Below are 72,089 nucleotides of genomic sequence, written 5' to 3' on the forward strand. Positions count from 1 at the left end.
GAAAGAATCATTTCAGATAATGCCACGAATCTGAACAATAAGATGATGAAAGAATTGTGCGAGCAGTTCCAAATAAAGTATCATAACTCCTCGCCCTATCGCCCAAAGATGAACGGGGCTGTTGAAGCAGCCAATAAAAATATTAAGAGGATCATTGGGAAAATGACTGAAACATATAAAGATTGGCACGAGAAGCTTCCATTTGCTTTGTTTGCATATCGCACATCTGTGCGAACATCTACGGGAGCAACTCCTTTCTCTCTGGCTTACGGAATGGAAGCTGTGCTACCTATTGAGGTTGAGATCCCCTCCCTGCGAGTCTTAATGGAATTAAAGTTAGAAGAAGCAGAATGGGTTCGAGATCGATATGATCAGTTGAACCTCATCGAAGAAAAATGTCTAAGAGCAATTTGTCACGGGCAGATGTACCAGAAGAGAATGATCGCGGCCCATTACAAGAAAGTATGGCCAAGAGAATTCCACGAAGGAGAACTCGTACTGAGGAAGATTCTCCCAATACAAAAGGACCTGCGAGGAAAATGGGCACCAAATTGGGAAGGACCATACGTCGTAAAGAAGGCATTTTCAGGAGGAGCTTTGATCCTTACCAAGATGGATGGAAAGAAGTTACCGAATCCAGTGAACTCAGATGCTGTGAAGAAATATTATGCTTGAGATGAAAACCCGAAAAGGGCATCCAAAAAAAAAGAGGGATCAAGGCGAAAACCCGCAAAGGGCGTCTTGATTAGCACAAAAGATTAGGATGAAAACCCGAGAGGGCGTCCTAATGAGGTAAACCTGGCTTAAAGAGCGTGGCGTTTTAACAGCGGGTCAAACAGTGAGACTACAGTATTTGAAGCATTTCTGAAAGCTCGAAATCTTCTACGCAAAGAGCTAGACTCGAAAAGATTCTTGATTGAGGAACGTGGAAGAGTTCATGTGTCGAATATCTAAAGTATTTGTATCCGTTGAATACGATCCTTTCTTTCTTTTTGACATTTTTACTCTCATTGGTTAACTTGCTTTGTTTGCCACATTTGAAATAGATGAATATGAAATATCATTTTTTCCCTACCTGACCTTTTTCATGCATCTCATTATGTGTTTATTTACATGATAAATGGAGAAATGACATACTCTAAACAATAGAAATGTTAAGCATTACCTGGATGAAAATTTGATAAGCACAAGAGTCTCAAAGTAAGAACAAAGTTCAATCGGGGGCAGAAGAGTGATATCTGAGGAACGTCGATTACTCGTGAAGCTTGAAGGCAGGTATAAGGCCTGAAGAGAAAGTCGAGAATCAAAGCAATGAACACAGATCCTCAACAATCGTGGCTAAATGGACATACGACAAACATGCTTAAGGAGCACTGCATAATCATGTAGGCATAAAAGCATTTAAAACAAACATGTGCATATCATGATAACATCATACATAGCATATACAGGTACTCCAGCAGAGCAAGAAATATTGAATGAGAGTCGCACTGAATCAAAGGAAAAGACACCCGAGTTCTACCAAAGGACAGGTTTTGGGTATTTTGATGTTTTTAATTCATGCTTTTCAAGGAAAATCAACTCATATTGCGAGAGATGAGTTGAGCCTCAAGACACGTTGAGGTACTTTTAATTTTTGTTTTTCAAAATCAACTCATATTGCTAGAGGTGAGTTAAGCCTCAGGACACGCTGAGGTAATTTCAATTTCTGTTTGTCAAAAATCAACTCATATTGCGAGAGGTAAGTTGAGCCTCGGGACAAGCTGAGGTAATTTCAATTTCTGTTTGTCAAAAATTAACTCATATTGCGAGAGGTGAGTTGAGCCTCGGCTCACATGCTGAGGTCTTTTCAATTTCTGTTCTTCAATTTCTATTCGTAAAAAAATCAACTCATATTGTGAGAGGTGAGTTGAGCCTCAGGACACGCTGAGGTATTTTTAAATTTCTATTTTTCAAAAAAATCAACTCATATTGCGAAAGGTGAGTTGAGCCTCGGGACACGCTGAGGTAATTTCAATTTCTGTTTGTCAAAAATTAAATCATATTGCGAGAGGTGAGTTGAGTCTCGGCTTACATGCTGAGGTCTTTTTAATTTCTGCTTTTCAATTTCTGTTTTTTTCAATTTATATTTTTCAAAAATCAACTCATATTGCGAGATGTGAGTTGAGCCTTGGGTTCACATGTCGAGGTATTTTCAAAATCTACTTTTGCGAGAAGTGAGTTGAGCCTTTGCTCACGTGCTGAGCTATTTTCAATTTCTGCTTTTCAAAAGAATCAACTCATATTGTGAGAGGTGAGTTGAGCCTTTGCTCACGTGCTGAGCTATTTTTAATTTCTGCTTTTCAAAAAAATCAACTCATATTGCGAGAGGTGAGTTGAGCCTCGGGTCACACGCTGAGGCGTTTTCAATTTCTGCTTTTCAAAAATCAACTCATATTGCGAGATGTGAGTTGAGCCTTGGGTTTACATGTCAAGGTATTTTCAAAATCTACTTTTGCGAGAGGTGAGTTGAGCCTTGGCTCACGTGCTGAGCTATTTTCAATTTCTGTTTTTAATGTCTAGTTTTACAGAGTCAATTCATATTGCGAGAAATGAGTTGAGCTCAGGATCACATGCCGAGTAAAGAATCAATATTAGAGCTGATTGAAGACACCATATTTTGTCTCCCTGAAGTTGCAGTGGAGTTGATCGAGGATATCAGATCTTGCCTTTCTAAAGTGGCAGAAGAGAAGACCCAAAACCTTATCTCACTGAAGCGATAGAAGAGCATATTGAATTACATTGGAATAGATTGAAGCTATAAGGCATATCTCCGAATTTGCAGTGGATTGAACCAAAGCTACAAGATGCGATGGACTGGAAAGAGACTACATGGATGAGAAGAGCACCAAAGAAGTCCATACTTAGCAAGACCGGGCAAAATTGGCCTTTCTTTATATCTTTGCTCTATTCTCGTTACACGATAATAAGTAAAGAGGGGCAGCTGTTGTAGGCCAATTTTAGCCCATTTACATCAAAACCCAATTTAGCCTTACCTAACCCACCAAAATTAAACCCAAAACCCAAAATCTTAACTACCCAAAGCCCAATTTACATCAAAACCCCAATGGCCCAAACCCTAAGCCCAAATCAAAATAAAAAAACCTAGCCCACAACTTAAACTTTTCTCAACTAGCCACACCTTTTCCACCACCAACTCCACTAGCCACACATTTTCCACCACCAACTCCACTAGCCACTCCTTTTCCACCACCAACTCCACTAGCCACACCTTCTCCACCACCAAATCCACTAGCCACACTTGCTCCATTACCTACTCCACTAACCACACTTGCTCCACCACCACTTGTACCTACAAATGAAGACATAAACAATAAAAAATATTTTGTAAATGGCTATATAAGCCTTCTCATATTTTGTAAAAGGGGGGGATTTTTTTTGGAGAGTTTTTGGGAGAGAAAGTTATTGTAAAGGATTTTTGGAGAGGTTTCTTTTTAAAGTAATTAAGGAGAAGAGTTATTGTGAAGGCTAGTTTTTGGAGAAGCTAGTTTTTTTGAAGATTAATCAAAGATCAAAGCAAAAGAGGTTTCTTTGTCTATTCTCATTTTAAGTTCTTTGTTTACTTATTGTTTTCCTTTCAATCTTATTTTGTTTCTTTTATACGAAAGTAAAAAAAATAAAAGGAGGAAGCTTACCCATTTTTACCGAAAAAGTTTTTTTTGAGGTCCGGCTACCGTGTACGGTGGCGCCGGCGGCGGTCCGGTGACCGGACGATGGCCGACCTTGTGGCCGAAAATCATCTACCCTCTCCCTCTCTCTCCTTTTTTGTTATTATTATATTTCTTAATATTATATTATATATATATTCTTTTAATATATTAGGTATATTTTAAATTCTATATTACGTATATATATATTTTATACTATTTTATGTATATATCTTTAATATTATATTATTTATATATATATTTTTTACATGTTATCTTATGTATATATCTTAACTATATTATGTATGTATTTTTAACACTATATTATGTACATATTTTTAATATTATCACGTATTTTTTTTATATATGTACATATTGATGTAGTATTATTAATAGTATTGATTTTTAAACATCATTATTATTTCTAATATATATATTATGTACATTTTTTTATTTCTATTTTATTTTTTATTTGTCAATATTAATTATTATTATTCTAATATTTTGATATTTTATATATTTTATTATTCACATCATTATTCGCATTTTTTTGACAATAATATTCTTGGATTTTTTTTACTATCATTTTAAAAACTTTTTACATTTTAATTTTAAGAATAAGGCAATGTACCGATTTTAACATTAAGTCATTGATTTCATCGCTATGTTGGGTGAAATTAATCGGCTCGTGTTAAAAACGTGACGTCCTTCTAAAAAACAAAAAAACTTGCAACTTCTCATTTCCTTCAATCGGATCACACTTAAATGTCAAATTGAATTCGTATTTTTGAAAATCAAGACAACATGTGTTTAATAAGATACCAATTTTGGGCGTCGCGAGGGTGCCAATACCTTCCTCGTGCGTAACCGACTCCCGAACCCTAAATTTTCTCTGAATTTTAACGTAGACCTAAACTCAGCCTTTTATTTGTTTTAATAAAAGATCTAATAGGTGTCCGATCACACCTAGGAAAAAGGATCGGTGGCGACTCCCTATTTATTTCAAAAATCAAACGTCAAATTTCAAAAAAAATTTCAATAAATCGCCACAATTAGCGACCAAGCTAAGCTAAAATTTTTACGTCGCTACAATTGGTACTCTACCATCTCAAATTGGAATTTGATCTTTCCTTAAACCTAATGAACAAGACATTTCATGACTCATTACCCGTTCAGTTGGCTAACTGGGGGGAAACAATTTTTACAGAAACATCCCATCATGGTTTGAATCCTTTCATAAACCCTAATACTTGTCGTTGAGCCATAACAATTTTACAGGTCAAATCCCATCAGATATGTTTGAACGTTTACCTAAATTGCAAGAGCTTGACTTGGGTATAAACAATTTGGAAGGGATTCTACCAAAAGAAATAGGAAAGATGACAATGCTTAGGAGTCTATATCTCGACGGCAACCGAATCAAAGGTAAAAAGGAAAACAGTTGGATGCAAAGATGACAATTCATAATTTTAATGGTTGTGATTAATTTTTTAAAATCTAAAATATTTTTATATTTTATTTAAAGAAGCAAATATGATTATCGGCTCAAACATTAATTTTTTAAAATCTAAAATAGTTTCATAATTTTAAGAAACATCTATGTTTAATTGTTACATGTTTTAATTACTAAAATTGTAAAAAAAAAAAATTCTCTTTTAGCCATTTAAAAACTGTATAAACTTTTTATCTCTTTTTTTTTTCAGCTATATCCTATTGAATTTGAGTGTGTTTTTCTTTTTAAACAAAAAACTTGAGTTAAAGTATGGTTTTTGGTGACAAAATTTTAAGAGAAAATAAGAATATTTAAAGATAGAATGTCTAAACTTCAAAAAATTTAATCTTTATGAGTCTTAAAATCGACATAAAAAAATATAATGGCTGTGCGCATGCCTCACCATTTTGTAGAAAGACTTGCTGTAGTTATACCATATTATATAATTTAAGATAGCTTTGATTAATTGTATATAATTATCTACTTATCATTTTAATTTTCTTTTTCTTTTGAAATAATGTTTAGGCATTCAAAATTGAAAAACAAAGATTTTCGTTAGAAATGTGAATTTGAAAAGCTGGTTTTACTTTAAAAAAAAACTATTTATATTTACCATTACTTTTAATTTGAAAAACAGATTTAACATAAAAAGCTTTTTTTTTTTTTGAAATTCAATAGTAAATTCACTCTTGTTTTGAATTTTTTATGCTTGACAGAAAGAAATTACTAGGCCTAAATTATACTATACATATTATTTGAGCTTTAAGTTAGTGTGTTAGATTTAGAATGAAGTGTGGATAATAAAATTTAGACTATTAGATTTTAATCTTAAAATAAAAGTATTTGTTCATGCAGGTGTAATCCCACACCAAATTGGAGATCTTCTCAATTTGGAAGAATTAAGCATTTCTAGTGGTTTGCTAAAAGAATTTCTTGTTCCATCCGAATCTCTTTCAAGTATTATATATCATTTCTTCACTCATCATTTTTCTTGATTGTTATTTTTCTTAAATTTATTTTTTATTCAATTTATAAATTGTGGAATTATCAATGCATTAAGTATTTGACATTTAGACATTTAACTTAATGTTTAATTAAGATGATCTAAATTCAAAATTATATGCTTTAAAAATTACTCAAATTTGAAAATAGTTGGGTCTATAATAATAAATGGGTAATTGTTCTATCTATTATTAGTAGAGTAAAAGAACTCTACAAACATGTTTAAGATAATATCAAGTGTATTTTTTAATTTTTTAATTATTATTTTATTATACCTTAAAAACAAATACATCAAGCCAAATCTATTTGTGAGATTTTTTTACTCCACTCACAAGATAAAAGATAATTATCCATAATAAAAATACATTATAATTTAATTTCACCTTTAATTAATTTTCTTTTGGTTCGCCCCTACCAAAATTTATGATTTGAAATATGTTGGGCCTCAATATTTCAATTTCTTCTATTTACCTAGCAATAATCAGTTAAATACTATATCACATTTCTTCCATATATATTGAAATTGTGTTTTTTTATTTATTTCTTAAATAAAATTGTTCAATTTCTACAATTTTTTTTTTGGAAAATACAAATTTATCAAGTATTGTATACTTGTGAATTTCATTAGTGGTGAATTTACTTTTGAATCATGCTGGTTGCCTTTTAATAATAATATTTTTAGCATTACATTAGTGGTAATTTTTTTTAATCATGCTATCACATTAGTGGCATTCTTCTTCTTTGGCTTTAAAAGTCAAATTGAAAATCTTGACCTAAAAAACTATATATTTACCATTACTTTTAACTTTGAAAAACAGATTTAATTTAAAAAGCATTTTTGAAACTCGATAATAAACTTATCGTTGTTTTGAATCTTTTATACTTGACATCACAAAATTAATTCGCCTAAATTACAATATAAACATTATTTCAATTTTAATTTAGTGCATGTTAGATTTAAAATAAAATATGGATAATAAAATTTTGACTATCGGATCTTACTCTTTTAATCTTAAAACAAATGTAATAAATTTTTTTATATTTGTTTCATAAATTAATTTGATTGTGCAGGTATGTATGCACCCGTAAGCAGAGATCTTATCCTTTTGGAAAAAGTAAACATTTCTTGGGGTCCACTAGAAGGATATCTTCCTCCATCTATCGGTAATTTAACACGTTTGAGAATTCTCGATTTATCCCGTAATTCTCTAACAGGTATTATATATAATTTCTTCACTCACATTTTTTTATTGTTATTTTTCTTTCTTAAATTTATTTTTTGTTCAATTTATATATGTGTAATTATCAATGCATTAAATATTTGACACTTGGGTATTTAACTTAATATTTAATTGAGATAATCTAAATTTAAAATTATATGCGCTTTTAAAATTATTCAAATTTGAAAATAGTTGGATCTATAATAATAAATGGGTAATTATTCTGTCTACTACTAATGGATTAAAAAAACTCCACAAACACATTTAAGATGATATAAGTATCTTTTCTAATTATTTAATTATACCTCAAAAACAAATAACATCAACCCAAATCTACTTGTAAATTTTAGTACTGTATAAAATAATTATCCATAATAAAACTACATTATAATCTTCCCAAAAAATTATAATTTAACTTGACCTTCAATTATTTTTTTCCTTCGCCCCTATTTTGGTAGGGCATTTATGATTAGATAAGTACTATACCACTTTTCTTCGATATATATTGAAATTCTTTATTTATCTATTAAATGAAAATTTTCAATTTCTACCAATTTTTTTGAGAAAATACAAATTTATTAAGTGCCGTATATATGTGCATTTAGAAAGTGGTAAACTTGCTTTTGAATCATGGTATCTGTTGCCTTTTTATAATAATATTTCAGGGATTAAAATATAAAGGAAGGAAGATACTCAGTTATTTCAATTTTTAAGGTTGTTTCCCCAAAAAAAAATTTATTTACTAATATATTTGATTTCTGTTCCAATAAACTTTTATTTCAAATGAAATGTGGAATTATGTTAAAGATTTTATATAAGTATAAATTAAAGATCAATATATAGCTTATTTTGATACCAATTTAAAGGTTAACTTGATTAAATTCAAACCAAATGTTTGTTTAGTAAAAATTAAAATTTTTTCCAGTCATAAAACATACGAATTGATTATATGTATAAATTTATTGATAATAAAAATATTCACTCATATTATTAGAGTTTTTTAATCTATTTTTTTAAATTGTGATAATGTCATTTATTTAATTATTTCAATCACTTTTTTTTATGTTGTATATGAGGTATTAATATAATTAAATTATAATACACTCATATTGGGTGAAAATAAAAATAAAGCTAATACATTAAAATATTCTTGAATTATAGCACATTATTTAAACAAAGTTGTTATGTTTTTTTTTAGTTAAATAAGCTGTTAATCTTAATCTCTAATGTGAACATAAATGCATAGAATTAAAACTTGATTAACCTAATTATGAATGTCAACATATAGGCATAGAATTAAAACTCGTTTAATTTAATTATAAGATGTAGTGTGAAAGTTGCTCACTTTATTCCTTAATCATATAATCGAGGTTTGATTTCACTCATGAAAATGAAGTACATATAGTCAGTTGTTTATTTCTTTAAAGAACACTCGTGATGAGAAAATTAATAACTATTAATCACTATAATAGATACTTTGATTTCGAAAAAAATTCAGTTTATTGGAGTCTCTCTATTTTTTCTTCCTCAATTGTCTCTACCTTTTCCTCTCTCTTTCTCGGCTTCCTCCTTCCTTTCCACAAATGATGCTGCATACACAGCAAAGGCAAATTACAAGCAGGTGAGAACTTTCGGTAGTCGAAAAGAGCGAAATTTCTAAGTCTTAACCTTAGCCTTTCCTCCAAAATAAATAATCCCAACTTCTAATATTTAGATTCCGCATAAATCTCATTTTGTAAATTGAGATTTAATATATTTTTACCTTCTATTCTCGATTCTCATTTTGTAAACTTCTCATATTCTCGATTCCACTTGTTTAACCAATTTAAAATATGACAAAAATATCTAATTTTTTTTTGTTAAAAATAAATAATAAATAATATTTTTAGTCTTTTCAGTTTTTTATGGATTTTTCCAGTTATAAATTTTCTTTTTTCCATTCAAAGCTGTTTTACCATATGTTATATGTCATTAGTTGCATATTTTATTTGTGGTTTAATCGGTTCAACTGATCGATTCAATCTAATTCTGACAACACTAATCATATAGATATAAATATATATAATATTGTGTTTACAGTTATATAGCATTTTAAAATTTTTCCTCATTGTGATAATTAGGAGTAGAACCCAACCCAATGGAATAGATAAATGGCAAAGGGATGATGTGATCAAGTTGAATGTTGAATTTGTTCACTAGGTCGATATATAACTGGCCACTTGAATGCCTCTCAACTTGCGTATATTTACCTTTCAAGTAATTGATTTTCCAGGACGTATTCCATTTACCTTGGGTAATCTAAGAGATCTACAAGTGCTGGACATAGCGGATAATGATTTGAGCAGCACACTTTCATCCTCGAAAAGCAGCTTTCTATCATCATTAGAAAATTGCAGATTCTTGAGTTACTTGTCATTTGCGAGAAATCCGTTGATCAGTGGTTATCTTCCGGCTTCTATAGGAAACCAGTCGTCTTCTCTTCGACATTTCGATGCTTCGAGCTGCAACATTAGTGGTAGAATTCCAGGGGATATTGGGAAGTGGAATCTTGTTGAATATGTGGATTTTTCGGGAAATCAATTTTCAGGTACAATCCCGGATAGAGTTTGCGTTCGAAAAAATAATTTGAGATATCTTAGCCTTCACGAAAATCAATTGGAAGGGATACTGCCGTTATCTTTGATTAATTGCAGCGAACTACAAGTTCTGAATGTTGCAAACAACAACTTAAGTGATACCTTTCCCCATTGGTTAGGCTTGCTTCCAAAGCTGCTAGTTCTTGTTTTGAGATCTAATAAATTTCATGGTTCCATTCAAGACTCCTTAACCAATTTTTCCTTCTCCAAATTGCAAATGGTTGATCTCTCTCATAATGACTTCACCGGCTTATTGCCAACCGAGTTCTTCCAAAATCTCAAGTCTCTAAAAGAAGAAGCTAATTATGGATATGCTGATTATCAGTACTCTGTTAACTTAACAACAAAAGGTGTGGAGCGTGAGTTTAAAATAAAAGAACTTAGGCCAATATTCAGTTGCATAGATTTATCGGACAATGGATTCCATGGAGAAATTCCTAAGGTAGTTGGAGAGCTTAGATCGCTTCATGCACTCAATCTCTCTCATAATAGCCTGACTGGTCCTATCCCACCATCATTTGGGAATTTGGCAGCACTTGAATCATTAGATCTCTCATTTAACAAGCTAAGTGGCAGAATCCCTTCCCAATTGACAAATTTGACATTTCTTGAAGTGTTAAGGTTTTCGAACAACAATTTTGTGGGACCCATTCCCCATGGCAAGCAATTTGATACATTTGACAGCTACTCTTATCAAGAGAACTTGGGTTTGTGTGGATTCCCATTGTCAAAGGAATGTAGCAATGATGAAAGATCAGAACCAGAACAAGATGAGGAAGATAATGGAAATGGAATAGCTTTTATTTGGAAAGTGGCAATGATGGGGTATGGATGTGGAATGGTATTAGGAATTAGCATGGCATATATTGTATTCACGACAGGAAGACCATGGTGGCTTGTAAGAATGATTGAGAGGGACTTGCGAAACAAAGTTTCGAGCTAGTTTGGGAAGAAAAGAAAGTAGTCCAGCAAATCCATCTTTATATGTGAGTTATTGTATTTCATAGAAATAAACATGCTACTTTTACCTTGCTAAATGAATAATTAGGTAAATCTCAAATTGATTATTTTTATTTTCATCCATCAGGAATGAGTCCGAGAAAAGATGAAGTTCTTCAGCTTGTGTAAGAGCAAGGTGTCATGTATGTTCTGCATCCATAGCTGCTTCTCTCCATGGACTGTATGTTCAGGTCATGGGTGTTCTTACTGATAGTTTGCTTTGGTTTTTCAGCTTTTTTTTTCTGCATAGTTTTTCAGCTTTTCTTTATTTTAGATCGGTGTTTGTCTGCTAAATTTTACCAAGGATCTTAATGTTCTTTTCTTCAGGAAAATCAATTCTCTATCATTTTTCCCGTACTAATATATATCAACTGCAATGTGTTTAGTGCACCATTTTAAATTTATGGATTTGTTTAAATATTTTTTATGTATAATATTTATAAATACAAATATAACTGAGTTACATACATATAAGTATATTTAAATGTAAATATAAAACTTAAAATTATTAATCTAGTTTTCTGTTCTTTCAACGCCCAAGTCTATCTCTTGTTTTTCTCCCCAGTGATTCCCATTTCAAACTTTTCCTATGATGTATTGTTCCCAGAGAAAACTAAGAGATCCACCAGCGCAGGTTCACTGAGGTGATGATTTAAGTAGCACACTTTCATCCTAGGAAATCATCTTACTATATATCATCATTAGCAAATTACAGAGACATGAGAGTCTTGGCATTTGGAATAATCCATTGATCAGAGGTTACCTCCCGACTTCTATAGGAAATCTCTTGGTTTCTCTTCAATCTTTCGATGCTTCGAGTTACAACATTTTATACATACACGGATGGGGTGAAATTTATTAAATTCTAATCGCCAAATTTGTCAATTTTCAAGTTTGAGAAATCAGCTGACTTACAAAGAGTTTTTGGATGGGGATCCTGACATTTCAGGGTTGAGATGTCTTAATGGGTTTGAAGATCTATCTCTTAGCTTTAAAAAGCATTTTGAATCACTCAATTTTGAGTTTGGGAGCTCAAGTTATGACCGTTTTAGTAAAGACTGCGCGAGCATAATTTTTGAACGAGATTATAACGGTAATTGCGAGTTTCAGGCTTTTAATTCGAGTTTAAATCATATTGGATTTGAGTTTTAGGCTTAATTTTTATTATATATGAGTCCAATATTGTATTTATTAGCTCTTATTATTTTATTATATTTTTATATGATAATTATTAATTATTTGAAGTTATTTAGGCTTTTTATGTTAAGAAGAAAGTTTAGTTTAAAACTACTACTTGTTTAGATTAAATTAGAGTTCTAGTATACTTAAGAGTTTTACTTAGATTTATTTAGCTAGCCTATATATAGGCCTTTTGTAACATCCCAAACCTGACGCTCACCTAACTCAATCCAACATAGCGGAGTACGACACTTACGACCATACAAAGCCTCGTAACGTGCCATCTGGATGCTAGACTGGAAATTGTTGTTGTAGGTGAACTCAGCTAGTGGCAAATAATCTTCCCAACTACCTCGGAAATCCATCACACAACTCCGAAACATATCCTCTAGTATTTGAATCACCCTTTCAGATTGACCATCGATCTGAGGATGGAACATAGTACTGAAGTCCAAACTCGAAGCCAGAGCCTCGTGCAATTTCTTCTAGAATTGATAAATAAAGCGAGGATCTCTATCAGAAATTAGCGAGACAGGAACCCCATGCAGTCTTACAATCTCAGAGATAGAGAGTTTCGCTAACCTCTGCAGAGAATAGTTCGTCCGAACTGGAATAAAATGCGTGGACTTGGTCAATTGATCCAGAATGACCTAAACAGAATCCTTCTTAGTGGGTGTCATCGCTACTCGTTCCCATTTCCATAAGGGAATCTTAACGGGTTGGAGCAAACCCAAAGGCAACTGGTGCTCAGCCTTAACTTGCTAGCATGTCAGACATCGAGTAACAAAATCTGTAATCTCACGCTTCAAACCTGGCCACCAGTATAACTTACGAAGATCACGATACATCTTATTACCACCGAGATGCATAGCATAAGGGCTACTATACGCCTCCCTCAGAATCGATTACCTCAAATCAGAATCATTCGGCACACAAATCCGACCTCGAAAACACAGAACTCCATATTTATTCAGCTCAAAATCCACCACTCTCAATCTAACGGAACTGCAAACCGAGAGACTCATCCCCTAACTGCTTATCCTGAACTGGATCAATTCAAGTCGGCTTAACTTGCAACTCGGCTAACAGTTTCCCATCATCAAACAGACTAAGGCGAGCGAACATTGCTCTCAAATCAGTCATCGCTCTATGACTTAAAGCATTGGCCACCATATTGGCCTTACCAAGATGATACTCTATCGTGCAGTCATAATTTTTGAGCAATTCAATCCATCGGCGCTGTCTAAGATTCAACTCCTTCTGAGTAAGGAGGTACTTGAGGCTCTTGTGATCAGTGTAGATGATACACCTCTTACCATATAGATAGTGCCTCCAAATTTTCAATGCAAAATCCACAACAGCTAACTCGAGATCAAGCGTCGGATAGTTCCCTTCATGTGTCTTAAGCTGACGAGACACATAAGGCACAACTTTTCCATCTTATATCAATACATATCCCAAACTGACGTGCGATGCATCATTATAGACTACAAATTCTTTACCAAATTCAGGATGTTTCAGAACAGGAGCCTGAGTCAGAATAGACTTGAGCTTCTCAAAACTTAATTGTTGCGCATCAGTCAAAACAAAATGAACACCCTTGCTTAGAAGCTTAGTTAGAGGAGCTGCAATAAGAGAGAACCCCTCAACAAATTACCGATAATAACCCGCAAGACCTAAAAAACTACGGATCTCAGATACGTTCTTAGGCTATTTTCGATCAAGCACAGCCTCAATCTTTTTCAGATCAACTTGGATCCCTTCAGCAGAAACCATGTGCCCCAGAAAAGTTACCTTACGCAACCAGAACTCACACTTACTCAACTTAATGTAAAGTTGTTTTTCTCGAATTATCTAAAGCACTACTCTAGGATGCTCATCATGCTCATCTTTGGTCTTAGAGTAAACTAGAATATCATCGATAAAGACCACAACAAACTGATCCAAATATGGCTGAAAGACTCGATTTATCAAATCTACGAATATCGCTCGAGAATTTGTAAGACCAAAAGGCATAACTAGGAACTCATAATGTCCATAACGAGTCCTAAATGCAGTCTTATGAACATTAGCTCCCTTAAATCTAAGCTGATGATACCCAGATCAGAGATCACTTTTCAAAAACACAGAAGCCCTTCGGAACTGATAAAACAAATCATCGATCCTCAAAAGTGGATACTTATTCTTCACAGTCAGTTTATTCAACTGTTGATAATCGATGCACATCCTCATGGTTCCATCATTCTTTTTAACAAACAAAACCGATGCCCTCCATAGAGACACACTAGGACGGATGAAACCACGATCCAGAAGCTCTTAAAGTTGAGCTTTAAGCTCCGTAAGCTCCTTCGGTGCCATATGAAATGGAGCGATAGACACTAGAGTTGTACTTGGTAGAAGCTCAATCCTGAACTCAACTTCTCGATTCAGAGGTAAACCCGATAATTCCTCAGGAAAGACATCTGAAAAATCCCTCACTATTTTGAGATCCCTGACAGAAGAGTCCCCAAAAACTGAAACATTGACGTAAGCCAAATACACCTCAAACCCTTTTCCAACCAACTTCTATGCCACAAGAGCAGAGATCACATTAGACAAATAATCTTGAAACTTACCAATCACAACCACCTCCTCATCATCCACAGTTCTCAAAACAACCCTCTTAGTCGCGCAATCCAAGCTGACTCGGTGCTCAACGAACTAGTCCATACCATGAATCAAGTTGAACTCCCCAAACGGAAGCTCCATTAAATTTTCCATAAAAACAGCCCCTTGCACCTCTAATGGAACATCCCTATATAACCTGAACAAACTGCCCCAACGGTCTTAGTACAATGATCTCACTAGAAGCGCTCTCAACAGACATCCCTAGGTTTCTAGAAACAGAACTAGCTACATAGGAATGTGTAGAACCTATGTCTATTAAAGCAATATAAGGTGCAACGACGTAAAATTTGCTTTCGGTCGCTAATTGTGGTGATTTATTGAAAATTTGAAAATGGAATCTCGGTTTTATAAAAAAGGGGAGTCGCCACCGATCCTTTTTCATAGGTGTGATCGGACACCTAATAAATCCTCTTTTTCAAAGAAAAATTTATTTTTGGATAACAAAAAGGCCGAGTTTATGTCTACGTCAAAATTCAAAGAAAAATTTGGGTTCGGGAGTCGGTTACGCACGAGGAAGGTATTAGCACCCTCGTAACGCCCAAAATTGGTATCTTATTAAACAAGTGTTGTCTTAATTTTCAAAATTGCAAGTTCAAAGTAACATTTAATCATGATCCAATCAAAACACGAGAAATTTCAAGCTTCGTTTTCTTTTGAGAAGGACGTTCCGTTTTTAACACGAGCCGATGATATTCACCCAACATAGCGATAAAATCAACGACTTAATGTTAAATCGGCACGTTGCCTTATTTATTGAAATTAGTTAAAAGCATGAATAAAATTCTTTAAAGTAACGAATAGCAAAATGATATAAAAAGGGGCGGGAAACAAAAGTAAAAGAGTTACAAATACATCGAAGTAAATAATAAATATAACAATAACATTAAAACGAGAACAATGTATACGATATTAAACAGGATAACAATAGTATTAAACACAAAAATAGAGATGACCGTATATACAAACATATGATAACGAGCGAAGTGCCGTAAGCGTAACATTAAAAATACTAATAATGTTACCTACATACCTACGTATATATTTAAAATATGAACATAATAATAATATTACAAATTATATACATAGTATAAAAACATATTCATAGTATAATGTTAAAAATACATACATAACATATAGTTATAAAAATAATATGTAAGAAAAAATGATATAATAATGTATACATGATATATAAAACACAATATTAACATGGTATATGTATGCGTAATCTAGAAAAATGCATATATAATGTCTACATAACATATACATAATATATAAAAATGAACATATGCAAGATACATTATAAATACTAATAATATAAAAAATTAGATTCATTAACAATACTACACAAATATACATATATTTTAAAATAAATACGTAATAATATTAGAATAAAATAATATAATAATATTAGAATAAAATAATAAGTATAATAATAAATATAAGGATATATGAAAAATAATACTATTTATAATATATATATGCGTATAACAAAATACATATATTAATATTAATAATAAATATACTAGGAATAAAAATAAATATAATAATAGTATATATATGATATGGTATTAAAAAGATATATATATGTAATAGTATTCAAGAAGATACGAAAAATAAAAATATACAAGTAATATGGTATTAGAGGTATATATATAAATGCAACATTTAAAGATACATATACACAATATAGAAATGTTAAAATATTTTTATAGTATATACATATTAAAAATAATGTTAAAAGGCAACTCTTAATATTACTGCATAACTACATACATATATATTAAAGAAATATACACAAAATAGAACACATACTAACATTGATAAGAACATATACAAGAAATAGTGCAAAACGTGTAACTAATAATACTAAAGCTATATACATAACATATATAAAAACATATACGATACACAATATAAAGTTAAAAATAATGTGCATAATAAAAAAGAGATATAATGTTACAAAACGATTATTAATAATATTGCATAAACACATACATATATATACTATATAATGAAACATATACTAACAATGATAATAATAATAAAGAGGTGTATACACACCAAATAACACATAATAATATTAAAATAAAATAAGTGATAATAGTGAAAATAATAGATACAATAATAAATATGATGATGTATGAAAATAATACTAGTATAGAAGTAAATATATACTCATGTAATAAAATATATGTACTAGTATTAACAATTAACATAATAGGGATAAAAAGTAGATATAATAATATATACATAATATATAAAAATATAACATCAAATATATATATATATGTGTAATATACAAAAACATATATAGTAGTATTAAGAATATAAATATAAGATAGTATATATACAAAAAATAAGTAATGAAATAATATGTACCTAAAATGCGTATATACACATATGTAAATAAATAATAACATTATTAAAAATAAGTAATAATAATGAAAATAATAAGATCAATAATAAACAGTAATAATAAATGTATTATAAAAGGATGAAAAATAATAATTATATATAGTAGAAATAAGTGTAATAATAATGATAAAATATTCCTAAAAATAATACTAATAACAACATGTAGTATAATAATAAATATATATGTAAAAGAAGAGTAACGTAATTAATGAATAAAATATTAAAATGATAAGAAAGGATTAAATTGAAAGCAAATAGAAAATTTGGGACAAATTTAGAAAAACAAAAACGAATGAAAATGACTTATTTGAACACGCGCTAAATAAAGGGGGGCCAAAAATGCAATTTTTTGAACTATTTTAAAACGCACAACAGCAAAGGGACTAAATCGAATCACGCAACAACCTTCAGGTCCAAATTAAAGTAAATTAAAACTTGATTGTAAATTAATAAAAAAGCGGAAGGGCTAAATGCGCAAGTAGCCCTTCCGTTCAAAAACACGCGGACCCTAGGCCAGACGGGTTGGGTCGGATCGGATAAGGGCTTAAACGACGTCGTTTTGGGGCTTAAGTACAGCCTCCAAAACGACGTCGTTTCAGAGGGCTATAAATAGACCTATTTTAAGAAAAAAAATCATTTGTGAGGGGAAAAAGAAAAAAAAAGAAAGAGAAGAAGAGAGAAAAAGAAAGAGGAGGGAGAGGGGAAGGATTCCGGCCGGGGGGGCACCGGTCTGTCGCCGGACCTTCACCGATGCCGGCGCCGGCCACCGTACACGGTGGCCGAAAAAGATATTTTTTTTTATTTTTTAAATATATATTTATTAAATGTGTGCTTATAGATTAAAAATAGTCTAGAAAATGAATAGAAAATAAAAATAGATCACATTAATCTTTCGGTTTAGATTTTAGAGTGTTTGGTTCTCCGATTTGTGATGGTCCTTCTGTTTTTACACTTGTTTTGCTTCTGTTTCTTTCTATACTCGATCTGCTATGGTGTTGTTGAAAAATTGATACCTCATTTTTTGTATTCTGGAAATATCACTGCTTTTTTATTTTCAAGAAAAAATCCCCCTTTTTTTACAATTCTGATTCGGGTTTTATAACCCTTTTACATTCATTTTTTATTGTTTCTGTCTCTTCTTTGTTTACTTGCTTGCAGGTGCGGTGGGTGGAGGACATGACCGAGGGTAGTGCTGCAGGGGCTGGTGTCAGAAGGCAGAGGCAAGTGGGAGCCAGTGTTTCGGGTTAGAGCTGATTAGGGTTAGGGGTAATAGGGCTGTTGGGTTTTAGGGGTTAGTGGGTTGTTGGGTATTGTTTGGGTTTTAAGGGGTTTGGGTAATTGGGCTAATGGGTATTGGGTAGGTTGTATGGGCTGAAGGGTTGTTAAATGGGTCAAACGGGTTTGTAAAAGGGGTAAATGAGTTTGTAAGGGGTTTAATTAAATGGGTCAGAATTGGCCTATAACATAAGGTAAATCAAAAATTAAGAACGTACCAATGATAACGTCAGGAGCGTCTCTATACGCTTAGCGTTGAGCAACATAAACTAACGAAGGCTGCTCACTTTAGTCTGATTAGCACTTCTGCCCGGTACTCTCTACTCTTGGCCCATACCATTACCCCCTCTAGCCGGTCCACAACCCCTATGTGGCTGCTGAACTACCTTCTGAGGCTGTGTAGAACCCGGTCTTGAAGCTTGCATCTGATCTGCTCGTTGTGGACACTCTCTAATTTGGTGTTCTAAAAATCCACACCTCAAACAGGCCCCCAATCTCCTCCAACACTCGCCCGGATGGCGCCTACCATGAAACACCCCTTGCCCGTACCCGACGCTGGGATAAGGTATGAGGCGTTACCGGACAAACATACAAACATTAAACTAAAATACAGGCCATAAAATTTCATTATTATTTCAAAGCGTTCATTCACTTACACATAGTCCCTTATTTGAGTTTACGGAGCCCAAAACATACTTTAGAAATGGTTCGGGACTAAATCGAGAACTTACGAAAATCTTGGAAATTTCATGCTTTAAGGCTCCACACGCCCGTGTCCCAAAGTCGTGTTCCATACACGGCTGAGACACATGGTCGTGTCTCTGCCTGTGTGGAATATACCTAGGCTATTTTCCAAGCTTTAGTCAACCTTGATCTCTTACACACTTATACAAAATCAAAAGCATATAACATGGTATTCATTTAATGATTAAACATCCTCAATTAAACCACAAACATAGCATTTGTATGTTATCATACATGTGTCTCTCATACTCATTTTACCTTATTTATTATAGTACCACTTATACATTTATACTAAGATTATCATCTTATCAAATATCTTCAGCTTAATCATCAAGCATTCATATTTAAAGCTAGATCATATCTTTATAAAATACCACAATTCAGATGCGCAGAATAACATGTTTGCTTGAAACATTTCAATTCAATTCCATACCCAGCAAGCATTACATTGAGACTAGTCATATATATATATACATGTCATGATACATAACATTCTCTTTCTGTTTTCTTATAAACACATATCATTTATTTCATTATATCAATATTTCATATATCATAGTTTCCATGTATTCCACATATATTTATTTTTCCTCCTCCTCCTCTCTATTCCACATCTTTAATGTATATAGCATTCTTGTAAGTACGATTTCACAATTTACTAATAAATTCTCACATCAAATTGTTCACACGAGTCATATTCACTTAATTATTTATAATTCGAGCTACAGAGCTCCAAATTAAGATCCATAAATTTCCTTTGAAACTATACTCATATATCTTTCCACCATAAAATTTTCATAATTTTTGGTTTAGCCAATTAGTACAGTTTATTCATTAAAATTTCCACTGTTTCACTTTCTAACAGTTCTGACCTCTCTTCACTAAAAACTAATTATATCATAGTACATAACTCGGATAATGTTCTTGTTGATTTATCTTGAAAATAGACTCATTAGGGATTTTAAAAATATAAGTTTTAACCTCTAATTATTTTTCTCCAATTTTTTGTGATTTTCCAAAGTCAGAACAGGGGATCAAATAATCATTCTGAACTAGTCTCACAAAAACATAAATATCTCAAAATATAAAACTCCTTTGCTTGCTCTGTTTCTTTTATATGAAAATAGACTCATTAACATTTAATTTGATATCTCATTCAGTCTCTGATTCAATTTATAATTTTTTTGGTGATTTTTCAAAATCACATCACTACTACTGTCCAAAACAGTTTTATTGCTAATTCACTCTTTCACACTTTCTTTGTATTAATCTCATTTTAACATACATATCACAAATCATTTTCGCCGCATTTCATACATCACAAGTATAGGCCCATGATCACAAGGTCACCATAAAATCATTCTCATGTATAACTTACTTGTTTATAACCTTACCACATCCTAGGCACTTAATGAACCCATCATTCATATAACCAAGTTCCTGCACTTATTCATCACAAAACTCACAAAGCAATACATAGAGAGTCTCCCGTTGAACACTTCGGATCAATCTTCGATACTTGGTGGTTTTAGCACATAGCTCCACCCATCATATAGTTCGGCTCTCTTGTACACATGGTGAACACTTAGTACCACCCATGTGACCTAGCCAGTTTATCTCGTAGCTCTCTTGTCTACATGGTGTCCTTCACCTGGAACCACGCATTCGACCTAGCTACATATATCCCGTAGCTCTCTTGTCTACATGGTGTGCACATAGTATCACCCATGCGACCTAGCTACATCATAATGTCTCGTAGCTCTCTTGTACACATGATGTGCACTCAGCACCATACATGTGACCTAGCTACATACCATCTGTATCATCCAATCTTTCCGAAGGTTCAACCGAGATTTCTCTCTCTTTTCTAACAATTTCACCAATCAAGTAATTATCCACAAACATATTTCCAATATTATTATAAAATATCATAATACAAGTAATAGTGATGTATTACTTACATATAAACTTACATCTCATTTAATATCAAGGCAATAACATTAAATTACACATTGCCTTATTAAAAATCATATGAACTTACAATTTCTCATAATATCCGTAATCATAGAAATCACATTTATGTATGATAATTCAATGCACTTCATGTACCATAAACATATTTTTAAATCAATTCATAAACTGGGCACCATAAACATTTAATTTAACATAATTCAATTAATTCACTAAATTTAACTTTCAAATATAAATTACAGCATTATTGCTGTATTATTATCATACCAACTTACATACTATCAACACCTCGGAAATCATAGTAAATATATCAATTTTACATTGAAAAATGCATAAATTAATGCTTATTATACATATGAACTTACCTCGATACTAAAACGGCCATTTTACCAACTTTCCCAATTTTCGATTTTTCTCTCATTCTAGGTTCAAATCTCATTTTCCGGGATCTAAAATATCATATTTTAATTATTTAATTAATGTACTATTCAAAACAGTCCTTAACTCAAACTTTGGAAAAATTACAATTTTGCCCTAACTTTTGCATATTTACACTTTTGCCCCTAGGCTCGGGAATTAAACTTCATCCCTTATTCTTATGTTTTATGACATGCTGATCATTTTTCCCTTCTATGGCAACATCAAATTCTCACTCTAACATATACTTATGACTATTAGGTATTTTTACCGATTAAGCCATTTTGCTCGTTTTCACTTAAAACCGAGTAGCACAAGTTGGATAACATAATTTAAAACCTCATATTGTATCATAAAACACCAGACTACACAAATTTCACCTATGGGTATTTTTCCAAATATGAACCCTAGGTTGAATTATTGCTAGCATAAGCTAAATCAAGTTACCGGGACTCCAAAAACGTAAAGAACTTGAAAAACGGGGTTAGAACGGACTTACTATTGAGCTTAGAAAGCTTGAAAACCCTAGACATGGAGTCTCCGTTGGAATACACGTCCATGGTGAAGAAGATGAGCAAAATTGGCTTTTAATTTTGTATTTTAATTCATTTTACCCCTAAATGACCAAAATGCCCTTACTACTAAACTTTCCAAAAATTCCATCCATGTCCAATTTTTGTCCATAACTTAGAAATTGGTAAAATTTCTATTTAAGACATCCTAATTAATATTTCAAAGCAATTTCATACTAGAAACTTCTAGAATGCAAGTTTTGCAACTTATTCAATTTAGTCCCTAACTTCAAATTAAACAGTTTATGCATAGAATTTCTTCACGAAATTTTCACATAATCATGCAATCATATCATAGACCTCAAAATAATCATAAAATAAATATTTATATCTCGAATTTTATGGTCCCGAAACCTCTGTTCCAACTAGACCCAATTTTGGGCTATTACATACCACAATCCCCACAATGCTGAATCCTAGTAGGAGCAACAGGAACCCTCACTCTAACCGGCCCATTAGGTCTGGCCCTTTTTTCAAGCCTCTGAACAGAACTAGAGGGCTCCAAATCCCCTTTATTCTTGTCTCTCTCATGGTCACTTTTTTTACTTTCCACACGCTTAACCTATTCGGTGATTTTTTCCTTATCTACCAGAATAAAAAACTCTAGCTCCCTTTGTGGAGTAATCAGTACTCGCAAGTTATCCCTCAAGCCATCTTCGAAGCAGATGCATTTCTTATATTCAGACGCCACCATGCCTCGCACGTAGTGGCTCAACCTTAAACTTAGCCTCATACTCGACCACTGATCTATCACCTTGCATGAGATTCATGAACTCACGCCTACGAGCATCCACATAAATCATACCCACATATTTCCCCTGAAAAGTAGTCTTGAAGAAGTCCCAATTCAGACAATCAGGCTGAGTACCCTCCTCAACCAATAACCACCGCTGATATGCCTCGTCGCGAAGCAAAGAGACTGCACCCTTAAGTTTTTACTCGGGAGTACAATTTATATCATTCATGATCTTTTCAGTGGCCTCCAACCAATACTCAGCCACAGTAGGGGCAACTCCAGTGACACCCTTAAACAACTCAGCACCATTAAACCAGAGTTGTTCAGTTACTGACCCACGGCCTCTAGATCCAAAATTATCCTCTCCAATATCCTCAACATGGCCTAGGACAGTGCGTCGTCTTTAGCCGAATGACTTTGAGACCCAGTCTCAGTAGCAGGTGAAGTCGATGTCTCACTTGTATCTAAGTTTGGCATACTGCCTAGAGATAAACCTCTGCTGATAATTAAAAAATTACAATCACTTCCCCCTATAGCATGTACAATATATTAATAAAATATAAGATAAAGAAAGATCATATGAGATAAATCTTGAACGTAATTTCAATATAATTTTTATTATTCAAAAGATTTTATTGCTTGATCAAATCCTCTCCAATCCAATCCTTAAAATATATTGTAAGCGGCCCAATTTGCCCGGGCCCATCAGAAGCAATAAAAAAAATATAAAAATATAATTTTTTTAAATTAAATAGTCTAAAAATAGTCCGCTTACAGTCTTTACTAGCCCATACAAAATAAAACCAAATAAATAATCGAAGTCCCTTTAAACGGTCCAAGACCCAATAACAGACCAAGCCTAAGACCCAAAACATTAAAACCTAATCCTAGCCCATTACACAGCCCAATAACCTAACCCAAAACTTAGTCCATTGACTCTTTTCAGAAAGTGGAAACCCTAGGCCACTAAGCCGCCGTTCCTATGCACCGTAAACACCATCAGCAGTCCCAAATAGTGAAGCTTCTGGAAGACTTCGCGTCACGCCTCACGAATGGCCTCGCCATGTCAGCAACACCGCGCCATACACACCTGCGAGAAGAAAATAATAGAAAACAACTCACAACAGATTGACAGCAAATAGATCTAAGGGAATTTTTTGTATTTTTAATGATTATTATTCTTTTTATTCGGCTATAAAAGCCTGTGAAATCGAATGTAAAAGGGGGTGAGCCCAGAAAAATTACGGATACAAATCTATACAAAAAAAAGAGTTTGAATAAGAAATCATCTCGAGAGCAGTTTTTCACAAGGTGATTTTATTTTCTTTTCGATTCATCTCCTGTTTCTTAAAGCTTTGCTACTACGTATGAAACCAAATATAAAAAAAAAGTGAGTAAAGGGAAGAGACTTATCCTTTTTTTGAAGCTTCGAAATCCTTGTTTGCTTCGTGGTAATCGAAGCCTAGATGAGGATTGAAGTTAAAGCCGAGAAAATTTCGCGAATTTGCGGCCAGTTAGGACCAGATTAAGCCCTCGTTTGACGTCGTCCGTCGAATATGGAGACGAAGGGACAGTTGTGAAGCTTTAGATTCGGCTGAATGAATAAGGCCTTAGGTTTTGGTTTTATTTTGATTTGCTTTTATTAGTTTTAGGTTTTTTTTTTTACCTTGATTTGTGCAGAACATGAAACGGTGTCGTCTGGAGGGAGAAGATCCGCGCGCCGACCAGTTTCATGACCCGAATCTGCGACCTTTTACCTCGAATAGTCAAATTGTGCGACTAGTCCTTTGTTTTTGCGCAAATCTTTAAATTAATTCTTATTTTCATTTCATTTCATTTCAAATTTGTCATAGAGTTTGCGTGTCTTTGCAATTTAGTCTGCGCTTACACGCTATGTTTTGGGATCTGGAATATTTTCACTTTTGATCCCTGGACATTGGCGTGTATTGCACTTTAGCCATTTACGATTTCAATGGTTTAATTTATTAATTATCCCTCTCATTTTAACTTTATTTTAGTTGAGTTTCTTTATTTTTATATAATTCATTATTATTCTAAAAAATCCACTAAACATGCATTTTTAATTCTTGATTATTTTATTTTTATATTTCTAGCTACTTTGATAATTTTACTTTGTTTGTTTAAATCATTATTGTAAAGTTTGTTTGCATCATATTATTTCAATATTCTATATAATATTTTGTATAAATATTCTTATATATTATTATTATATATATGTTTCGTGATAAAATTAATTTTATTCTATATACATTATCAATTTTATGTTATTTTATACATATAATATCTTTTAAATTTATTCCTATATTTTATTATATATCTTTGTTGTTTATGGAAAACCTTACATATCTCATATATCTTTTAAATTATTATTACATATGCATGTACATATATTGGTACGTATGTTTGACCTATATACATTATTAAATTCACGTATTTCATACATATAGTTTTTCTTTGTATATATAATTACATTTTTTTACATTACATATAATTCATGATAAAATTAACTTAAGCTAATATGCATTATTAATTTCGTGCTAATTTTACAAATAATTAATTCTAGGTCTATTTATGTACATGTGTTTTGTAAATCTATTATTGTGCATTTCCTAAAATTATATTCTATTATGAATTCTAGTTCTCCTTTCATATTTTATATATTATTTAAATTTTCCTTTATTGCATGTATTTTAACAAATGTTTTAACACTTGGTATATTATTTGATCTAAAAATCTTCATTCTAGCTCTTATTTTAATGATTAGACACACACACACACATATATATATATATCTAGTTTTTTTCCTTCGAGTAATTTCAAATTCATCAATTTATATATCATATATATTATATGTTTATTCGTTCATCACTATTTTAGAATTGTCTCACCACTTTGACTTCAAATTTCCATTTTATTTTGTAAATGTTTTGTGAATTGTTTTATATTGTGCTGTATTTATTTAGTCATTGTCTTATCCATTGTATCAATTTCTCTTCATTCATGATTAAGAATTTGGTTATATTTTACTTAGAATAGTTGTATATAATTGTTGGATTTGTTAAATTGAGGCTTATTGTATCATATTAATTCCTGTTCATTAATCCTTTTCTATGCAAATGTTTCGATACAATGCATTAAGTGTTCTACCTATTTTAAAACAAATAAACGTGTTTTGAGCTAATTTTCAATTTTTCTTATTATTCAAAAATTCTGAAATAAGGCAATATCCAATATTTGGGAATTCGAGAAATCGTGCTCAATCGTGCTGGGTATGATTTTTTCCGTGAACTAAAATATTTGGATAACCTTTTATAATTTTAGTGTACGAGTTTTTGAAAGTCAAAAATCAATCATATTTTTGAAGGTATAAAGGATCGTATCCAATCGTGCTGGGTATGATGCTGCATATCTTTGAAATGAGAGAATTTTGGCAGTTAACTTGAACTATTCACACATTTTAAAGAATCATGCTTTGAAAGATTTTTTTTTTCTTCTTAAAATCTTTGATATAAGGATAGCATCGAATCAATTTGGTACCAATTTTTGGGCGTAATGAGGGTGCTCACCCTTCCTCATGTGTAACCGACTCCCGAACCCATTTATTTTTGATTTTACGTGAACCAAAATTGTCTTTAATGGAACAAAACATTTTAGTAGGTGGCCCAATCACAACTAAACCGAGAGATTGGTGGCGACTCCACATTTTTATTTCTGAGAATTGATCCCCATTATTTTCAAAATAAAAAAAAGTTTCGACATATATTACGTAGGGTCTATCTTTATACATGAACTATCATATTTTCATAATCAACACTTGATTAAAACCACCGGCTAAGAACAAAAGCGAAAAGCAAAACTATGCAGTAGGAATTGAAAGTAAATTCCTTAAATAAGACTAAAGAAAGAAACTGCCATATAATTACCAAAAAGTAAAAGCAAAAACTAAAGGATTCGTAGAATTGGTGTAATAAAATTGCAGAAGACTGACTAATAATTAAAGAAAGATGAGGGTACAAAAGGACTTTCTCTATTATTTCTTCTTTTATTTTATTTTTCCAATTTCCTTCTTTCGATATGATTTTTCCTTTTTTTAATACATGATAAAAAAGAATTTTATATTGACAGAATATAAATTCAGTAAATTAGAAGACATAATATTGACAGAATATAAATTCAGTAAATTAGAAGACATCATTAATAAAAAATAAATAATTCTAAATATGAATTAGAAAAAATATTCACATTTAAATATTTTGGATCACAAAATATGCTTGACTTACATAGATAACGATTTAGATATCCAAGACGTATTACATTTTAATTATGATTTATGCTGACATTGATGTTAATGCTTAGAATTTGCAACCGCGTGATGGAATAATGGGTCGAATGTTTGCGGGGAACAAAGAGCATGACTACTGAAATTAATATTATTGATTGAAATGACTTTTAAAAGTTATGTCTCATTGTCAAAAGTGAAATTAGATGATAGTACACCTGCTCACACACTAGTCATCACCTTTTGAGATTTGCAGTGGCATTTCCTTGATTTCCTTTTAGTTGGGTATTAAAATAACATTTATTAATTTTCAAATGAATAGAAAAAAGAACTCATGAAATTGGACTACACTTTCAAACACAGAGATTCAAGAAACCTATGGTCAATAGAATAAAATTAACTCCCACTGGTTTAGTTTTTTAACCTCAAATAATTGTTTCTTAGAATTTCATATTCTAGCTAAAAAGTTATGAACAATATGAAGTCGTGAAATAGAGCTCCATATTTGATAATAAAGGATGATTTTTATGTTATTTCATAAAGATGAGCTCTTGTTGTTATTAGTATTAAATATATTTCATTATATTTTATTTTTCTTAAATATTAAAATTGTTACGTTCATCTTTTAAATTTATCATTTTTTTCATATAACATGATAGAACTAATGTAAATTTTATTTGTATTGTACAATATTTAAGTTAATTATTATTTTGGGTAAATTATGTTGCATATCATTTAATTATACTTAAGTTTTTTTTAATACGGATTAAATCCGTGTAACCTCAACCCGTAACCCATTATAAAAAATAAAATAAAAGAAGTCTTCAATCAATTACAATACAAATATCACTTACCATAATCACTTAATCATAGCCCCCTGTTTAAATCTTGGGTAAATTATATATCAATTATCTCTAACCTTTGATTAAAATTACATTTCAGTTACCCAAATTTTAAAAGTTACATAATTGTCATTTGTCACTAAAGTTATCGAAATGTTACATTTTTATATCATTCATCCATTAACTTCTGTTGAGAAGGTAATGTGACACATTAATATAAAGGATTAATAACCAATTTAACCTCCGAACTATAACTAAAATATCAATTTGATACTTTTAATATTTTCTTAATAATAATTCTAAAAAAATTAAAAGGTAAACAACTTGGATAATCACCCAAGTTTTAATGAGTTCCTATTTTGGTCACCGGTTTTTTTTTGTTAATTTAGTTATTTCCATTAGATTAATTGTTATTTTTAGCCACTCCACCATTAAAATGCCTTGCCCATTGAACGAAATGATGATGTGGCAATCTTTTGATTAGTATAATAATAACCCTTAACACTTTACGCATTTTATCAAGTTTGATCTAATTCTAGAAAAATTCAACAAATTTAACCCTTAATGTTTGCACATTTTTTCACTTTAGTTTAAATTCAAAAAAATAAAAAATTATAATTTTAAGAGCTTGAATATATATATTTTATATAAAAGGTCATAAAAATATAAAATATTTAAAAATATATATAATTACAAAAGCTTAATTGCTATTTGATCCTAATTCTAAAACTTCAACTAATTTAACTTTTATTGTTTACACATTTTTCAATTTAATTCAAATTCTAAAAATTTATAAATAAAATATTCAAAAAAAAATTCAAAAAATAATCAATCAAACCCAAAATAAAAGTAAGCTTTCTTTCTCTCCAATGGTGAAATGTGAACAAGGAAGAAGATGGAGAACTCTCTCCATCCTTTGTCTAAAATATCTTTCATATTTGAATAAAATAAAATAAAATAATTTAATAATAGTAATAGTGATGATGATGAAAACAAAATATTATTATAACTAAAAAAATCTATCTATCATACTTATCTACTTGATCTTGATAAAATTGTTCTCCAAGTTTTCACACATTTCACCACTAATTCAATTTTATCTTTTTATACTTTTAATTTCTCACTTTGACACCAATATTTTGGTAAACTTTATAAATTAGTCTATACTCTAAATTAATATTTATCAATACATCAGTCTTTTAAATTTTCTCCAGTCTCCTACTACCTTCTCCACTAATACTTGTGAATATCATTTTATTTATTCTGAAAAAGTTGACTCATAATTGCTCAAAATAATACTATTATGACCAAAGAGTTTTCGAGAATATTACAAAATCGATTAGGTTGACCCTAGTCACTTGAATAAAAGATAATTAATGTAAAATTTAATTTCGTAATTTGAGTATTCTACTAAAATTAATTTTTTTATTTAGCATTTATCTCTTATTAATTTAATTAACTAGAGATAAGATAATTATTTAATATTATCATTTAATTAATTTAATTTTAATCAGTGATAATATAAATTTTATTATATATCTCTTAATTATTTTAAATTAAGTAAAAAATATATAATTATGACATAATATATGATGCCATCATTTTATCATGATAATATCGACTTGAGATATAGCGATTTATAATTTGTGTGAAAATGAAACAATGATAACCCATTTTATTTCATTTTATTTTATATCTTATTTTTTTTAATCTAAGAATCACATCATAGAATTCTTATGCTAATCATCCCCAGATATTAGAAAGATTTAGAGGATAACGGAAACTCTCGCCGCATATTGTCTTACCAATACATCTATTCATGGGTTAAGACTCTTATGAGGAACTAAACATAAACAATTAAGACATAAATTTTCAAAAAAATAAAATACAATTATCATGAAATGTTTTGATTGAGAGAATTAATTCTTAGTTTATATATCTTCAATTATTTAGCTTATGGGGAACTAAATTTAAATAGTTAAGACAATTAAAAAAAAAACCAATTACAATTCTCATGGAATGTTTTGATTGAGAGAATGTTTTTTTTATTTAAATAAACTGTTTTTAATACGGCTTATGAGGACAAAAATTTAAACAGTTATAGACATAATTCTTGAAATTTATGAGCAAAGAGAAGACTTGAAAGTTTTGGAAGCTACTAGGAAAGTGAAGATGGGGCCAAATTTTTTTTCTCAAGCCATAATAAAATTTATTAAAAAATACAGTTCCTTGATCCCTCGAATGAATTCACAAGTCTCTTTTTCGTACTAATTACTTTGAAATTGATGAACAAATACTAGGAAAGTAAATTGACGGGGCCAAATTTTTTTCGTAGCCAAAATAAAAGTTATTAAAAAATTAGTACATGGAAAACACGTCAACGACGAGAGCACCTAAACAAACCCAAACTAAAATTATAAAAAAAAATTAATACAACATGAAAAACACACACCTCAAAGTGTGAATAGAATACAAGAAAGTTCTTACGAAAACACCATCATTGAGCCTCCAAGCACCACCTTAAGCTGCCATAGAAAGCCATGAAACATGCCAAAAATTCGATTGAAAGAAAACCCCAAGAACACTGTGGGATCACAAACCAAGATACACCAAAAATATCTGCAATGAAGCTCCTTAGAGGTGCCAAAATCATATGCACAAACTTCCAAACAGCAAAGTAAAATTTTCATAACCTGAAAATCAATTTCATTCCCCAGATACCATCAATCCTAACCTAGTCATGTAATTGAAGTGACGTTTGTGACGAATCATCAATATGTTTCCACGAAGCGTTAGTATAATTTCCACGAAGAAACCAATCGAAATCAATTTTACAGGAACTTACAAGTCAAGGCCAACCACTGTTTCTTTAAGCCACAAGTCGCCGAAAAGTGATATGTGTAGACAATTACAGGATTAGGATACTTCTTTGGTTTTCTATATATGATTCAATTTTGCAAGAAATATTAACTATTCCTAAACACCGCTAGATTACTTGGAGCATACCTCTGATCACAATTGTTTGACTTTATGGGGAACACTGGGTTCTCTCTGGTTCTTATGATGGCGCTGCTGTTGCTTCATTTTGTGGTTTCATTCTCTACCAAAACAACAACCAATATTAGCACAGATCAGTCAGCTCTTCTGGCACTGAAAGCCCATATTGTTAGCCATCCTCAAAAGACGTTGAAAACCAATTGGTCTACTACTACCTCCATTTGTAATTGGGTTGGTGTCACATGCGGATCTCGACATCAAAGAGTCATAGCTCTTAATCTTTCTAGCATGCTTCTCACTGGTACTGTACTATCTTATATTGGAAATTTATCTTTCCTTACTTGGCTCAACATGAGGAACAATAATTTTCACGGCTTTTTATCTGTCCAAATGGCTAATTTGCATCGTTCAAATATATAAGGTTGTTTTCCAATAATTTTTATGGAGAAATCCCATCATGGTTAAGTTTCTTCTCTAAACTTCAATTCTTGTCTTTAGGCTATAATGGTTTTACAGGTGAGATCCCAAAAGATATGTTTGATCATCTATCTAGATTGCAAGTGCTTACTAGGAAGGGAACAAACCCTGGCAAAATTCCATAATTTTGATTTGATTTTGGTGCTTAACATAAATAAATTAATTGTCTTAAATTAAAAAATTCATGATTTGAGCTTTAATTTGTGTGGTGATAAAATTTAGATTATTAAAATTTCGACCTCTTAATTTGTTTTTTTAAGAAGTAAAGTAAAAAAGAAATACTTCTATATTGGTTTAATAAATTAATTTTATTATGTAGGTGTAATCCCACAACAAATTGGTAATTTAACATGGTTGAGAGGTCTTTATTTATCTTATAATCTCCTAACAGGTATTATACTATATTTCTTCATCATATATGTTCAATTTTATGATTATTATTTTTTTGCTTTCTTTCTACCTTAAATTTAATTTATGTTAAATTTTTACAAATGTGCTAAATATATTATACTTCTGCATTTCATTTAATGGTAAATTTACTTTTGAATCATGCTATCGCATATTTTATTTTTAAGGCAATAATTATTAATAGGATGAAATAAGGAAAGTAAAAAAGTTCAATGCCAAAGAAGAGTGTTTAAAGGAGACAAAACCTAAACATCGTATATTGACTTAATGATCAAGGATGTTCACTACTTTAAGTATAATTTAAATTTGAGTCGCGCTAATTACTATTTATAATTAAAAAAAAAAGACAAAAACCTAACCCTAACAAGTAAAAAATATAGGTACGCTGTGCACCAGAATTAGCAAGAGTCTAAGACATCAAATTCAGTGACAAGTCTTGTCAAATCAAACCCACCAGAGTTTTTGAAGTTATTCAGAACCTTAATGCTAATAGCAAGGGGCTTTGCTTTCGCAATGTTAACCGGATAGAAGGGTCCTAAGTAAAGTCCTAAGTAAAGCTCCAGCGGTTACTAGAAAAATAGTGATTAAATTATTGGTGTAATAATAAATTTAGCCTTTTCAATATTTGTACATTCTATTAATTTAATTATAAATATAAAAAATTTAACTTAATTTTTATGAAATTTATCATTTTTGTTCAAATTTTAAAAATTCAATCAATTTAACCCTAACCTTTATAAAATGATAATTTTATAGTCAACTGCGTGAATTCATTCACTCAATACGCAATGCAATGTGACAGTCGCCACAACAAATGAAAAAAAATTCCCCCTTAAGTCTCAGCTCATATGTAAGAAAAATTAACAAAACAAAACCAAAAGTAGAGCAAGTTGTTAGACTAAATGGAAAGATTTGCTGTAAAAAAAAATTCACTCAATAACATTTTATGAATTGTATACAAAAAACTCAATGAAAACAAGAACTGAAGACACTTTTTATTCACTGATTTACATCCTTTATATAGGCTAAAACTACAACAAATTTAGCTAAAAAATATGATAACTCAGAAGCAAAATCACAATCAGATATTAAACCATGATTTTAACTAACCATTCAACAACTTTATTGAAACTAATTTGAATATTTCATCTGCTGATATGCCCAAGATTTTAGGCCACTAACTGAGTTGGTGGTGAACTTTAATACTCCCCCTACAACGCCAACTCCAACCTTTTCACAATCCCAAGTTGTGAGCAAAACTTTTCCAACTTAGTTGTACTCAAGCCTTTCGTGAACAAGTTTGCAACCTGGTTATCAGTCTTGACATAGGACAACTCAATTTTATCATGTATCACCTTCTCCTTAACAAAATGGTAGTGCACCTCCACATGTTTGGTCCTTGCATGAAACACAGGATTTTCTGCTAAACGAATAGCTGACTGATTGTCACAATAGAGGGGTATTGCATAATCAACTTTTTGGTGCAAATTTTCCTCAAGTTGCACTAACCATGTACTTTCTTGGGCTGCCATAGCTGTCGCTCTATATTCTGCCTCTGTTGTCGATAAGGACACAGTTGGTTGTCTTTTACCACACCAAGAAATTGTCCCTGAACCAAACTTGAATACATAGCCAGTGGTTGATCGACGTGTATCGTGATCCCCTGCATAGTCAGCATGACAATAACCAACTAGTTCGCAAACCTCAAATTTCTTATATAGAAAACCATAATCAAGAGTACCATTCACATATTTTAAAACTCGTCGAACAGCTTCCAAGTGTTGTTTCGTGGGATTCTGCATATATCGACTCATTACCCCAACAATATAAGAAATATCAGGTCAAGTTAAAGTTAGATAAATGAGACTACCGACAAGTTGCTAATACATCAACCTATCTTCCAAGTCTTTCCCTTCATGAGCACAAAACTTGGTGTTTGGTTCCACTGGTATAGTGATGGTCTTGCAATTGAGCATTCCAAATTTCTGCAACAAATCTTTTGCATATTTCTCTTGACAAAGAAACATGCCTTCTTTTGTATGATCAATTTCTAGCCCCAAAAAGTGTTTAAGTTGGCCAAGTTCCTTCATTTTAAAGTGGACTGACAAGTTTTGTCGAACTTGGTGGATTTCTTTACTATCATCTCTAGTGATTATCAAATCATCCACATACACCAACACTATTACCAACTTCCCTTCACTAACTTTGACAAACAATCTAGAATTTGCATGACCCATAACATAATAGCTTGAGCTAAAAATTCAGCAATCTTACCATACCATGCTCTCGGCGATTGCTTTAACCCATATAACGCCTTCTTTAACTTGCAAACATAACTAGGATGACCTCCACTCTCAAATCCAATAGGCTGATTCATGTAAATTTCATGATCTAGCTCTACATGTAAAAAAGCGTTCTTCACATCCATTTGCCACATCTTCCAATCTTTGCTAGCAGCAAGAGCCAAGAGAACTCGAGCAATAACAATCTTTGCCACCGGACTAAACGTCTCTTCATAGTGCAATCCATATTGTTGAGAAAATCCCCTTGTAACTAACCGAGCCTTGTACTTCTCAACTGATCTATTAGGACGATACTTTATTTTATAAACCCATTTACAAGATATGGGTTTCACATTTGGTGGACGTGGCATAAGCTCCTAAGTCTGGTTTTTTTCCAATGCAACAATCTCTTCCTCCATTATTTTTACCCACTTAGAATCTTGAGACGCTTCTTCATAAGTTGTTGGCTCAACCAAAGGTTTTTCCTCCGCTACAGCTATATTAACATACTTTGGAATTTGCCTATGAAATCTGGTTGATCTTCTAAGTTGTGGCTGTGAAGTTTTTTCACCTTCTGGATTGATTTCTGCCTCCTACCTCTGATGAACACCATTTTACGAAAGATTTGTTGTTGTCTCAACAACTTCATTATCTCTAATTTCTTCATTAGCTGCAAGACTTGGTTGTATCTCAATAAACTGCTCCTCTATTTTCCTTTGGGGTTGATCTTCTTTTACTTTAGAATCTAGCAACTTCACTTGTTGTGGAGTCTACCAAGAAGAAGTTTCATCAAACACTACATTACGTGATTGTAGCATTTGTCAATCATAGGGTCACAACACTTCTATCCTTTTCTTTGGTTATCATATCCAATGAAGATACATCGGATTGCTTTCTTATCGAACTTGTTCCTTAAATGACCTGGAATAAATACATAGAAAATTCACCCAAAAACTCAAAAATGACCAACAGCAGGTTTAGTATCCCATAGTACCTCAAAAGGTGATATGAAACCAAGCTTTGGTGTTGGAAGTTTATTTATGACATGAGCAGCGGTCTTCATACATTGTGCCCAAAATCTTCCGAGTATATTTTTTGCATGAAGCATACTCCGACATGTCTCAGCAACATTTAAATTCTTCCTTTTGGCAGCTCTGCTTTGCTGTGGCGTGTTGGCATATGTGAATTGATAATGAATCTTATTATTTCTTACATAGGTAGAAAACTCATCTGATGTGTACTCCTCTCTATTATCTATGTATAACCATTGAATTTTTCTACCAACCTCTACTTCAGCTACTTTTTTAAATTCTTTAAACTTGGCAAATGTCTCTGATTTTTCTTTCATAAAGAAAACTTACACATATCTTGAGAAATCATCAATAAAAGTCACCATATAACGTATCCCACTAATTGAAGGTTGCTTGACACGCCCAAATACATCAGAATTAACTAGCTTTGATGAAGCCTTTGCTTTGTACGTAGATTCTTCAAATGGCAGCTAATGTACCTTACTGAATTGACATCCTGTACAAACAGTATCATCTCACACTTTAAGTTGAGGAAGACCCTTTAGCATTGGCTTATTTATCATAACTTTCAACTTGTGATAACTAACGTGTCTAAGCTTTGTGTGCCACAAATCTGTCGTCTCATTCTTCTTTGTTTTGTCCACATAAGCCGTTTCTGCAGAATCATATAGACAGATTCCATTTTCTTCCCTTGCATGGTTGGTGTTCCTGAGACTTTAACATTTTCGAATACCTTTACACCTTGTGGACTAAACAACATGGTGGCTTGCAGATGTTAATAGTGCCACAGATAATAAATTTTTCTTCATGCCATACACATGATAAACACCTTGAATTGACATTGGATCAGAATTAAATCAAGGTACGATAGTCGTCTTACCAACATGGTTGATGGGTAACCTTGAGTTGTTAGCCGTTACCACCACATGATTTCCTTTGCATGTTGTAACATCTTGAAGCTTTTCTTGATCACCAATCATGTGATTAGAGTAACCAAAGTCAACAATCCAGTTAGTCTTGTAGTCAATATTCTGAGAAGTTGTTAATATGAGTTCCAAGTCTTCTTCTTCCACAATAAATGATGTTTTAGCATCCCACTCATCAACATCTTCGTCACTGCATTACTTTCAACTACTTTCTTCTTGGACCAACAGTCTTTGGCCACGAGACCCTTTTTTCTGCAATTATAGCAATCACCATCAAACTTCTTCCTCTAGTTGAATTGGTTGTTGTAGTTACTACGCTTTTGAGTTTCTCCAAATTGAGAACTCCCATGATGACTTTCTTATTTGCCATCGTTCTTTCTTGGTTTGCTTCTGACATTATACCTAGGTTTTTCTTTGCTCTTTCCACTAAAAAACCCTACATCCTCAGTTTTGATTGAGATTCCACCCATTTGTTTTGCCAAAGCTTCTTGACCGATCAATAGATTCTCAAAATCTACAAGCGATGATTGTGTTGGCCATCTTTGAAGTGCAGTAACAAAACTCCTTTAGTCTAATCTCAATCCATGAATGATGATTCTTCTTATTCTAGAATCCGTAATACAAGAACTAGAATCAAGTTCAGAAATCTCACGGCATAAGGTTTTTACCTTAGTGAAGTACTAGTTGATTGTCAAATCTCGCTTCATTGATAATAATTTATTCTCTAAGAGCTGCAGCCTTGTGTTATTTTTATAAGAAAATTTCTTCCAACATGTCCCACGCCTGTTTTGGTGTGTCAGCGTCTTTGATATGCTCTAATATTTCTTCCTCTACAATGGTTTTAATTGCAAATATAGCCTTGCTTACACTAGCCTTCCACTTCTTCAAGCTGTTAGCTTCTTGAGACAATGGTGAAAGCTTATCTTCGCTAACAATGTCCCACACATCTTGAGCCTTAACTAAGACTTTATACATTTGCCCATGTGTTGTAATTTTGGTTATTAAGCTTTTTTACTGCTCCAACAACTGAAAAATCAACCATAATTATCTTCACGAACCTGGCTCTGATATCACACTATTAAACTAAATGGGAAGATTTTCTATATAAAAAAAGGAAACTCACTCAATAACACTTTATGAATTGTATACAAAAAACTCAATAAAAAACAAGAACTCAAGACACTTTTTTATTCACTAATTTACATCCTTTATATAAGCTGAAACTATAACAACTTTAGCTAAAAAATAGGATTACTCAAAAGCAAAATCATAATCAGATATTAAACCATGATTTTAGCTAACCATTCAACAAATTTATTGAAACTAATTTGAATATTTGATCTGCTGATATGCCCAAGAGTTTCGGCCACTAATTGAGTTGGTGGTGAACTTTAACACAAGTCTCATCACAAATTTTGCCACTTGGAGCATACCTCTGATAAAAATTGTTGCACTTTCACAAATTTTGATGGGAAATGTCTTTCTGTTCATTTTGGCTCTTACGATGGTGGTGCTGTTACCTAATTTTGTGGTTTCAATCTCTACCAAAACAAAAATCGATATCAGTAGAGATCAGTCAGCTCTTAAGGCACTGAAAGTTCATGTTGTTACTGATCCTCAAATGATTCTAAAAACTAAATGGTTTACTGCTACTTCTATTTGTAATTGGTTGGTGCACTTGCGGATCCCAACACCGAAGAGTCATAGTTCTTAATCTTTCTAGCATGCTTCTCATTGGCACTATACCACTTTCAATTTGGAATCTATCTTTTCATATTTCACTTGATTTAATAGACAACTGTTTTGGCTCATTATCTATTTAGTTGACTATTTTGCTTCGATTGAAACTTATAGACTTGTTTTTGAACAATTTATATAGAGAAATCCCATTATGGTTTGATTCCTTCCCTAAACTTCAATACTTGTCTGTGAGCTCTAACAATCTTGCAGGAGAGATCCCATCCAATATGTTTGATCATCTACCTAGATTGCAACAGCTTTACTTGGAAGGGAACAAGCTCTCCGGCAAAATTCCATTGGGTTTATTCAAGTGCAAAGAGTTAGAATACATATCCTTGGCTGATAACAGGTTGGAAGGGATTCTACCAAAAGAAATAGGAAACTTGACAATGCTTAGGAATCTATATCTTGACAACAACCTGTTTGAAGGTAAATAGAAAGCAATTGAATGTTATTTTAATTTGTTGTCTTTCCCCAACTGTAATATTTGATTTATTTGCTAAGAAAGCTTTAATTATTTTTAATTTTTTTACTAAGTAAAATTTTAAAGTTCAGTTTAAACTTATAGACTTGTTTTGGAACAATTTCTACAGAGAATTTTCGTCATGGTTTGATTCCTTCCCTAAACTTCAATACTTGTCTTTGAACTCTAACAATCTTGTAGGTGAGATCCCATCCAACATGTTTGATCATCTACCTAGATTGCAACAGCTTTACTTGGAAGGGAACAAGCTCTCCGAAAAAATTCCATTGGGTTTATTCAAGTGCAAAGAGTTAGTTTTCATATCCTTGGCTGATAATAGGTTGGGAGGGATTCTACCAAAAGAAATAGGAAACTTGACAATGCTTACAAAACTATATCTCTACAACAACCTGTTTGAAGGTAAACCGAAAGTAGTTGAATGTTATTTTAATTTGTTTTCTTTCTCCAACGGCAATATCTACTTTGTTTGGTAAGAAAGCTTCAATTTTTATCTTTTTTTTACCAAGTAAAATTTTAAATTTCATTTTAAACTTATAGAGTTGTTTTGGAACAATTTCTATAGAGGAATTCCATCATGATTTGATTCCTTCCCTAAACTTCAATACTTGTCTTTGAGCTCTAACAATCTTGCAGGTGAGATCCCATCCAATATGTTTGATCGTCTACCTAGATTGCAAGAGCTTTACTTAGAAGGGAACAAGCTCTTTGGCAAAATTCCATTAGGTTTATTCAAGTGCAAAGAGTTAGAATACATATCCTTGGCTGATAATAGGTTCGAAGGGATTCTACCAAAAGAAATAGGAAACTTGACAATGCTTAGGAATCTATATCTCTACAACAACCTGTTCGAAGGTAAACCAAAAGTAGTTGAATGTTATTTTAATTTGTTGTCTTTCTCCAACTGCAATATCTGCTTTGTTTCGTAAGAAAGCTTCAATTCTTATCTCTTTTTTTTTTACCAAGTAAAATTTTAAATTTCATTTTAAACTTACACTTGTTTTGGAACAATTTCTATAGAGAAATCTCATCATGGTTTGATTCCTTCCCTAAACTTCAATACTTGTCTTTAAGCTCTAACAATCTTGCAGGAGAGATCCCATCCAATATGTTTGATCATCTACCTGGACTGCAACAGCTTTACTTGGAAGGGAACAAGCTCTCCAGTAAAATTCCATTGGGTTTATTCAAGTGCAAAGAGTTAGCGTTCATATCCTTGGCTGATAATAGGTTGGAAGGGATTCTACCAAAAGAAATAGGAAACTTGAAAATGCTTAGGAGTCTATATCTTGACAACAACCTGTTCGAAGGTAAATGGAAACCAGTTGGATGTTATTTTAATTTGTTGTCTTTCTCTAACTGCAATATCTGCTTTGTTTGGTACGAAAGCTTCAATTCTTTTTTAATTTTTTACCAAGTAAAATTTTAAAGTTCATTTTAAACTTATAGACTTGTTTTGGAACAATTTCTACGGAGAAAGCCCATCATGGTTTGATTCCTTCCCTAAACTTCAATACTTGTTTTTGAGTTATAACAATCTTGCAGGTGAGATACCATCCAATATGTTTGATCATCTACCTAGATTGCAACAGCTTTACTTGAAAGGGAACAAGCTTTCCGGTAAAATTCCATTAGGTTTATTCAAGTGCAAAGAGTTAGAGGACATATGCTTCAGTTCTAATAGGTTGGAAGGGATTCTACCAAAAGAAATAGGAAACTTGACAATGCTTAAGACTCTATATCTCGACATCAACTTGTTTGAAGGTAAACAGAAAGCAGTTTAATATTATTTTAATTTTTTGTCTTTCTCCAACTGCAATATCTGCTTTGTTTGGTAAGAAAGCTTCAATTCATTTTTTTACCAAGTAAAAATTTAAAGTTCATTTCAAACTTATAGATAGAGGTGATCATGGGCCGGGCCGAGCTGGGCCGGGTTCGGGACGGGACCAGACAAAATTTTAGGCCTGTTTTCTAGGCCTGGGCCTAGCCCAACCTGAAATATGGGTCTGAAAATTTGTCTAAGCCGGACCCGAAATAAAATTGCTAAGCCCGAGCTCGGCTCGACCCAGCCCATATTATTTTTTTTTGCTTATTTCATTAAATAAAAAATTAAAAATCTAATAAATTAAATACATTTAAAAACATAAAAATAAATATTAAAACAAGAAACAAATAAAAAATGAGACTAAAATAATTCTTAAAACAATACACAAATTGAAAATATAATAAAAAGTGGTTATATTAAATTTGGAAATAAAAAAGTAAATATGATTAAAAAAATTATTTAATATATAATTTAGGCGGGGTCGGGCCAGAAAAGTTTTACCTAAGGCCCGACCCGTTTTCTAAATGGGCCTTTTTTTGCCTAAACCCATATTTCGGGCCTATATTTTTAACCGAACCCTCCCATTTTTCGGGCGGGCCTTCGGGCCGGGCTGGGTAGCCAACCCATGATCACCTCTACTTGTAGACTTGTTTTTGAAACAATTTCTAGGGAGAAATTCCTTCCCTAAACTTCAATACTTTGTGTTTGAGCTTTACCAATCTTGCAGGTGAGATCCCATCAGATATGTTTGATCATCTATCTAGATTGCAAGTGCTTTTCTTGGGTGAGAACAAGCTCTCTGGAAAAATTCCATTGGGTTTATTTAAGTGCAAAGAATTAGAGGATATATCCTTGGCTCATAATAGGTTAGAAGGGATTCTACCAAATGAAATAGGAAACTTGACAACGCTTAAGAGTCTATATCTGGACAACAACCTATTCGAAGGTAAACGGAAAATAGTTAGATGTTATTTTAATTTATTGTCTTTCTCCAACTGCAGTATGTGCTTTGTTTGGTAAGAAAGCTTCAATTTTTTTATATTTTTTTTACCAAGTAAAATTTTAAAGTTGTTTTTAATTTTCATACTTTTCGTCATGCTAAATTCTTGATTTTAATCATATGATTAATTCTAATAATCTAAATATCTTCAAATTTTATTAATTATAAAAACTTTAAGAGTTTCTTTTCCCTCTTAGCCGTTTAATTACTCGAAAACTCTTTTTTGCTGTCTGTTTTTTCCCCTTCTTCCTTCTTTTTGGTTTAGCTATGATCTTATTGAATTTAGTCTTGAGTTAAAAAAAGCACACTTTCTAATGACAAAACTTTAAAAGGAGATAAGAGAACCCAAAAACAATAATACTTTTGCGTTTGCACTATGGTATCGTGAACAGAAAATGATAATATATATTAGAAATTCTTATATATATATAACTCACGTATTTAAAATAAAATTGTGTGTTTAAAAATAACATACAATAAATAGGAAATATAAAATTTGAAACTAATAATAATAACACACATAAAATATGTACAATATTAAAATAAAAATTAATTTAACTTGTGAGTAAAAGAAAATTAAAATAAGTAAATTCATCATATTAAAAATATTAAATGTACTATAATTGTTTATTATGATATTGTCATTTTGTTTTTACAGCACGTCAAAAAGCTATCATGTTAGTGAAAAGAAATTTCAAATTAATCAAGGATTTTATTAATATTTATTAGGATAGAAGTATAAATACACAAATTTGGTGAGAGAAACCATTTTATGTTAAAAATTATTTTATTAAAGTTTACTTAAGAATTATTATTGGTGTGTGATAAAGGATTTGTTTGTAAATCCATTAAATATGGATTCAATCCTTAGATATGTTAATCTTAGTTCTTTTATTTAAAAATTGTATAAAAATATGAAAAGGCAAAAAGGCCATCAAATTAATCATAGTAATCATCTAATAAAAAGATATATTAGTCATTTTCTAACCGAGTTGATACTCGATTAACCTGTAACACCAACTTAATTAAGAGTTTTATTAATAGTAATTTTCTTCGTTGGGTAAGAAAGCCTCAATTTTTTTTCTAATTATTCGTATTTTATTAAATCAAGCAAAGATTTTTTTAGGAAGATTAATATATATAATAATCTATTAAATATTATAATTATTATAATTATTAAAAAAACTTAGATTTTTAACAGAGAATTTAATAGAATTGGAATGCTTAAAATTCACGTAAGTATTTTTATTGAGATGAAATTAATTTTTTTTGAGAAAAGCCTTTAAAATATTATTTTCAAGGGCATCGATCCAATTCCTCTATAATGAAAGACATTGTCTCACTCACGAACTTTGTCTTCCACTTGAGGAAGCTCCTCTATTGGTGGAGACCCACTCGAGGGTTTCATCTCCCACTTAGGGGAACGCTTCAGGAAAAATATAAAAATGAAAATAAAAATAGGGAAAAAAGAGGAAGTTATATGTGAACTAAACAGAAAAAAATACGAACTTATAGGTGAAAAGGATAGGTTTATAATTTGAAGATTTGTCAATTTCGAACATTATTAATTAAAATATTTAAAACCTTATGTTAAATAAATTTGATTAAATTTTGCTCTCAGCCCCTTGTATAATTGTGAATTTAGTCTTTATATTTTAATTTAGTTATTTTTAATTCTTTGAAATTTAAAATTTCAGTCCTAACCAAATGATAATTATTAATTTTATTAAGTTCTACTATTTCTTAAATTCTACGTGACAAACATATTATCACATATTCAATGCTATGTCAGTTTGTTATTTCCACATGCTACTCATAAAGAAAAGCTAGATAATGGATTTAATGGTTGATATTTGTGTCAAGACTAAGATTTCAAAATTCAAAAAGTATAAGGACTAAGAATGATTGAATGAAGAACATGGACTAAATCTACAACTTTATACATAGTACAAGTTTAGTAACAAAATTCAACTAAACGGATTTAACTACAATAGTTTGGATCAAAACTGAAATTTTAAAATTACAAAAAAATAAAAGGATTAAAATTGATGAATTCGAAAAGTACATGAACTAAATTTGATCAAATTAGACGATAATAATTAAATCCACAACTTATACATAGTATAAGGACCACTAAAATTTACACCACTAGTAATTTAACACGTTTGAGATTTCTCGATTTACTTAGTTATTCAATAATTCCCTAATAGGTAATATATAATATTTCTCTGATATATATGTTTAGTTTCATGATTTTTATTTTTTGCTTTCATTTTTTGAGATTTAATTTAGTCCGTTAAATTTAGAATAAAGTGTGAATAATAAAATTTAGACTTCTGAACCTTGATCTTTTAATCTTAAAACAAAATTAATAAATATTTTTTATATTTATTTAACAAATTAATTTGATTGTGTAGGTGTCATCCCAAACCAAATCGGAGATCTTCTCAATTTGGAACAACTATTCCTTTCTAACAATCTTCTTAAAGGACATCTTCCTCCATTTATCAGCAATTTAACACGTTTGGAATATCTCTTTTTATCTAATAATACTCTAACAGGTATTATATATTATTTCTTCACTCATCTTTTTTCTTGATTGTGATTTTTTCTTTCTTAATTTTTTTTTGTCAATACTTTATATATGCAATTATCAATGCGTTGAATATTTGACATTTGGACATTTAATTTAATATTTAATTGAGATAATCTAATTACAAAATTATATGCTTCTAAAATTACCAAGGTGTAAAGGTGACATCAGAGCAATTACTTAGACCATAAAATGATAAAATATATAATCCCTCCTTCTCATATTTGGATTCCTTACAAATCTCATTTTGTAAATTGAGAAATTATGTATTTCTAGCAACAAAAGTTTTTGAATCGGTTGGAACTCGATGAAAAATTTAATTTTTTTTGTTAAAAATAAATTATAAATAATAATTTTAGTTATTTTAGTTTTTAATGGATTTTTTTGGTTTCTAATTTTCTTTTTGTCAATTCAAAGCAAATTTTTTGTTTTATGTTATATGTCACTGGTTGCATTTTGATTCGTGGTTCAATCAATTTATCAAATCAATCTAGTTTGATTCCAACAACACTAACCAAATATAGATATAGATAATATTGTGATAATTCAATTTATCAAATCAATCTAGTTTGATTCCAACAACACTAACCAAATATAGATATAGATAATATTGTGATAATTAGGAGTAGAACCCAACCCAATGGATTAGATAATTGGGAAAGGGGTGATATGATCAGGTTGAATGTTGAATTTGTTCAGTGGATGGATAGATAACTACCCACTCGAATGCCTTTCAACTTGCATGTCTTTACCTTTTAAGTAATTGATTTTGCAGGACATATTCCAATTACCTTGGGTAATCTAAGATACCTAAAAGCGCTGGACATAGCGAATAATGATTTAAGCAGCACACTGTCGTCCTCGAGAAGCAGCTTTCTATCAGCATTAGCAAACTGCAGTGATTTGGCTTACTTGTCATTTGCAAGAAATCCATTGATCAGTGGTTACCTTCCGGCTTCTATAGGAAATCTGTCGGTTTCTCTTCTATATTTTGATGCTTCGAGCTGCAGCATTAGTGGCAGAATTCCAGGGGAAATTGGGAACTGGAATCCAAATAATAAATTGAGATATCTTGCCCTTAATGAAAATCAATTGGAAGGGATACTGCCGTTATCTTTGATTAATTGCAGCGAACTAGTACTTCTGAATGTTGCAAACAACAACTTAAGTGATACCTTTCCCCATTGGTTAGGCATGCTTCCCAAGCTGCAAGCTCTTATTTTGAGATCTAATAGATTTCATGGTTCCATTCAAGTCTCCTCAACCACTTTTTCCTTCTCCAGACTGCAAATGGTTGATCTCTCTCATAATGACTTCACAGGGTTATTGCCAACCGAGTTCTTCCAAAATCTCAAGGCTCTGAAAGAAGAAGTTGGTCATGAATATGATTTACTTTCATACTCTGTTCTGTTAACAATAAAAGGTTTGGTGCTAGAGTTTAAAATAAAAGTACTTATGCCCATATTCACAAGCATAGATTTGTCGGACAATGGATTCCATGGAGAAATTCCTAAGGCAGTTGGAGAGCTTAGAATGCTTCATGCACTCAATCTCTCTAGTAATTGCCTGACTGGTCCTATCCCAACGTCATTTGGGAAATTGACAGCACTTGAATCATTAGATCTCTCATTTAACAAGCTGAGTGGCAGAATCCCTTCCGAATTGACAAATTTGACATTTCTTGAAGTTTTAAGGCTTTCAAACAATAATCTTATCGGACCCATTCCCAGTGGCAAGCAATTTGATACATTTGAAGACGACTCTTATCTTGGGAACTTGGGTTTGTGTGGACTCCCATTACCGAAGGATTGTAACAATGATGAAATACCAGAACCAGCGCAAGATGAAAAAGATCATGGAAATGGAATTGCTTTTATTTGGAAACTTGCAATGATGGGGTATGGATGTGGAATGGTGTTAGGGATTAGCATGGCATACATTGTATTCACGACTGGAAGACCATGGTGGCTTGTAAGGATGATTGAGAGAGACTTGCGAAACAAAGTTTCAAGTTGGTTTGGGAAGAAAAGAAAGTAGTCCTGCAAATCCTTCTTCATATGTGAGTTAATGTATTTCATAGAAATAAACATGCTACTTTTGCCATGCTAAATGCATAATTCGGTAACTCTCAAATTGATTATTTTTATTTTCATCCATCAGGAATGAGTCCGAGAAAAGATGAAGTATGTTCTGCATCCATAGCTGCTTCTCTCCATGGAATATATGTTCTGCTAATGGGTGTTCTTACTGATAGTTTGCTTTGGTTTTTCAGCTTTCATAGTATGGGATTTTAACATTTAGCAAGTTTTCAAGTTCAGAAATAAATTGCAAAACCCACTCTAATTACTTCTTTATTTTAAACAAGTGTTTGTGTGCTAAATTTTAGCTAAGCATCGTGTTGTCTTTTCCCGGGACAATCAATTAGATTTATTTTTATGAATTTTTCATAATTATTTTTTAATTTTTAAGAATTTCTAATTTTGAAATTGTTTATCGGATTGAATTAAGAATTAATGGTCTAATCACCCATGTAGAACTTTAATCACTGATAAATTATTTTCACTTTTTTTTTTATTTACATCAACATAAAACAACATTTAATCCTTAAACGACTTAACAACTTTTTTCACACATGACAAAACCCAAACAACAAACGCAACTAGCGCGACTCAAAACCAAACCATTTGGGGCGATAAACACCTTTAACCATCATGCCATCATTTAGTTCAATCCCTAAATATTTTTAATCCACATTAATTTTGAAACTTGATAAATTTTCCCAATTTGGCCACTAGCTTAAATTACATTAAGTTATGATGATATGAAAATTAGAGATTATACTACATCATCTAAAATTTTTCTATTTGTAAGTGATGAAATTATACAACCTCAAATTATCACATCATCCAACTTAATGAAATTCAATTTTAACGATTAAATTAAAAAAGATATATTCCAAAAAAATAATAATAAATTTAGAGAACAAATTAAAAAAATTAATATTCATCTCTCAATTCTTTTAACTTACTGTTGTAGGCCAATTTTAGCCCATTTACATCAAAACCCAATTTAGCCTTACCTAACCCACCAAAATTAAACCCAAAACCCAAAATCTTAACTATCCAAAGCCCAATTTACATTAAAACCCCAATGACCCAAACCCTAAGCCCAAATCAAAATAAAAAAAACCTAGTCCACAACTTAAACTTTTCTCAACTAGCCACTCCTTTTCCACCACCAACTCCACTAGCCACACCTTTTCCACCACCAACTCCACTAGCCACTCTTTTTCCACCACCAACTCCACTAGCCACACCTTCTCCACCACCACTTGTACCTACAAATGAAGACATAAACAATAAAAAAATATTTTGTAAATGGCTATATAAGCCTTCTCATATTTTGTATATGGGGGGAATTTTTTTTTAGAGAGTTTTTGGGAGAGAAAGTTATTGTAAAGGATTTTTGGAGAGGTTTCTTTTTAAAGTAATTAAGGAGAAGAGTTATTGTGAAGGCTAGTTTTTGGAGAAGCTAGTTTTTTTTTAAGATTAATCAAAGATCAAAGCAAAAGAGGTTTCTTTGTCTATTCTCATTTTAAGTTCTTTGTTTACTTATTGTTTTCCTTTCAATCTTATTTTGTTTCTTTTATACAAAAGTAAAAAAAAATAAAAGGAGGAAGCTTACCCATTTTTACCGAAAAAGTTTTTTTGAGGTCCGGCTGCCGTGTACGGTGGCGCCGGCGGCGGTCCGGCGACCGGACGATGGCCGACCTTGTGGCCGAAAATCATCCACCCTCTCCCTCTCTCTCCTTTTTTGTTATTATTATATTTCTTAATATTATATTATATATATTCTTTTAATATATTAGGTACATTTTAAATTCTATATTACGTGTATATATATATTTTATACTATTTTATGTATATATCTTTAATATTATATTATTTATATATATATATTTACATGTTATCTTATGTATATATCTTAACTATATTATGTATGTATTTTTAACACTATATTATGTACATTTTTTATTTCTATTTTATTTTTATTTGTCAATATTAATTATTATTATTCTAATATTTTGATATTTTAATATTTTATATTTTATATATTTTATTATTCACATCATTATTCGCATTTTTTGACAATAATATTCTTGGATTTTTTTTACTATCATTTTAAAAACTTTTTACATTTTAATTTTAAGAATAAGGCAATGTACCGATTTTAACATTAAGTCATCGATTTCATCGCTATGTTGGGTGAAATTAATCGGCTCGTGTTAAAAACGGGACGTCCTTCTAAAAAACAAAAAAACTTGCAACTTCTCATTTCCTTCAATCGGATCACACTTAAATGTCAAATTGAATTCGTATTTTTGAAAATCAAGACAACATGTGTTTAATAAGATACCAATTTTGGGCGTCGCGAGGGTGCTAATACCTTCCTCGCGCGTAACCGACTCCCGAACCCTAAATTTTCTCTGAATTTTAACGTAGACCTAAACTCAACCTTTTATTTGTTTTAATAAGAGATCTAATAGGTGTCCGATCACACCTAGGAAAAAGGATCGATGGCGACTCCCTGTTTATTTCAAAAATCAAACGTCAAATTTCAAACTTTTTTTCAATAAATCGCCACAATTAGCGACCAAGCTAAGCTAAAATTTTTACGTTGCTACAGCTGGCGACTCCACTGGGGACAGCCTTTTTGAGAGTCGTGTTTGGAATTAAACACGTTTTGTCAAAATTTTCAAATTTCCTTGTTCAAAGTAAATATTTGGTCGTGATCCGAAAATCTCGTTTTCAAAATTCATGCATTTGTATCGTGCTGTAAATATTTCTTCTAACTTGCTTATTTGGTTGTTTTTCAGTTTTCAATTTTTATGGTTTTAATTTTGGTTTAGTTTCTTTAAGTGAAACGTAAAGGTTTATGAGTTGTTCCCCACACACCGTGCACTTGCATTTTCGCATAACATGAGCTCTCTACCCAGGCTCCGTCCGTTTAAGTGAAAGTAAACACTACGCCTTCGTGAGTTAACTCGTCCCTCCGCACAGGCTAGTGAATACTTTTGGGTTACATATGACTTATGCTTTCGTGAGTTAACTTGTCCCTCCGCATAGGCATAAGTAAATGTAATCCCTCGAATTGAACTCGTGAGCCTGTGATAGGCTATGACCGAGGCTCCGTGTTAATCTTAGCAGATGATAGTACGGGCAATTCGAGTACCTATCTAGAACCAAAACCGCATATAATGAACCATACGAGCCACCTAACTAGAGCCATGCCGAACCTCCGCTCGTTTAGTAGTCACCGAAATAAGTACACGGGAAAAGCACATCTTACCTTCTATTTCTTTTACATTTGTGCTTTCTAAGCAAGGGAATCGAGTCCACTGAACTAAGTAGCTTAATTTGTTAGATTTTCTACAGTTTTTCTCTGTTTATATGTGTTGCGCTAACCAAGGTCGTTTGTCTGTATTTTTATTTTTCATCATGCATCGAAGGCATCTTGTTAGGAAGGTGTTGATTAGAGATTGGTTGCCAAAAACGGGTTTCTAATGGAGGAGTCAATTATACGAGTGACCGAAACATTGTGTAATACTCCTTTGATTAAGGAAATGCCTAAATAGGGGCTATCTTGAAATCAACACCAATTTTTTGCATTCCTTGCATAACTAACATTTTGACATTCATGCATTCATTCATGCATTCATTCATACATTGCATATCCCATACTCGGTCGCTGAAGATAAAATATATAATTCGCAGTTGTAATACCACAAGACTGGAACTACGTCATCCGTATAAAACGCGCCGACAAGCTAGAGTAATGGAGGCTGAATTCAATGAGAGAATTGAAAGGATGGAAAGGGCTCAAAAGGAATTACAAGAGCAACTGGCCAAATCGCAACAAGAGACGAGAGATCTAATGGTGAGATCTCGAGAGGAATCACTCGAGCAAAGAGATCAGATGGCCAAAATGATGGAGATGATGACAACTTTGGTCAAAGGAAAAATGCAGAACCCCGATGTTATGGAACTTCGGTCAAGAATTCACCATGATCAGGATCCACTCTATCCCCCGGGATTCACTCCACCGCCCGCATATACAATACAAAGAGGGTATACTCAAGAGGAACCCACTGGCTTGGAACATCGACCTATGCCACCTGCTCCACCCACTAATTTGGGGCAAGGAATGTTAACATCGAACCCAGGGGCTAGTTCTGCTAATCCACTAGTTCCAGATCTGGATGACCCAGCAGAGGTAGCCAAGTTGAAATTGGATAACCATGACGCAAAATATAGGAGTCTAGAGGAAAGACTCAAAGCAATAGAAGGCACTGAAGTCTTCTCCGCACTAGGTGCCAAGGAACTCAGTTTGGTACCTGATCTAATTTTGCCTCCGAAGTTCAAAGTGCCTGATTTTGAGAAGTATGATGGGACAAGATGCCCGAAAGCACATCTCATTATGTTCTGTAGAAAAATGACCGGTTATGTGAACGAGGATAAACTACTCATACATTGCTTTCAAGATAGTCTAACAGGGTCAGCTCTTCGGTGGTACAATCAACTTAGTAGAGAAAAGATTCGATCCTGGAAGGACTTGGCGTCAGCATTTTGCGAACAGCACAAGCATGTATCGGATATGGTGCCAGACCGTATGACCTTGCAAATGATGGAGAAAAAGCCATCAGAGACCTTTAGACAGTATGCGCAGAGATGGAGAGACGTCTCAGCTCAAGTGGAACCCCCACAACAAAAACGGAGATAACCATTCTCTTTATCAATACTTTAAAGGCACCGTTTTATGACAAATTAGTGGGAAGTGCCACGAAAGATTTCGCGGATATTGTAATATCCGGTGAACTCATAGAGAATGCCGTCAAAAGCGGTAGAATGGAAGGATCAGAAGGCTCAAGAAAAGCAGCACCCTTAAGGAAGAAAGAGCCAGAAGCCCACATGGTGGGAACTGGGAGTCGTTACATTCCCAATTCGTATCCTAACCAACCCCGACCTCGAAATTATCCACCCTCAAATTCCTATTATCCCCCTCAAACCCCTTACTACCAAGCACCACATCCGTCTTGCCCCGTATACGCCACGAACAACCAAAGACCCGTCACCACTTTCCCACAAAACACGGTACCCGCCCAAAGCCAATCAAGGCATAACCCCGAGAGACCGCAATTTACCCCCATCCCTGTGTCGTATGGGGAATTGTACCCAAAACTTTTAGAAAAACAACTAATTTCTCCCCATTACATGGCACCCCTTAAACCTCCATACCCAAAGTGGTACGATCCAAATGCTAGTTGTGCATACCACGCAGGGAACCAAGGGCACTCTACTGAGAACTGTCTCGCTTTCAAAAGGAGAGTTCAAGGACTCATTGACGCAGGTATCCTACGATTCGATAGTGCTAGTAACGCCACGGGGAACCCATTCCCTAACCATATCGAAGGGAATGTGAGCACAGTGGGGAAAGAGGATGAATGGAAGGTCAGAAGATGTGTATCAGAAATAAGGACGCCTCTACAGAAAATCTAGGAGGTATTGGTTAAGAAAGGATTGCTCTGTCACTCTGATAGAATTTTTGGAGAAGAAGGTCAAAGTTTTTGCAATTTTCATGGGATTGTTGGACATGAAATTCAGTCATGTGAGGACTTTAAAAGGTTACTTCAAGACCGGATGGATAATAAGGAGATCAGTGTCCTTAACAAGAGTGAAGATGCCAACGAAAGAGAAGTATGCGTCTCTGATAGCCAATCATCAAGGCCCCCTTATAGTGCTGATCGACCGTTGGTAATTTATTACGACGCGATGAGAGAGCCATTGAAACCACAGATGGTAATTGAAGTACCATCTCCTTTCCCGTATAAGGACAACAAAATAGTACTGTGGAAATATGATGTTAATATCGTTACACCGAAAGTTGAAAAGTCCAAAGCCATAACTGAAGATGTTGGGGAGGTAGGTTATTTTACTCGAAGTGGACGATGCTATTCTAAAGAAGTTGAACCGGTAAAGAAAAGTAGCGACTCGAAGCAAAAAGGGAAAGCAGTGATGTACGAGGTCGAAGTTGAGCAAGAAATTCCACCCGTGCAAGAAACTAAAAAGCCTGTGAATGAGGAAGAAGCTCAAGAATTCTTGAAATTTATTAAGCACAGCGAATATAGTGTGGTGGAACAATTGAGCAAGCAGCCAGCACGAATCTCAGTTCTATCTCTACTGTTAAATTCAGAGCCACACCGGAACGCTTTATTGAAGGTGTTAAATCAAGCTTACGTGGCCAACAACATATCTGTCGAAAAGCTTGATAGGTGGGTAAACAATCTGAATGCGGACAACTTCATCTCTTTTAGTGATGATGAGATACCGCCAAATGGTAGAGGCTCGGTGAAAGCTCTACATATCACGACCCGCTGCAAGGGCTACATAATACCGAACGTACTCATCGATAATGGGTCAGCGATAAATGTTATGCCATTGGCTACGCTTTCCAGAATACCGATAGATTTGTCCTACTTAAAGCCCTGTCATTCCACGGTAAGGGCATTCGACGGGACGAGGCGCGAAGTCATGGGAAAGATCGAAATCCCTTTGGAAGTGGGTCCCTACATCTATGAGGTCGAATTCCAAGTCATGGACATTACACCCTCTTATAACTGCCTTTTGGGAAGACCTTGGATTCATTCTGTTGGAGCAGTCCCATCATCCCTCCATCAAAAGGTGAAATTCATCATGGATGGCTGTTTGGTCACAGTCGAGGGCGAAGAAGACATCGTCGCATCTATCTCTGCTGATGCGCCATACCTGGAAGTAAGCAAGGACGCAGTGGAATGTTCCTTTCGATCCCTTGAATTCATCAATGCCACTTTCGTCGCTGAGGGAAATAGAATTTCGATGCCAAAACTGCCGAGAAATACCAGAATGGGTGTCAAGTTGACCGTAGGAAGGGGAGCTCGTGCGAGAAGAGGTTTAAGGAGACATCTGCAAGGAATAGTGAGGGCTTTAAAGCCAGTGTAGCACAAGGCCCGATACGATTTGGGGTTCCAGCCTGACATGCGCCAAAGAAGAAGACAGTGGAAGAAGGATCAAGAGAGAAGAATCGCAAGAACTTTGGGCCGAGAACCAGAATGGGAACCAATAGAGTACCCTCCTTTGTCAAAAACATTTACATCTGCGGGAATGATGTACCCTGCACAAGATGATCCATGAAACATGCTGGGATTAATTGAAAGGGATTTTCAGAATGTCAGTATAAATGTCATTGACAAAGAAGCTGGTGCAAGTAAAGATGTCTCGAGGATACGCCCTTGCCCTCCTGGTTTCATGTTGAACAATTGGATTGCTGAGGAGCTTCTTGTAGTTTATAAGCCTTCAGAGTAATGCTAAACATCAACCTTTTATTGTGTCCTTAGATATAATAGAATTCTTTTGTAAGAGTTTGCATTCTCTCTTTATCATTTAAATGAATATCAATGAAGATGCATTTTGTCACAATTTTTCGCATTATCACTAATTTCATAATCATTTTCTCATCCTTACATTTGCCTTATTGCCATGACATAACATTTGTTTGTTGTTTCCAATACTTGGATGTCCCCCGATAGCTTCCTTTTCCATTCAACTTTCAGGTGCTCAGATATTGACGACATGAATAAGCCCGTTACGAATCTTGAAATTGATTTTGAGAAGGCTGTTTGCTTAGGAGAATTTGAAGCCGAAGAAAATGCTGAAGATTATGTCTCGTCTCCTGAATTGTTAAGAATGGTGGAACAAGAGGATAAACAGGTTCTGCCTCATGAAGAATCTGTGGAAACAATAAATTTGGGCACTGAAGAGAGGAAACAAGAAGTGAAGATTGAGACTTCTATTTCAGAAAGTACCAGGCATAGTTTGATCACTTTACTCCGCGAATACAAAGATGTTTTCGCGTGGTCATAGCAGGACATGCCAGGGCTAGATGAAGATTTAATGGTCCATAAGCTCCCATTAAAGCCAGAATGCAAGCCCATCCAGCAAAAATTAAGACGGATGAGGCCCGAAATGCTGTTGAAAATAAAAGAGGAAGTCAAGAAGCAATTTGACGCTGGCTTCCTACAAGCCTCCAAATATCCAGAATGGGTGGCTAACATAGTCCCGGTACCAAAGAAAGATGGAAAAGTACGAATGTACGTGGATTACCGTGACCTGAATCGAGCAAGCCCAAAAGATAATTTTCCCTTGCCACATATTGACATGTTGGTGGACAACACAGCAAACATTCATTGTTTTCTTTCATGGATGGATTCTCGGGGTATAATCAGATCAAGATGGCCCCTGAGGATATGGAGAAAACTACCTTCATAACAATGTGGGGAACGTTTTGCTACAAGGTGATGCCATTCGGGTTAAAGAATGCTGGGGCAACATATCAGAGGGCTATGGTGACATTATTCCATGACATGATGCATAAGGAAATAGAGGTCTACGTCGATGATATGATTGCTAAATCTCGAGGAGAAGAAGAACATGTAATGAACCTCAAGAAGTTGTTCGAATGGCTGAGAAAGTTTCAGCTAAAGCTTAATCCAGCCAAATGTACATTCGGGGCTACCTCGGGAAAATTGCTAGGCTTCATTGTTAGTGAAAGAGGTATCGAAGTTGATCTAGATAAAATAAAAGCCATCCAAGAATTACCTCCCCCGCGCACACAAAAGGAAGTCAGGGGATTTTTAGGGAGGTTGAATTACATTGCTCGATTCATTGCTCAACTTACCAACCAATGCGACCCAATTTTTCGACTCCTTCGAAAACATAACCCGGGAGAATAGAACGAGGAGTGCCAAGTGGCCTTCGATAAGATAAAACGGTATCTGTCTAATCCTCCTGTGCTAGTACCACCGACCCTTGGAAAACCCTTAATTTTGTACCTGACCGTGTTTGAAAACTCAATGGGTTGCGTACTGGGGCAACATGATGAGTCAGGGAGAAAAGAAAAGGCGATCTACAACCTCAGCAAAAAGTTCACTGAATATGAGGCAAAATATTCGTCCATTGAGAAATATTGTTGCGCTCTGGTTTGGGTAGCTCGGAGACTCAGACAATATATGTTGTATCACACGACATGGCTAATTTCAAAGCTGGACCCAATAAAATATATGATGGAATCGCCGGCACTATCAAGAAGAATGGCACGATGGCAGATCCTCCTTTCGGAATATGACATTGCCTATGTAAGTCAGAAGTCGATAAAAGGGAGCGCAATAGCTGACTTCTTAGCAACTCGAACGACAGAGGAATATGAGCCTTTAAGATTCGATTTCCCAGACGAAGACTTAATGTGCATCACAAAAATAGAATCCGAGTCATCAAAAGAGAAGTCATGGAAGATGTGCTTTGATGGTGCGTCAAATGCTTTAGGGCATGGAATTGGAGCAATCCTGGTATCACCAGATGGGAATCATTATCCGTTCACTGCAAGACTGAACTTCTTCTGTACCAATAATATCGCAGAATATGAGGCCTGTATCATGGGGCTTCGTGCAGCTATCGATCGAAACATCGAGATCTTGGAGGTGTACGGGGACTCAGCCCTAGTGATTTACCAAATCCGTGGAGAATGGGAAGTGATGGACTCAAAATTGATTAGTACAGCGATTTAGTGGCTGGATTGATCAAGGAATTCAAAGAAATAACTTTTCATTACTTCCCACGAGAAGAGAACCAACTGGCTGATGCCCTAGCCACTTTGGCTTCAATGTTCAAAGCAAGTAGAGAAGCAGAAATAATGCCCCTCAAAATGAGCATATACGAGGTCCCTGCACACTGTTGTAGCATTGAGAAAGAAGTAGACGGACGACCTTGGTTCCATGATATCTTAGAATATATCAAGAATCAAAGTTATCCCGAACAAGCGAATGAGAACGATAAAAGAACAATTAGAAGAATGGCAGCGGGATTTGTTCTTGATGGGGATATCTTGTATAAAAGAGGAAAGGATCAGATGCTTTTGAGATGTGTGGATGATGTTGAAGCCAAAAAAATACTTGAAGAGGTCCATGAGGGAATTTGCGGAACGCATGCCAATGGTTTCAATATGGCCAGAAAGATCATGAGACTCGGTTATTATTGGCTGACAATGGAAAGTGACTGCATCAATTTTGCCAGAAAATGCCACAAATGTCAAATCTACGGCGATAAAATTCATGTAACCCCTTCACCCCTTCATGTCATGACTTCTCCGTGGCCTTTTTTTATGTGGGGCATGGATGTCATAGGGCCAATTTCTCCAAAAGCTTCAAATGGACATCGATTCATTTTTGTGGTTATCGATTACTTCACAAAATGGATTGAAGCCGCTTCGTTTGCCAATGTGACGAAGACTGCAGTGTGCAAGTTTTTGAAAAAGAAAATCATTTGCCGATATGGTTTGCCTGAAAGAATCATCTCAGATAATGCCACGAATTTGAACAATAAGATGATGAAAGAAGTGTGCAAGCAGTTCCAAATAAAGCATCATAATTCCTTGCCCTATCGCCCAAAGATGAACGGGGCTGTTGAAGCAGCTAACAAGAACATTAAGAGGATCATTGGGAAAATGAGTGAGACATATAAAGATTGGCACGAGAAACTTCCATTTGCTTTGTTTGCATATCGCACATCTGTGCGAACATCTACGGGAGCAACTCCTTTCTCTCAGTCTATGGAATAGAAGCTGTGCTACCTATCGAGGTTGAGATCCCCTCTCTGCGAGTATTGATGGAATCAAAGTTAGAAGAAGCAGAATGGGTTCGAGCTCGATATGATCAGTTGAACCTCATTGAAGAAAAACGTCTAAGGGCAATTTGTCATGGGCAAATGTACCAAAAGAGAATGATCGCAGCCCATGACAAGAAGGTACGACCAAGAGAGTTCCATGAAGGAGAACTCGTTCTGAGAAAGATTCTCCCAATACAAAAAGACCTGCGAGGAAAATGGGCACCAAATTGGGAAGGACCATACGTTGTAAAAAAGGCATTCTCAGGAGGAGCTTTAATCCTTACCGAGATGGATGGGAAGGAGTTACCGAATCCGGTGAATTCAGATGCGGTGAAGAAATATTATGCTTAAGATGAAAACCCGAAAAGGGCATCCTAAAAAAAAAGATCAGGGCGAAAACCCGAAAAGGGCATCTTGATTAGTACAAAAAGATTAGGATGAAAACCCGAGAGGGCGTCCTAATGAAACAAACTTGGCGGTCGAACGATAGGTCAAGTAGTGAGACTACAGTATTTGAAGCACTTCTGAAAGCTCGAAATTTTCTACGCAAGAAGCCATGCTCGAAAAGATTATTGATTGAGGAACGTGGAAGAGTTCATGTGTTGAATATCTAGAGCATTTGTATCCGTTGAATACGATCCTTTCTTTCTTTTTGACATTTTTTACTCTCATTGGTTAACTTGCTTTGTTTGCCACATTTGAAATAGATGAATATGAAATATCATTTTTGTCCCTATCTGACCTTTTTCATGCATCTCATTATGTGTTTATTTACATGATAAATGGTGAAATGACATACTCTAAACAAAAGAAATGTTAAGCATTACCTGGATGAAAATTTGATAAGCACAAGAGTCTCAAAGTAAGAACAAAGTTCAATCGGGGACAGAAGAGTGATATCTGAGAAACGTCGATTACTCGTAAAGCTTGAAGACAGGTATAAGGCCTGAAGAGAAAGTCGAGAATCAAAGCAATGAACACAGATCCTCAACAATCGTGGCTAAATGGACATCCGACAAACATGCTTAAGGAGCACTGCATAATCATGTAGGCATAAAAGCATTTAAGACAAACATGTGCATATCATGATAACATCATACATGGCATATACAGGTACTACAGCAGAGCAAGAAATCTTGAATGAGAGTCGCACTGAATCAAAGGAAAAGACACCCGAGTTCTACCATAGGACAGGTTTTGGTATTTTGATGTTTTTAATTCATGCTTTTCAAGGGAAATCAACTCATATTGCGAGAGATGAGTTGAGCCTCAAGACACGTTGAGGTATTTTTAATTTTTGTTTTCAAAATCAACTCATATTGCGAGAAGTGAGTTGAGCCTCGGGGCACGCCGAGGTATTTTTAGTTTATGTTTTAAATTGACTCATATTGCGAGAGGTGAGTTAAGCCTTTTAATTTTTGTTTTTCAAAATCAACTCATATTGCGAGAGGTGAGTTGAGCCTCAGGTCACGCTGAGGTATTTTCAATTTCTGTTTTCAATTTACGTTGTTCAAGAATCAACTCATATTGCGAGAAGTGGGTTGAACCTTTTAATTTCTACTTTTTCAAAATCAGCTCATATTGCGAGAAGTGAGTTGAGCCTCAAGACGCTGAGGTAATTTCAATTTTTGTTTGTCAAAAATCAACTCATATTGCGAGAGGTGAGTTGAGCCTCAGGACACGCTGAGGTGGTTTTAATTTATGTTCATCAAAAATTAGCTCATATTGCAAGAGGTGAGTTGAGCCTTGGCTCACACGCTGAGGTATTTTCAATTTCTGGTTTTCAATTTCTGTTTTTCAAAAATCGACTCATATTGCGAGAGGTGAGTTGAGCCTCGGGACACGCTGAGGTAATTTCAATTTCTGTTTGTCAAAAATTAACTCATATTGCGAGAGGTGAGTTGAGCCTCGGCTCACATGCTGAGGTCTTTTCAATTTCTGTTCTTCAATTTCTGTTCGTAAAAAAAATCAACTCATATTGCGAGAGGTGAGTTGAGCCTCAGGACACGCTGAGGTAATTTCAATTTCTGTTTTCAAAATTCAACTTATATTGCGAGAAATGAGTTGAGCCTCAAGACACGTTGAGGTATTTTCAATTTCTGTTTTCAAAAAAAAATCAACTCATATTGCGAGAGGTGAGTTGAGCCTCAGGACACGCTGAGGTATTTTTAAATTTCTGTTTTTCAAAAATCGACTCATATTGCGAGAGGTGAGTTGAGCTTCGGGACACGCTGAGGTAATTTCAATTTCTGTTTGTCAAAAATTAACTCATATTGCGAGAGGTGAGTTGAGCCTCGGCTCACATGCTGAGGTCTTTTCAATTTCTGTTCTTCAATTTCTGTTCGTAAAAAAAAATCAACTCATATTGCAAGAGGTGAGTTGAGCCTCAGGACACGCTGAGGTATTTTTAAATTTTTGTTTTTCAAAAATCAACTCATATTCGAGAGGTGAGTTGAGCCTCGGGACACGCTGAGGTAATTTCAATTTCTGTTTGTCAAAAATTAACTCATATTGCGAGAGGTGAGTTAAGCCTCGGCTCACATGCTGAGGTCTTTTCAATTTCTGTTCTTCAATTTCTGTTCGTAAAAAAATCAACTCATATTGCGAGAGGTGAGTTGAGCCTCAGGACACACTGAGGTATTTTTAAATTTCTGTTTTTCAAAAAAATCAACTCATATTGCGAAAGGTGAGTTGAGCCTCGGGACACGCTGAGGTAATTTCAATTTCTGTTTGTCAAAAATTAACTCATATTGCGAGAGGTGAGTTGAGTCTCGGCTCACATGCTGAGGTCTTTTTAATTTCTGCTTTTCAATTTCTGTTTTTTCAATTTATATTTTTCAAAAATCAACTCATATTGCGAGATGTGAGTTGAGCATTGTGTTCACATGTCGAGGTATTTTCAAAATCTACTTTTGCGAGAGGTGAGTTGAGCCTTGGCTCACGTGCTGAGCTATTTTCAATTTCTGTTTTTAATGTCTAGTTTTACAGAGTCAATTCATATTGCGAGAAATGAGTTGAGCTCAGGATCACATGCCGAGTAAAGAATCAATATTAGAGCTGATTGAAGACATCGGATTTTGTCTCCCTGAAGTTGCAGTGGAGTTAATCGAGGATATCAGATCTTGCCTTTCTAAAGTGGCAGAAGAGAAGACCCAAAACCTTATCTCACTGAAGCGATAGAAGAGCATATTGAATTACATTGGAACAGATTGAAGCTACAAGGCATATCTCCGAATTTGCAGTGGATTGAACCAAAGCTACAAGATGCGATGGACTGGAAAGAGACTACCTGGATGAGAAGAGCACCAAAGAAGTCCATACTTAGCAAGACCGGGCAAAATTGGCCTTTCTTTATATCTTTGCTCTATTCTCGTTACACGATAATAAGCAAAGAGGGGCAGCTGTTGTAGGCCAATTTTAGCCCATTTACATCAAAACCCAATTTAGCCTTACCTAACCCACCAAAATTAAACCCAAAACCCAAAATCTTAACTATCCAAAGCCCAATTTACATCAAAACCCCAATGGCCCAAACCCTAAGCCCAAATCAAAATAAAAAAAACCTAGCCCACAACTTAAACTTTTCTCAACTAGCCACTCCTTTTCCACCACCAACTCCACTAGCCACACCTTTTCCACCACCAACTCCACTAGCCACTCTTTTTCCACCACCAACTCCACTAGCCACACCTTCTCCACCACCACTTGTACCTACAAATGAAGACATAAACAATAAAAAAATATTTTGTAAATGGCTATATAAGCCTTCTCATATTTTGTATATGGGGGGGGAATTTTTTTTAGAGAGTTTTTGGGAGAGAAAGTTATTGTAAAGGATTTTTGGAGAGGTTTCTTTTTAAAGTAATTAAGGAGAAGAGTTATTGTGAAGGCTAGTTTTTGGAGAAGCTAGTTTTTTTTTTAAGATTAATCAAAGATCAAAGCAAAAGAGGTTTCTTTGTCTATTCTCATTTTAAGTTCTTTGTTTACTTATTGTTTTCCTTTCAATCTTATTTTGTTTCTTTTATACAAAAGTAAAAAAAAAATAAAAGGAGGAAGCTTACCCATTTTTACCGAAAAAGTTTTTTTGAGATCCGGCTGCCGTGTACGGTGGCGCCGGCGGCGGTCCGGCGACCGGACGATGGCCGACCTTGTGGCCGAAAATCATCCACCCTCTCCCTCTCTCTCCTTTTTTGTTATTATTATATTTCTTAATATTATATTATATATATTCTTTTAATATATTAGGTACATTTTAAATTCTATATTACGTGTATATATATATTTTATACTATTTTATGTATATATCTTTAATATTATATTATTTATATATATATATATTTTTTACATGTTATCTTATGTATATATCTTAACTATATTATGTATGTATTTTTAACACTATATTATGTACATTTTTATTTCTATTTTATTTTTATTTGTCAATATTAATTATTATTATTCTAATATTTTGATATTTTAATATTTTATATTTTATATATTTTATTATTCACATCATTATTCGCATTTTTTTGACAATAATATTCTTGGATTTTTTTTACTATCATTTTAAAAACTTTTTACATTTTAATTTTAAGAATAAGGCAATGTACCGATTTTAGCATTAAGTCATCGATTTCATCGCTATGTTGGGTGAAATTAATCGGCTCGTGTTAAAAACGGGACGTCCTTCTAAAAAACAAAAAAACTTGCAACTTCTCATTTCCTTCAATCGGATCACACTTAAATGTCAAATTGAATTCGTATTTTTGAAAATCAAGACAACATGTGTTTAATAAGATACCAATTTTGGGCGTCGCGAGGGTGCTAATACCTTCCTCGCGCGTAACCGACTCCCGAACCCTAAATTTTCTCTGGATTTTAACGTAGACCTAAACTCAACCTTTTATTTGTTTTAATAAGAGATCTAATAGGTGTCCGATCACACCTAGGAAAAATGATCGATGACGACTCCCTGTTTATTTCAAAAATCAAATGTCAAATTTCAAACTTTTTTTCAATAAATCGCCACAATTAGCGACCAAGCTAAGCTAAAATTTTTACGTCGCTACACTTACCGTTCCTTTTTTCTTTTAAATTACCTATTAATTCTTTTTACCTATTTACCAAAAGAAAGCAAAAACCAGTTGTCGGCATTTGAGGGTATAACAAATCTACAATGTTCAATTATAAAGTAAAATATATAAATAATTTGTGTTACATTAACAATGATTTATAGATGTTGTTTTACCGTTCTAATGATTTCTATATTAAACTATATATTTAAATAAATATAAAAATATTTAATCTCAAGAAATTCTACTTCAATAAAGACTTCAAAGTTAACAGTAATTAAAATAATGAATATTTTTAATAAAAAATTGAGATAAATTATTTTTTATTGAATATTAGCAGATATATTTTAAAAGGTAAAATAGTTTTTGATTGTTCAATGTAAATATAATGATTATTGAAAAAGTCATTCAATATTTAATTTAATCAAAATAATATTAACAGTGATTTAGTTATACATTAAAGTATATATTTAAATTAATATACTTTAATAAAGACTTCAATCTTAATGGTAATTAAAAATAAATAAATACTTTTAATAAAAATTGAGATAAAATTGTTGTTTTATTGATTGTCATATATTTTAAAAGGTAAAATAGTAATTGATTATTCAATGTAAATATGATAACTATAGAAAAATTAGTTAATATTTTATTTAATAAAAATGAATGATTAAGAAATTTTACTTTAAGAAGAATATTAATAACTTTCAAGCAAATGGTAATATATTTTTATTAATATTTTAATCAATTAATGAATTTTACTTAAAAATTATGACATTGATATTAATGAGAAAATATTTTATTAATAGTTTATTTTAAATACAAAATAGAATTGGATAGTTAATTTTAAAAAAAATTGAAGCCAAATATATTGTTCACTACTTAAAGTTTTAGAGTTATTACTTTTATATATAACTTATCAAATATTTGATACTTGCATTTAACTTAATGGTCAATGAAGATGATTTAAATCCAAAATTATATATCTTACAATCACTCAAATTCAAAAATAATTATCCAATGTATGTATTGGGAATTATCCATATTTATGGAAAATCAAAGATATGGGTATCAAATAATGGAAAGTCAAAGATATGGGTATCAAATATTGGAAAGTCAAAGATATGGGTATCGAGATATTGGCATAATAAAATCTGAGATATTTGCAATATATGGTCCCTAAATTGTAAAGTGACTTTGCAAGTTGATCCCTGAACCTCAACTATAAATAGGCATAACCATCTCTCATTCTGTATCTCAAACTTGCCATTCTCTACTTAAGGCATTGTTTTCTCTCTCTCTTTGTAAATTCTCACTTGTATTTTGGAGTGAAATATATTTGGTAGTGCCCGAGGACGTAGGCAAAATTTGCTGAACCTCGTTAAATTCTTGTGTTCTTTATTGTATTATTCTGCATGAATTGTGTGTGTGATTGTAGTGATTTATTGTGCTATTAAATTACGATTGAGGGATATTCTGGCTAGGAAAGACCTGGTACTTAAGCGATCCTTGCGATCCACCTCTATTTCCTGGGAATTGAACTTAGTGTGATTTTTTAGTACAATAATTTTACTCTTTTACACGCTTCCGTACAAAAATTGGTATCAGAGCTAGATTCGTACTTGGGGAATACGATCGTTCACGGCACTGTTCACGTACTGTAGTTGGGATTGAGGAGAAAAAAATGGAAAATTCATCGTCAAAGACTACTGTGACCAATGCGAAATTTGAAGTAGAGAAATTTGATGGTACCAATAATTTTGGTATGTGGCAATGTGAGATCCTGGATGTCTTATGTCAGCAAGAGCTGGATATAGCCCTTGAAGAAAAACCTGACAAGATGGATGACAAGGAGTGGGCCAAGATCAATAGACAGGCATGTGGAACAATTCGCCTATTTTTGGCCAAAGAGCAGAAGTACTCTGTCATGAGGGAGACATCAGCGAAGAAGTTGTGGGATACACTGGAAGAAAAGTTTCTAACAAAAAGTCTTGAAAATAGGCTTTATATGAAAAAGAAACTTTATCGATTCACGTATGCACCCGGTATGTCGATGAATGACCATGTGAACTCATTCAATAAAATTTTAGCAGACTTGCTAAATTTGGATGAGAAATTTGAAGATGAAGACAAGGCATTACTGTTGTTGAATTCTCTTCCTGATGAATATGATCATCTTACCACCACATTGCTTCATGGGAAGGATACAATCACATTTGATGCAGTCTGTAGTGCGTTGTATAGATCTGAGACTCGAAAGAAAGATAAAAAAGATCACAGAGATACAACTACAGAAGTCTTAACAGTAAGAAGTCGTTCGCGCAGCAACAAATCTGGTAGAAGGAGTAAGTCTAAAGGGAGACCTGCCAAAGATGAATGTGCTTTTTGTCGTGAGAAAGGGCATTGGAAAAAGAATTGTCCTAAGTTACAAAAGGGTAAAGCTATTTCTGATGCATGTGTACCGGAGCATGATGAGAAGTCAGACTTTAGCTTGGTTGGCATGGCAATGGCATGTCATACAGATGAGTGGATTTTGGATTCGGGATGTACTTACCATATGTGTCCTAATAAGGACTGGTTTTCTAGTCTTAAAGAACTAAAAGGTGGAGTTGTTTTTATGGGCAATGATAGCGCTTGTAAGACAATGGGAGTAGGTACAATCCAATTGAAGAATCACGACGGCTCAATTCAAGTCTTGACAGATGTTCGCTACATACCTAGCTTGAAGAAAAATCTTATCTCATTAGGGGTCCTAGAATCTAAAGGGCTCACAATCACTTTGAGAGATGGATTACTAAAGGTAGTAGCTGGGGTATTGACGGTGATGAAAGGCACAAGAAGGAATAATCTGTACTATTTAAATGGAAGTACAGTTATTGGATCAACATCAACAGCTTTTACGAAAGATGCAGATTCAGAGGCTACCACGTTATGGCATATGCGATTGGGACATGCTGGTGAAAAAGCTTTGCAGAGTTTGGCGAAGCAAGGCTTGTTGAAAGGTGCAAATTCTTGCAAATTGGAATTCTGTGAACATTGTGTTCTGGGCAAGCAGACGAGGATAAAATTTGGTTCAGCAATTCACAATACAAAAGAAATTCTAGACTACGTTCACAGTGATGTGTGGGGACCTACCAGAGTAGCTTCTTTGGGAGGTATGCACTATTTTGTTACTTTTGTTGATGATTATTCAAGAAAAGTATGGGTGTATCTAATGAAAAGAAAAAGTGAAGTTTTGGATGCATTTCTGAAATGGAAGAAGATGGTAGAGACTCAGACTGGTCGAAAGGTCAAACGACTTCGATCAGATAATGGTACTGAGTACAAAAACGATCCATTTCTACAAGTATGCCAAGATGAGGGCATTGTGCGACACTTCACTGTTCGGGATACACCACAGCAAAATAGGATGGCAGAACGAATGAATCGAACTATACTGGAGAAAGTTCGATGTATGTTGTCCAATGCTGGATTGGGCAAAGAATTTTGGGCTGAGGCAGTTACATATGCGTGCCATCTAATTAACCGTTTGCCATCAGCTGCAGTAAATGGAAAAACTCCTATGGAGATGTGGACTGGTAAATCTGCTACTGATTATGATTCTTTGCATGTATTTGGTTCCACTGCATATTATCATGTAAAAGAATCTAAGTTAGACCCAAGAGCAAAGAAAGCATTATTCTTGGGTATAACTGATGGAGTAAAAGGATATCGTCTCTGGTGTCCTGATACAAGGAAGATTGTTTTCAGTAGAGATGTGACTTTTGATGAATCAACCATGTTGAAGTACAAGGATTCACAAAAGGATGACAAAACCAGTAGTACTTTGCAGCAGGTGGAGCTTGAAAAGGTTAACGATGATCCAGCTAATATTGAAGGGACAATGATGAAGAGGTTCTACCAAGAATCTCTACAACAACAAGATTCAATTGCATATAGAAGGCCAAGAAGAGAGATTCGTAAGCCTGCTCGCTTTGATGATATAGTGGCCTATGCACTTCCAATTACAGATGATGATGTTCCTTCTACTTACACAGAAGTAATAAGTAACCCTGATGGTGTAAAGTGGAAGCAAGCAATGAATGAAGAAATGCAGTCTCTTCATAAAAATAAGACCTGGGAGTTGGTGACACTACCCAAGGGAAAGAAGGCAATTGGATGCAAATGGGTATATGCAAAGAAGGAAGGATTTCCTGATAAAAATGAAATTCGATACAAGGCTAGATTAGTAGCAAAGGGTTACGCTCAGAAAGAAGGAATAGGCTACAATGAAGTGTTTTCTCCAGTTGTGAAGCATTCGTCTATTCGGATTTTGCTAGCCTTGGTTGCGCAATATGATCTTGAACTAGTTCAGCTTGATGTGAAGACCGCGTTTTTACACGGTGATTTGGAAGAGGAAATCTATATGACTCAGCTAGATGGATTCAAGGTTGCTGGAAAAGAAAATTGGGTTTGCAAACTGACAAAGTCGCTTTATGGATTGAAGCAATCTCTGAGGCAGTGGTACAAGCAATTTGATCAGTTCATGAAAGGGCAAAGGTACACAAGAAGTAAATTTGATCATTGCGTGTATTTTCAGAAGCTACAAGAAGGAACTTTCATATACTTGCTCTTATATGTTGATGATATGCTAATAGCATCTAAGAGCAAAGTTGAGATTGAAAGATTGAAGACTCAACTCAATCTCGAGTTTGAGATGAAAGATCTAGGAGAAGCTAAAAAGATTCTCGGTATGGAAATACGGAGAGATAGAGCTCATGATAGAGTTAGCTTGTCTCAGAAGCAGTATTTGAAAAAGGTACTACAGCAGTTTGGCATGAACGAGCAGACAAAACCTGTAAGTACCCCGTTGGCTTCTCATTTCAAGCTTTCTGCACAACTATCTCCTTCGACGAATACGGAACGAGAATACATGTTGCAAGTTCCGTATTCTAATGCAGTAGGTAGCTTGATGTATGCAATGGTATGTACAAGACCCGACATTTCACAGGCAGTTAGTATAGTGAGCAGGTATATGCATAATCCTGGAAAAGGACATTGGCAAGCTGTGAAATGGATTCTACGGTATATTCATAAGACCATGGATATTGGATTACTGTTCAAGCAGGATACTACACTTGGTAAAGGTGTTGTTGGGTACGTTGATTCTGATTATGCCGGTGATTTGGACAAACGAAGATCAACCACTGGTTATGTGTTTACTCTTGCTGGAGGACCAATAAGTTGGAAGTCTACACTGCAGTCTACAGTTGCGTTGTCAACCACAGAAGCTGAATACATGCTGTAACAGAGGCTGTAAAGGAAGCTATTTGGTTACAAGGTATGGTTAAAACCTTGGGATTGGTCCAGGAGCATATTAATGTGTATTGTGATAGTCAAAGTGCTATTCATTTAGCAAAGAATCAAGTCTATCATGCACGTACAAAGCATATCGATGTACGTTTCCACTTTGTGCGGGAAATTATTGATGAGGGGAAAATTCACCTTCAGAAGATTAAGACTGCAGATAATCCCGCAGATATGATGACCAAGGTGGTAACAACAATCAAGTTCGAACATTGTTTGAACTTGATCAATATTCTGCATGTTTAACAGTTGAAGAAGGCACTATCAAGTGTTGTTGACAAAGGCAGAGAGAATTGTGTGAAGATAAGATTACTCGAATCAAATCTTCAAGGTGGAGATTATTGGGAATTATCCATATTTATGGAAAATCAAAGATATGGGTATCAAATAATGGAAAGTCAAAGATATGGGTATCAAATATTGGAAAGTCAAAGATATGGGTATCAAATATTGGAAAGTCAAAGATATGGGTATCGAGATATTGGCATAATAAAATCTGAGATATTTGCAATATATGGTCCCTAAATTGTAAAGTGACTTTGCAAGTTGATCCCTGAACCTCAACTATAAATAGGCATAACCATCTCTCATTCTGTATCTCAAACTTGCCATTCTCTACTTAAGGCATTGTTTTCTCTCTCTCTTTGTAAATTCTCACTTGTATTTTGGAGTGAAATATATTTGGTAGTGCCCGAGGACGTAGGCAAAATTTGCTGAACCTCGTTAAATTCTTGTGTTCTTTATTGTATTATTCTGCATGAATTGTGTGTGTGATTGTAGTGATTTATTGTGCTATTAAATTACGATTGAGGGATATTCTGGATAGGAAAGACATGGTACTTAAGCGATCCTTGCGATCCACCTCTCTTTCTTGGGAATTGAACTTAGTGTGATTTTTTAGTACAATAATTTTACTCTTTTACACGCTTCCGCACAACAGTATGCTACTTTTTCTTTTCTTAAATGAAATTTTTTAGAGGTAAAGGCAATGATCAAAACTTTATGTAACTTCTTCGACCTAATTTAAACGTTAAACTTGAATTCGGGAGACTATATTAACCACTGTAATGGCCTAATAGGGTTATCAAAATTTTTGAAAAGAGTTGAATTAAAACATTTATCTAATTTAGTAGAAAACTTAGTTTAAATGTCTTATTATCCCTTAACATTTTAATTATCATCTAGCAGCGAAAAAGATGGTATTAAAGTGTTTAATAAAAACTGGGTGCAAGCATATTATGTAACAATCATAGCCTAATATCTTGCATGTTGAAATAAAATGTCATGCTTAATAAAAATAAACTTAAGTCCTAATTCTCATGCCATAGTTTAAATAAAATATTACAATCTTTGAATAATATAATAAATCAAAAGTCTACTTTCTCTGTTTGGTGTTGATTAGAATAAAATATTTTAACCTTATTACATTACATCTATTTAACTTTAATTAGAATATGATTTCACAAACCTATAAATAGACTTAGTCTACTCTTTTGTAATCATTTGAATTTGACATAGTGAATTATCTTCTTCTCTACCCTTGGTTTTTTTCTTGCAAGGATATTCACATAAAATCTGTGTGTTCTTTTTTTTTTCTTCTGTTTTCTTTGTGATACTTTACCATTATCAACATTCAATTTTTCACGATCAATGTTGAATCGTTTTCTTAATTAAAAATTTTACATAGAAAGTTCACATGTTCCGTCTCTGTCCTCAATTTGATTTCTTTACCTACAACTTAGTTTGCTTCTCTTAGAACCACAAATTAAGGTTCCATATATATGTTGTGGACAGAATTCATGCCTCATTTCATTGTCCAGTGAAAGCTAGTAAATGGCAAAGGAATGGCTTAATTTGAGAAGTAACTTAGCTCCTTGTTTCAGTAAATGAATGATAATATAAGGTTCAAAGAGACTTCTTTTTATCCATCTATAAATGGCATGAAAATGGCACAATACATTCCTATTATTAAAAAAATGCAAGTATTGAGCACAACTTTTAATATGAATGATAATCTAACATTTTTGAGAGTTCTCTATTTATCACATAATATTATATTATGTTTAGTTTTGTGTTTGTTATTTTTCTTTCTTTCGTTCTTAAATTAAGACTCCGTTTGTTTGTCAGTAAAATATTTTCTAAAAATGATTTTTGGAAAATGATTTTCTTTTCTGGTGTTTGGATAAAATTTTGTAAAATATTTTTTGTTGTTGGGCAGATTTCCTGAAAATATTTTCCAGAAAAGCTGTTTTAGGAAATTTAATCTTTTTATTGTTTAATTGAGTTTATTATATATATATATATTAATAAATTTATGTTTTAAAATATTTTTATATATATTGCAATGATTTATTTATAAATAAATAAATCATTTTAAATATATAATAATGTTCAATTATTAAACTAGAATATTAACCGTCATAAATTGAAAACAACCAAAGTCAAATAAATTATTTGTAATTGTGTTATAAAAAAAAATAAGGATTGAATAATTATAAATTAGCTTTCAAACCACAATTAATACTAGAAATTAATAATATTATCCAAATGCATAACTAGTAGTACACCACATGATAACAACAACATTGTCCAAGTGCATAACTAATATTACACCACATGATAACAACAACATTGTCCAAGTGCATAACTAATATTACACCACATTAAAAGTATTAATATCTTCAACCTTGAGAAAATTTTTGAAGCCAATTTTATCTATGCTTCTTACTTTTAACTAAAAAAGCTTTTGCCTTAGATTCACGACTCACTAGATAATCAAACACAGAACACAGGAAGTCATCATCAAATCCTTCTATCTCCATCGACATCATTTCTTCGTAAAGATGTGGTGTCTTATCCGCAATAAATTGTTCCAAAGCATTAGCAATTTTGTCAAGTTGTTCACCCACAAATTTAATTTGTTCATCAACGACACTTTCTTGAGCATTTTTTCTTTTACGTTTGGATGTGCCAGATGAAGATACTTTTGTTCTTACCTCTTCAGTCTCTTCATTGTTGCAATAGTCTATAGGCACTGAATCTTGGTTATCATCATCCAAATCTATGTCAACAAATGTTCTGGCAAAACTCCCTGTTGCCATATCTTTGCCAACAACCAAAGCCATTTCATCATAATGATCAATGCTTTTATTCAAAAATGGTTCATACTTCTTGTGTGCCTGTTGGATATTATCACAATTAGAATAACAAGTAAAAAATAATTGAAATATAATTAACATATATATACATATATTACCATTACTTTTGCATCCTATGTTGCTCTATCACATGTGATCATTTTCATGTTATTATCCCATCAAAAACCACTTTCACCCCGAATTGTGTATATAATCCGCCACTGTTTTTTTACAGTCCTCAAATGATTTTCCACATGTTTCGCATCGCATTGGACTTGAAATTTTTCAGAAATAGCTTCGACAACTCGATTAATAGAAACTGCTTTGAAAGTATTAGAAGGCTTATTTCCTTTCTGGGCCTCCTCTGCTAGAATTTTAAGAAAAATATGTTCCATCAGTTTTATTCACCTGAATTGCTTGGAGGTCCCTTCTTTGCTGCCCTTACCCATTCTACATTAATAATTGTCATTGTCAATCATTTCAATATCCAAAAAGCTTAAAACATAATAAATTCAATATCTAACAAACTTGAAACATAATCAATATCTAACAAATTCAAGACATAATAATTTCAGAATCGAACAAACTAAAATTTCAATATCATTATCCAACCAACATTAAAAAAAACAATTTTAATACTAAAACATACATAACATAGAAACAACAACCTTAAGCCCTAAACCTACCTAATATTTCTAGCCATATAATCAGTCCACATAGTTTGTGCAATTTCATCTCTCTTAGCAGACCATTCTCTTGCTTCTTCTCTTTCTTCTTGCTCCGTAAAAGTTGATATTAGGCTCCTCGTATAATCCTTGATTAAGTAAATCACTAGGATCAACTCCCATTATATGATTATGAATGATACAACAAGCCAAAACTATATCTACTTGAGTTTGAAAATTCCAAAATGGTTCAACATCTAATACAAGAAACCGTTTCTTCAAAATCCCAAAAACACGTTTAATAGTGATTCGCAATGATGAATGTCAAAGATTAAAGAGTTCCTTTGCATTTTTAGGCCCTTGAGCACTAAACTCTTTTAAATGATATCGGACACCACGATATGAGGTAATATATCCATTTCGGATGCCATATCCAGCATCAGCAAGATAATATTTACCTACAATTTTACAAAACATAATTAATACTAATAAATTATGAGTTTACTAGAACTATTTGGTATTTAATGATAATTATTACCTTCTGGAATTCTTAATCCTCTTGGACGTGAAAGTGCATCACTTAAAATACGAGAATCATGTGCACTACCTTCCCAACCAGCTAGAACATAGGAAAATTTCAAATCAAATTTAATGGCAGCCAATACATTTTGTGTCGTCCCCCCTTTACGGCTATGAAATCTTCCTTGAATGCTAAGTGGAGTGGATGCACGAACATGAGTTCCATCTATTGCTCCAATACAATCTTTAAAATAAGGATAAAACCTTGGATTGTTTCTAATTTCACTAGGAGTTGACTCATCAGGTAATCTAATAACTCGTTTATACAATTTCAAAATAGCTTTCAATACAACCCTAAAGTAACAGTGAATTGTCTCAGTTGATCTATAATATCTAGATCCAATATCTCGAAACCTTACATTATAACCAATTATATGTAAAAATATAACTACTTGCTCCCTAATATTCATAGATTTAGTTGATTGTAACAAATTATTCCTACTAAGAATATCACACAAATTAAAAAAGGCAATCGGTCTCATCCTTATCACATTAATACAATGTTGGTCACCACTATATAAAATACTATTAATATAATTTTCTCTTTCATAATCTCGATTCACACGAGGGTGAGAAGCAATTTCCTTCCTAGTTTTTAATTTTTAAA

At 33.3% G+C, this 72,089-nt stretch overlaps 4 protein-coding genes across 4 annotated transcripts; 3 read left to right on the plus strand and 1 right to left on the minus strand.

Annotated features, from left to right (window-relative positions):
• Positions 1 to 9,549: 9,549 nt before the first annotated feature.
• On the plus strand, positions 9,550 to 11,449 carry LOC107917207 (receptor-like protein Cf-9 homolog). Its single transcript, XM_016846584.2, has 2 exons — positions 9,550 to 11,043; positions 11,145 to 11,449. The coding sequence occupies exon 1, from the start codon at positions 9,645 to 9,647 to the stop codon at positions 10,998 to 11,000; it is 1,356 nt and encodes a 451-aa protein (XP_016702073.1). The 5' UTR covers positions 9,550 to 9,644; the 3' UTR covers positions 11,001 to 11,043; positions 11,145 to 11,449.
• A 19,755-nt stretch (positions 11,450 to 31,204) lies between these two features.
• LOC107917206 (LRR receptor-like serine/threonine-protein kinase EFR) lies at positions 31,205 to 31,773 on the plus strand. The gene is made up of 2 exons (XM_016846583.1): positions 31,205 to 31,472; positions 31,670 to 31,773. The coding sequence occupies exons 1-2, from the start codon at positions 31,205 to 31,207 to the stop codon at positions 31,771 to 31,773; spliced, it is 372 nt and encodes a 123-aa protein (XP_016702072.1).
• A 1,494-nt stretch (positions 31,774 to 33,267) lies between these two features.
• LOC121206744 (secreted RxLR effector protein 161-like) lies at positions 33,268 to 33,870 on the minus strand. Its single transcript, XM_041077832.1, has one exon. The coding sequence runs from the start codon at positions 33,868 to 33,870 to the stop codon at positions 33,268 to 33,270; it is 603 nt and encodes a 200-aa protein (XP_040933766.1).
• Positions 33,871 to 37,799: 3,929 nt separating this feature from the next.
• LOC107917205 (receptor-like protein 53) lies at positions 37,800 to 46,220 on the plus strand. The gene is made up of 9 exons (XM_041077846.1): positions 37,800 to 37,956; positions 38,150 to 38,464; positions 38,700 to 38,918; positions 39,153 to 39,371; positions 39,608 to 39,826; positions 40,062 to 40,280; positions 41,069 to 41,287; positions 44,710 to 45,993; positions 46,095 to 46,220. The coding sequence occupies exons 1-8, from the start codon at positions 37,800 to 37,802 to the stop codon at positions 45,969 to 45,971; spliced, it is 2,829 nt and encodes a 942-aa protein (XP_040933780.1). The 3' UTR covers positions 45,972 to 45,993; positions 46,095 to 46,220.
• The last annotated feature ends 25,869 nt before the right edge of the window (positions 46,221 to 72,089 follow it).

The sequence above is a fragment of the Gossypium hirsutum genome, chromosome A01 (genome assembly GCF_007990345.1).
Source record: "Gossypium hirsutum isolate 1008001.06 chromosome A01, Gossypium_hirsutum_v2.1, whole genome shotgun sequence".
NCBI lineage: Eukaryota > Viridiplantae > Streptophyta > Magnoliopsida > Malvales > Malvaceae > Gossypium > Gossypium hirsutum.

Bases quoted from the DNA above. Each gene is read 5' to 3' on its own strand.
- LOC107917207 (XM_016846584.2), top strand. From the start codon at position 9,645: ATGCCTCTCAACTTGCGTATATTTACCTTTCAAGTAATTGATTTTCCA.
- LOC121206744 (XM_041077832.1), bottom strand. From the start codon at position 33,870: ATGAGTCGATATATGCAGAATCCCACGAAACAACACTTGGAAGCTGTT.
- LOC107917205 (XM_041077846.1), top strand. From the start codon at position 37,800: ATGGTGGTGCTGTTACCTAATTTTGTGGTTTCAATCTCTACCAAAACA. The intron at 38,465-38,699 runs GTAAATAGAAAG...ACAATCTTGTAG, and splicing joins TGACAACAACCTGTTTGAAG to GTGAGATCCCATCCAACATG. The intron at 39,827-40,061 runs GTAAATGGAAAC...ACAATCTTGCAG, and splicing joins TGACAACAACCTGTTCGAAG to GTGAGATACCATCCAATATG.
- LOC107917206 (XM_016846583.1), top strand. From the start codon at position 31,205: ATGGGGAACACTGGGTTCTCTCTGGTTCTTATGATGGCGCTGCTGTTG. The intron at 31,473-31,669 runs GTACTGTACTAT...TCTTGTCTTTAG, and splicing joins TTCTAGCATGCTTCTCACTG to GCTATAATGGTTTTACAGGT.